The 62,766-nt window shown below is 49.1% G+C and overlaps 1 protein-coding gene across 1 annotated transcript; it reads left to right on the top strand.

Annotated features, from left to right (window-relative positions):
* Positions 1-2,026: 2,026 nt before the first annotated feature.
* LOC119931362 (ubiquitin-conjugating enzyme E2 variant 1) lies at positions 2,027-40,258 on the top strand. Its single transcript, XM_038750001.1, has 4 exons — positions 2,027-2,152; positions 25,644-25,792; positions 36,442-36,567; positions 38,306-40,258. The coding sequence occupies exons 1-4, from the start codon at positions 2,131-2,133 to the stop codon at positions 38,450-38,452; spliced, it is 444 nt and encodes a 147-aa protein (XP_038605929.1). The 5' UTR covers positions 2,027-2,130; the 3' UTR covers positions 38,453-40,258.
* Positions 40,259-62,766: the final 22,508 nt, after the last annotated feature.

Below are 62,766 nucleotides of genomic sequence, written 5' to 3'. Positions count from 1 at the left end.
CGATAATTTCTCTTTTAATGATATTTATCAAGCGCTTACTATGTGCCCGGCACTGTTCTAAGCCTAAGGGTAGATAAGAGGTAATCAGGTTGGACACAGTCCCTGGCCCACATGAGGCTTGCGGAAGAAAATAGGCTTTAATTCCCATTTTACAGATGAGGAAACTGAGGCTCAGAGGTTAATAATAATCAATCAATCAATCAATCGTATTTATTGAGCGCTTACTGTGTGCAGAGCACTGTACTAAGCGCTTGGGAAGTCCAAGTTGGCAACATACAGGGACGGTCCCTGCCCAACAGAGGGTTCACAGTCTAGAAGGGGGAGACAGACAACAAAACAAAACATATTAACAAAATAAAATAAACAGAATGAATATGTACCAGTAAACTAAATGAATAACTTAACTTCTCTGTGCCTCAGTTACCTCATCTGTAAAATGGGGATTAAGACTGAGCCCTCTGGGACAACCTGATCACCTTGTAACCTCCCCAGTGCTTCGAACAGTGCTTTGCACATAATAAGCACTTAATAAATGCTATTATTATTATTATTATTATTACAATGGAGACTGAGGCTGGGAGCCCCATGTGGGACATGGGCTGAATCCAACCTGATTAGCTTGTATCTATCCCAGTGCTTAGTACAGTGTCTGGGACATAGGAAGCGCTTAGCAAATGCTTTAGAAACTGGTTCTTAAGGATGTGTCTGGATGCCATACCAGACTATTCTCCTCCCCACAGCACCTATATATATGTATATATGTTTGTACGAATTTATTACTCTATTTTATTTGTGCATATTTGTTCTCTGTGTCCCGCTTCTAGACTGTGAGCGCACTGTTGGGTAGGGACAGTCTCTATGTGTTGCCAACTTGTACTTCCCAAGCGCTTAGTACAGTGCTCTGCACACAGTAAGCGCTCAATAAATACGATTGAATGAATGAATGGAGTAACAAATATGCACAAACCTATATACATATACCTTGTAGCCTCCGCAGCGCTTAGAACAGGGCTTGGCATGGAGTAAGTGCTTAATAAGTAGTGACTCGGTGGAAAGAGCCCGGGCTTTGGAGTCAGAGGTCATGGGTTCAAATTTCGGCTCCGCCAATTTCAGCTGGGTGACTTTGGGCAAGTCACTTCACTTCTCTGGGCCTCAGTTCCCTCATCTGGAAAATGGGGATTAAGACTGTGAGCCCCATGTGGGACAACCCAATCACCTTGTAGTCTCCCCAGCGCTTAGAACAGTGCTTTGCACATAGTAAGCGCTTAATAAATGCCATTATCATCATCATTATTAATAAGTGCCATCATCATCATATACAAGTGCGGTGGGGAGGGCCCAGTGGGGTAGGGACCGTCTCTCTGTGTTGCCAACTTGTCCTTCCCAAGCGCTTAGTCCAGTGCTGTGCGCACAGTAAGCGCTCAATAAATGCGATTGAATGAATGAATGAATGAATGAATGAATGAATGAATGAATGAACGAATGAATGAATGAATGGAGCGGGGCATCTCCCTCCGGCTCCCCCCTCCTCGGACACGCCCCCTTTCGGCCTGGCCGCGCCCCCACCGACCGGACCACGCCCCTCGACGTGGCCACGCCCCCTGCCGTTCTGGCCACGCCCCCTTTCGGCCTGGCCGCGCTCCCTATAGGTCTGGCCACGCCCCCCTTGGGGCACGGCCACACTCCAGACCTGGCCACGCCCCTATCGACATGACCACGCCCCTACCGGCCGGATCACTCCCCCTACCGGCCGGACCACGCCCCTCGACCTGGCCCTGCCCCTATCAATCAGCTCGGCCACGCCCCCGTCGGTCCGTCCACGCCCCCTATGGGCCTGGCCCCGCCCTCCGGGTTCGGCCCCGCCCCTCTCGGCCTGGTCCCGCCCCTCCCCTTCCGGTTTCCTCCTCCCCCTCCTCCCCCCTCCGCGCGGGGGGCGGCCCGGCGTCGTGCGTGCCTGCGTGCGTGCGTGCGTGCGTGGGTGAGGGCGGGGGGAGGAGAGGAGGAGGAGAGGGAGGAGGAGGAGGAAGGAGGGCGTCCCGGGGGAGGGGGCCGGGCCGGGCCGGAGAAGGGGCCGTCAGTCCGTCCGCCCGTCCGTCCATCAGTCCGCCCGTGCAGCCACAGCGACGCAAGATGGCGGCCACCACGGGCTCGGGTGAGCGGGGCCGCCGGACGGACAGAGACACGGAGGGAGGGAGGGAGGGCGGGGGGGGGGCCCCGCCGGGCCCGTCCGTCCGTCCGCCCGCCCGTCCGTCCGCCCGTCTGTCCGCCCCTCCGCCCCTCGCAGGCCCCGGGCGGGCAATGGCCGGGCCCGGAAGCCGCTCCTCCGTCCGTCCGTCCGCCCGCCCGTCCGTCCGTCGGGGGGCCCGGGGGACGGGCGGTCAGGGGGGCTGAGGGGGGGCTGAGGGAGAGGCGGGGGCCAGGAGGGGCGGGCAGTCAGGGGGGGGCTGAGGGAGGGAGGGAGGGAAGGGCAGTCAGGGGGGGTCCGAGGGAGGGAGGGCCGGTCGGGGGGGGTCTGAGGGAGAGTCTGGGCGCTGAGAGAGGGAGGGAGGGAGGGAGGGAGGGAGGGGCAGTCAGGGGGGGCCGAGAGAGGGAGGGAGGGTCGGTCGGGGGGTCTGAGGGAGAGGCTGGGGGCCGGAGGGAGGGAGGGAGGGAGGGACGGTCAGTCAGGGGCTCGGAGGGACTCAGGGGGTCTGAGAGAGGGAGGGGCAGTCAGGGGGTCCGAGGGAGGGAGGGAGGGAGGGAGGGGCAGTCAGGGGGGGCTGAGGGAGAGGCAGTCGGGGGGTCTGAGAGAGGGAGGGGCAGTCAGGGGGTCCGAGGGAGGGAGGGAAGGGCAGTCAGGGGGGTCTGAGGGAGAGGCAGGAGGTCGGAGGGACGGTCAGTCAGGGGCTCGGAGGGAGGGTCAGTCGGGGGGGTCTGAGGGAAGGTCGGTCAGTCAGGGGATCTGAGGGAGGCTCGCTCAGTCAGTGAGGGGGGCTGCGGGAGGGTCGGTCAGTCAGGGGGGCTGGGGGAGGGTCGGTCAGTCAGGGGATCTGAGGGAGGGTCGGTCAGTCAGGGGGGCTGGGGGAGGGTCCGTCAGTCAGGGGGGCTGCGGGAGGGTCGGTCAGTCAGGGGGGCTGGGGGAGGGTCGGTCAGTGAGGGGGGCTGGGGGAGGGTCGGTCAGTCAGGGGGGCTGCGGGAGGGTCGGTCAGTCAGGGGGGCTGCGGGAGGGTCGGTCAGTCAGGGGGGCTGGGGGCAGGGTCGGTCAGTCAGGGGGGCTGGGGGAGGGTCGGTCAGTCAGGGGGGCTGCGGGAGGGTCGGTCAGTCAGGGGATCTGAGGGAGGGTCCGTCAGTGAGGGGGGCTGCGGGAGGGTCGGTCAGTCAGGGGGGCTGGGGGAGGGTCGGTCAGTCAGGGGGGCTGCGGGAGGGTCCCGGGCGGCCCAGGCCTTCCCCCCACACACACACACTCCCAGGAGGCCCCGGCCAGGGACCCTCAGACCCCTCGGACCCCCGGATCCTCCGATCGATCCCGTGGGCCGGGCCTCGCCTCGCCTCGCCTCGCCTCCCCCAAACGCTCAGCACAGGGCCCGGCCCCGAGGAACCGCCCAACACCCTAACCCTCCCCGCATAAGAGGGACTCTCAGCCATTCCCTCGGCCTTATCATCCCTTCCTTCCTTCATTAATAATAATGATAATGATGGCATTTGTTAAGCGCTTACTATGTGCAAAGCACTGTTCTAAGCGCTGGGGGGATACAATGTGATCAAGTTGTCCCACGTAGGGCTCACAGTCTTAATCCCCATTGAGCGCTCACTGTGTGCACAGCACTGGACTAAGCTCCTAGGAAGGACAAGTTATCGACCGCATACTGCCCAAATGGCGCTGCCCCCACCGCTTGGGAAACTGCCGCCCAGCTATAAATAATAATAATAATAATGAGGAGGAGGAGGAGGGCATTTGTTAAGCGACTACTATGTGCTAAATACTGTTCTAAGCGCTGGGGAGGTTGCAAGGTGATCGGCTGGGCCCACGTGGGGCTCACAGTCTTCATCCCCGTTTGACAGATGAGGGAACTGAGGCACAGAGAATAATAATAATAATTAATAATGCATTTGTTAAGCGCTTGCTTACTATGTGCGAAGCACTGTTCTAAGCGCTGGGGAGGGTACAAGGTGATCAGGTTGTCCCATGAGGGGCTCACAGTCTTAATCCCCATTTTGCAGATGAGGGAACTGAGGCACAGAGAAGGGAAGTGGCTTGCCCAAAGTCACACAGCTGACAAGCGGCGGAGCCGGGATTAGAACCCACGACCTCTGACTCCCAAGCCCAGGCTATTGCCACTGAGCCAAGCTGCTTCTCCCTGCCCACACTCTAGTGGGGGAGACAGACAGCGCCTAGAACAGTGCTGGGCACATAATAATCACTTAAATAGTATCATTATTATCATTATTGTTACTGCAACAAAACAAGTAAACAGGCAAAACAAATAAACAACAAGCAATGATTGATGCAGGGAGTGCCTGGTGGACGGGAAACGTGCCTAATTATAATGGTCTTTAAGTGCTTGCTATGTTCATTCAATCCTATTTATTAAGCGCTTGCTGTGTGCGAAGCACTGTGCCAAGCACCTGGGAAACTACAGTTCAGCAGTAAAGAGAGACAAGCCCTGCCCCCCAGAAGCTCACAGTCTTGAGGCACTGTGCTAAATAGTGCTCTACACAAAGTAAGCCCCTAATAAATGCTATGATAATAATAATTAGTAGTAGTAGTAGTAGTAGTAGTAGTAAACGCTGGGTTGAATGAGAAGCAGTGGAAAGAGCCCGGGCTTTGGAGTCGGAGGTCATGGGTTCAAATCCCGGTTCCGCCAACTGTCAGCCGTGTGACTTTGGGCAAGTCACTTAACTTCTCTGGGCCTCAGTTACCTCATCTGTAAAATGGGGATTAAAGCTGTGAGCCCCCCGAGGGACAACCTGATCACCTTGTAACCTCCCCAGTGCTTAGAACAGTGCTTTGCACATAGTAAGCGCTTAACAAATACCATCATCATTATTATTATTATTATTATTATTATTATTATACAAGCGAATCGAGTTGGGCACTGTCCCTGCCCCCTCATGGGGCTCATAGGCACAGAGGAGTGAAGTGATGTGCCCAAGATCACACGGCAGACGAGTTGCTGAGCTGTGGAAAGAATCCAGGCTTGGAAGTCAGAGGTCGTGGGTTCCAATCCCGGCTCCGCCGCTTGTCAGCTGGGTGACTTTGGGCAAGTCACTTCACTTCCCTGTGACTCAGTTACCTCATCTGGAAAATGGGGAGTAAGACCGTGAGCCCCACCTGGGACAACCTGATTACCTTGTATGTACCCCAGCGCTTAGAACAGTGCTCGGCTTATAGTAAGCGCTTAACAAATACTGTTATCATAATTATTAGAACCTAGGACCTTCTGACTCTCAGGCCCGGCCTCTATAATAATAATAAAAATAATGGCATTTATTAAGTGCTTACTATGTGCACAGCACCATTCTAAGTGCTCCAGTAGGCCCTGCTGCGTACCACCTCTGTTGTATTGGGCTCTCCCAAGTGCTCAATACAAGTGATCTGCACACAGCTAGCGCTCAATAAGTGCCATGGATTGATTTGTGGAAGGGAAGTCCCAAGAGCCAGGAGGTTTCCACTAGACTGGAAGCTCCTTGAGGGCAGGGATCACATCCACCTGCTCCGTCATGCTGTCCTCTTCCAAGCACTTAGGACAGTGCTCCGCACACAGTCAGCACTCACTCGCTAAATACCGTTGATTAATTCTACTAGGTTGTAAGCTACTTGAGGGCAGGGGTCTTGTCTACTTTCCGTCATTCATTCAGTCGTATTTACTGAGCACTTACTATGTGCAGAGCACTGTGCTAAGCCCTTGGAAAGTACAATTTGGCAACAGATAGAGACAGTCCCCACCCAACAACGGGCTCACAGTCTAGAGGCAGGGGGAGTCTACTTATATTCCCCCAAGCGGAGGCCTAATGGAAAGACCACAAACCTGGGAGTCGGGACCTGGGTTCTAATCCCGGCTTTGCTTCTGGCCTGCTGTGTGACCTTGGGCAAGCCACTTGACTTCTCTGTGCCCGAGTTTCCATATAAAAAAGTTATTATTATGGTATTTAAGTGCTTACTGTGGGTCAAGTGCAAAGTGCTGGGGTTGATACGTGTTAATCTGGTCAGACACAGTCCCCGTCCTACAAGGGGCTGACAGTCTGAGTAGGAGGGGGAACGGGCACTGAACCTCCATTTTGCACTTGAGGAAACTGAGGCTCAGTGAACTTGCTGTAGGTCAAATGGCAGGTAAGTGGCAGAACCGGGATAATACTAATAATAATGATTGCTATTTAAGCGCTTACTACGTGCCAAGCACTGTTCTGAGCTGTAGGGTAGATACAAGGTAATCAGGTTGTCCCCCGTGGGGCTCACAGTCTTAATCCCCATTTTACAGATGAGATAACTGAGGCCCAGTGCCCAAAGTCACACAGCCGACAAGAGGCGGAGCCAGGATTAGAACCCACAACCTCTGACTCCCAAGTCCGTGCTCTTTCCACTAAGAGGATTAGAACCCAGGTCTTCTCACTCCCAGGCCCGTGCTCTTTCCACTAGGCAATTGTGATTAAGTATCTGTTTTCCCTCCCCCTTAGACTGTCAGCCCCTTGTGGGACAGGGAGTGTGTCTGATCTATTATCTTGTGCTTAGTACAGTGTTTACAGCAAAGTAAGTGCTCAGCAAATAGCACCGTTGTTATTAGTAGCAGTAGTGCAGTGTTCTGCCCATAGTAAGCGCTTCATAAATATTAGTTATTCTGCCAGATTGTAAGATCCTTGAAGGCCGTGATAATGTCCACTCACTCTCTCCTGCACGTCAAGCAGTGCTCCGTGCTGAGTTAGCACTCAGTAGGTACCCTTGATCCATCCATCCATCAGTTGTATTTATTGAGCGCTTACTGTGTGCAGAGCACTGTACTAAGTGCTTGGGAAGTACAAGTTGGCAACATATAGAGACAGTCCCTACCCAACAGTGGGCTCACAGTCTAAAAGGGAGACGAACAAAACCAAACATACTAACAAAATAAAATAAATAGAATAGATATGTACAAGTAGATATCCTTGATTAATCCACTATATTGTAATGATAATAATAATAGCGGTATTTACTATGTGCCGGGTATAGTACTAAGCGCCGGGATGGATACAAGCAAATCGGGTTGGACACAGTGCCTGGCTCCCAATCTCAATCCCCATTTTACAGCTGAGGTAACCGAGGCCCAGAGAAGTGAAGTGACTTGCCCAAAGCAGCAGACATGTCTGCGAACTCCGTTGTACTCTCCCAGGCGCTTAGTACAGTGTCTGCAGCCGTTCAGCGCTCAGTACCTGCCGTCGATGGGTTGATTAAGGAGCTGGGGAGTGGGGGTGTTGAAATGGGAGGAGCGTTGCTGGGAAGATGGATGAGAAGCAAGGAACGGGAGTGGGAGGGAAAGCAGAGAGGATGGGGGACTTAAGCGCTTAGTACAGTGCTATGCACATAGTAAGCGCTCAATAAATACGATTGATGTTGATGGGGAACGGCCTGGCCCAGCCCGAGACCCCCGGGGGAGGCCTAGCCAGCGACGACTTTGGGGAGGGAGATTGGTGTGCCCAAGGCCAGAGTTTGAGGGGCGCCTGGGAGTCGGGATCCAGGGTCACTTCCTCTCCTTAATAATAATAATTACGATATTTAAATAATAAATAAATAAATAATGTTGGTATTTGTTAAGCGCTTACCATGTACAAAGCACTGTTCTAAGCGCTGGGGTCGATACAAGGTAATCAGGTTGTCCCACGTGGGACTCACAGTCTTCATCTCCATTTTACAGATGAGGGAACTGAGGCCCAGGGAAGTTAAGTGACTTTCCCAAAGTCACACAGCTGACAAGTGGCGGAGCCGGGAGTTGAACCCACAACCTCTGACTCCAAAGCCCGGGCTCGTTCCACTGAGCCACACTGCTTCCCCTTAAACCTTAGTACTACCTTAGTAGTCTCCGACCTGCCACTTTTCATTCATTCAGTCACATTTATTGAGCGCTTACTGTGTGCAGAACACTGTACTAAGCGCTTGGGAAGGACAAGTTGGCAACATACGTACAAGGGCCAACAAGTTGACGCTTCAGATGTTACCATTTAAGATTTAAGCGCTTACTCTGTGCCAATCACCGTTCTAGACTCACCGTCTCAATCCCCGTTTTACAGGTGAGGTAACTGAGGCGCAGAGAAGTCAAGTGACTTACTCGCCCAAGGTCATACAGCAGACAAGTCATCATCATCATCAATCGTATTTATTGAGCGCTTACTGTGTGCAGAGCACTGTACTAAGCGCTTGGGAAGTACAAATTGGCAACAAGTGGCGGAGGAGGGATTAGAACCCACGACCTCCAACTCCCAAGCCCGTGCTCTTTCCACTAGGCCATGCTGCTTCTCCTTGGCATCTTTTTCCACCGTCCGTTTTCCCCTTCCCAGTACCCGCTGATCCACGGGGGTGGGGGAAGGAAGGGCAGATTGATAAGGTGGAATTCGATTTTGCCCAACCGCCCGTTGCCCCGAGGAAGGGATTGCATCTGGAACAGCCTCCGGCCGAGGGCTGGGATGGAAAAGTTCCTCTATTCTGTCCCCGTTGAGGCCGACTGCGGCTGAAACAGCGCGGAGCTAATGTGCAAAGCCACTGCGACAGACGCTCCTGGAGAGAAAGGCTGAGTCAGGCGCAGTCGCTCGGGGAAACTCCAAACTAGAACAACTCTACCCGGTGGTTACCGGGGAGCGGACTGTCACGGTGCCCCTAATAGCCAGTCGAGTTTCCCTTTATTTTCCTGGATCCTCGTTTTAACAACCGCGCAATTGAGACCTTGTCGGTCAAACATGCGGGAACAAAAACTGATGCCAGGAGTAGGTCAGACATGGCTAATTCCCTAGAAATTCATTTTGGGTGTATTCAGTCGTTCTTTCAGTTGTTTTGAGCGTTTGCCGTGGGCAGAGCCCTGTACTAAGTGCTTGGGAGAGTACGATACAACAGTAAACAGGCACATTCCCTGCCCACAACGAGCTTACAGTCTAAGTGCTTTTAGACTGTAAGTGCTTTTAGACTGTGAGCCCACTGTTGGGTAGGGACTGTCTCTATATGTTGCCAATTTGTACTTCCCAAGCGCTTAGTACAGTGCTCTGCACATAGTAAGCGCTCAATAAATACGATTGATGATGATGATGACTGTCTCTATATGTTGCCAACTTGTACTTCCCAAGCGCTTAGTACAGTGCTCTGCACACAGTAAGCGCTCAATAAATACGATTGATTGATTGATTGGAGGGGGATGATGTAGGTAAAAATAGTTTCTTTAATGAAGGACCACCGTTTCCAGACGCCTCCCTTCCTTTCTTTTACGTGGAAACGACCTGAAAGTTGACAGAGTTAGTCGGATCGTTTTGGGGTTCAGACTCTCTTTGCCTGGAACTGAAAGGGCGTCCATTCTGCTCAAGCGCTAGTTTGAGCGCTGTCTAGGCTAACGTCATGAGCCAAACAGAGTGAACAGTTAATGGGAGGTCACATTTCCTTCAAAACCCAAGTGGCCGTCGTCTTCTGGTAGGACATGGCTCTCGTGGGGGCCACTGCCTCTGACTTTGTAGCCAGTCCCCGGTTACTCCACGTGAGATATCTGGGAAAGCCGGGGGCGGGGGGCACCGAGGAGCCATAGAGGACCCCAGAGGATCCCGATAGTCAGGATTTACTTGAGGTCCGGACTGTAGTATGACCAGGCTCCCTGCAGTGGACCTGTTTACAAAAATCACCTGCTCAGCACACTGTCAACCTACTAACGGCCGACCTGACAATCTGGAACGACTTCTTGGCTCTAAGGGTTTGGGTCCCCTTGAAAGGAGCATTCGGCAAGCAGGTGGAAAGAGACCAGGGGTCAACAGTCCGGTCGCGATAGAAGTCTTTCGGTCCTATAAAAAAATTAGCATCTGATGTTGCCCTGCATCTCCTTTAACCGTTTGGACCGGGAGGGAAAGTAAATTCCTGGGGACGGTAGGGACGTCCTGCAGACAGACTCGTGTCTGGAACCTTCAGTTCTCTATAGACCGTAAGCTCCTCGTGGGCAGGCAACGTGTCCACCGACTCAGCTGTGTTGGCCTCTCCCAAGCGCTTGGTACTGTGCTCTGCACATAATAAGGTCTCAATAAACGCCATTTTTTTTTAATGGTCTTTGCTAAGCGCTTACTTTGTGCCAGGCTCTGTACTAATCGCTAGGATAGGTACACAATAATCACACAGTCCCTATCCTACGTGGGGCTCACCATTTGAATCCCCATTTTTCAGGTGAGGTAACTGAGGCACAGAAAATAATAATAATTGTGGTATTTGTTAAGCGCTTACTTTGTGCCAGGCTCTGTACTAATCGCTAGGATAGGTACATGATAATCACACAGTCCCTATCCTGCATGGGGCTCACCATTTGAATCCCCATTTTTCAGGTGAGGTAACTGAGGCACAGAGAAGAATAATAATCGTGGTATTTGTTAAGCGCTTACTATGCGCCAGGCACTGTACTAAGCACTGGGGCAGTGACAAGGTAATCGGCTTGGACACGGTCCTCGTGCCACGTAGGGCTCACAGTCTTAATTCCCATTTTGCAGATGAGGGAACTGAGGCAGAGAGAAGGGAAGTGACTTGCCCAAGGGTCACTCAGCAGACAAGCGGCAGTGCTGGGATTAAAATCCAGTTCCTTTTGACTCTCAGGCCCAAGCTCTGTCCGTTTCACTTAGGCAGGCCGAGTGAAGTGACTAGCCCAAGGTCACACGGCAGACACGATTCGGCCGTAATGTCCAGTTCTCGCGTGGGCAGGGCTGCCCATCCCGCAGGGCAGCCAGACCGGAGCGCTGCCTGGTACCCAAGGCCTATCTGGCTTCGGAGTTAGCCTTCGTGCAAACTGCAGGCCTGAGACGACGAGCCCATTCTTGGAGAAGTGGAGGCGTCCTTCGGTCAGTCGGTCATATTTATTAAGTGCTTAATGCGTGCAGAGCACTGTGTTAAGCACTTGGGAGAGGACAATACAGCGATGGCTCGCCAGTCCCACAGAGTCCAGGTAGCCAAAGGCCACGTGAACCGCCGTCCCCGTGATCTAGACTGTGAGCCCACTGTTGGGTAGGGACCGTCTCTATATGTTGCCAACTTGTACTTTCCACGTGCTTAGTACAGTGCTCCGCACACAGTAAGCGCTGAATAAATACGATTGATTGATTGCTCTCCTTGTGGAAGTTTTAAACTTGGTGGGGAAAAAAGAGGGCAAGGCCGGTTTTTGAAAAAGCCCCACCAGAAGACTGTGCGCTCGTTGTGGGCAGGGAATGTGTCTGTCTGTTTTATTGTACTCTCCCAAGCACTTAGTACAGTGCTTTGCACATAATAAGCGCTCAATAAATACAGTTGAATGAATGAATGAATGATAGGTCATATAGGGCAAAACTGAACTTCCCCTTCCCCACCTGAGCTGACATCCTCTTGCTCAAGCTGTGAATAATAATAATAATGATTGTGGTATTTGTTGAGTACTTACTGTTGCTTACTTTCCAGGCACTGTTCTAAGCTCTGGGGTGGATGCAAGATCATCGGGGTCCCTGTCCCACACAGCGCTCACAGTCTTAATCCCCATTTTTTTACAGTGAGGGAATTGAGGCACAGAGAAGTGACGTGACTTGCCCAAGGTCACACACAGCAGACAAGTGGCAGAGTCCAGATTAGAACCCGGGTCCCTTTGACTCTCAGGCCCAAGCGCTATCCATTAGGCCACGCTGCTTCCGGGTCACTCTGTCTTGCTCTCCGACCTCAGCAACCCAGGGGCTGTGCCAAATATCATTCTTCTGGCAGTTGGCTCTTCGCAACCATTCATTGTTGTCTAATTTATCTGACCCCCTGCTCTATTTTAGGGGATGCGCCCTGGAATTCGGTTCTGCAAATGAGAATGGCAACTCTTTGCGAGCAGTCGGCCGGGTCGCTTGTCTTTTCGAACCCGCATCCTGCCCCTCACCTGCGCTCACCCCCGTAAGGTCGTTGGCCTTTAAGGTCATCGTGGGCAGGGAATGTATCTGGTTCATTGCTGTATTGTACTCCCCCAAGCACCTAGTACAGTGCTCTGCACACAGTAAGCACTCAAGAAATAAGATTGACTGCACTCATTCATTCATTCAATCGTATTTATTGAGCGCTTTATATACCAAGCGCTTGGGAAGTACAAGTTGGCAACATATATAGTGAAGTGGCTCAGTGGATAGGGCACAGACCTGGGGGTCTGAAGGAACTGGTTTTAATCCCAGCTCGCCCACTCATCTGCTGAGTGACCCTGGGCACATCACTTCTCCGTGCCTCAGTTCCCTCATCTGTCCATTAAATAGTAAGCCGGTCCCAAGCCTTGCCTTGCGGGACTCCCGGGTCACCGGCATCGCCCCGATCCGCGTCTTTCCTGGCGTGCCGCACCTCGCTTTTGTGGTGAGGGGACTGCCTGACCGAATCACTTCACAGTCTACGCTGGTTTCCCCCAGACGGGGAAACAAAACCAAAACCGATTTTCAACGGCTGCTTTCTCTTTAGGAGGAGAGGGTGAGAATGGGCCGTTTTTCAGTAGAGAGTGACTCCAGCAGGCCCAGGGTTTTTTTAGATTTGTCATCGACACCGCCGATGTTCCAGGTCGGGCCCCGGACGCCTTACAGGCCAGCTGCGTTTCATTTCCGACCAGCCGGGTGAAATGCTGTAAAACCGGGCAACCCTTACACCTCGTCCTGGTGACCGTCGCATCCCTCCCTGATCCTGGGCGACTGCCGACTTCTGCGTCTCGATCAGTCGATCGGTCGGGAGTATCGAGCCGGTACTAAGCTCTCGGAAAAGCACACTTAGGCAGGGTCGGTAGACCCGATCCCTGCCCGCAAGGAGCTTGCGATCTTACAGGGTGAGCTGGCCAGGGCGATGTGGTGGGTGGCTCCTCTGAAATGGACCCCTGTAAAAGATCCAAGATAGTGACCGGCCATATGAATCCAGTGCGGTGGCTCTGCCGTCATCGTCTTGGCCCAAAATCCTTCACCTGGACCGAGAGGCTGCCAGGGCCCAAGCTCCAAACCCCACCGCCACGCATCCGGGGAGGGTGCAGAGGGACCGTCAGGGCCTGGCCTGAGCCATCTTGGTCCCCTCAGGCACTTCTAGGCCCAATCGCTCCAACAAGACTACAAGAATCCGTTTCTGGGTCATCGTGGGGGTGGACGAGGTTCCCCACTCAGAGACAGAATTTTGTAGGGTTCAGAAGAAGCAGCATGGCTCAGTGGAAAGAGCAGGGCTTTGGAGTCAGAAGTCATGGGTTTCAATTCCGACTCCGCCACATGTCTTCTGTGTGACCTTGGACAAGTCACTTAACAGGTCACTTAACCTAGACTGAGCCCCTTCCTTCCTCTCCCCCTCATCCCCCTCTCCATCCCTTACCTCCTTACCTCTTACCTCCTTCCCTTCCCCACAGCACCTGTATATATGTATAAATATATATATTATATATATATATATATAATTATATATATTTATAAACATATATAAATATGTTTGTACATATTTATTACTCTATTTATTTTACTTGTACATATCTATCCTATTTTATTTTGTTAGTATATTTGGTTTTGTTCTCTGTCTCCCCCTTTTAAACTGTGAGCCCACTGTTGGGTAGGGACTGTCTCTATATGTTGCCAATTTGTACTTCCCAAGCGCTTAGTACAGTGCTCTGCACATAGTAAGCGCTCAATAAATACGATTGATTGATTGATTAACTTATCTGAGCCTCAGTTACCTCATCTGTAAAATGGGGATTAAGACTGTGAGCCCCACGTGGGACATCTTGATCACCTTGTATCTCCCCAGCGCTTAGGACAGTGCTGTGCACATAATAAGCACTTAACAAATGCCATCATCATTATTATTATTATTATTCAGCAGAATGGTCAGAAATAGTTCTCCCGGGCAGTGGGTTTTCACGACTCGCTGAAAGAGAAAGCCTTTGTGGACTTTAGGCAACGTATTTCTGACAACAGGTGTCTGGAGAGAAGGTTAAGCAGTCTGAGTAGTCATAGTATTTTTTGAGTACCAGGTGGGTTCTGTACTAAACGCTTGGGAAAGTGCAACACAAGTGTCATGTTCCCTCCCTCAAGGAGCTTAATGGGGGAGACACACATCAAACCATTTACAACTTGACAACCCATCAAGGAACTGCCTTTTATGGGGGGGGGACACAATGTGACCAGGACCACGGGTCCCACGTTGGCCTTTTCAACCACACAGGTGACCCGAGGCGAATTTCACCGTCAGGGCAACTAGTGCGGCCAAAATAAATAGTTGAATAGACCCGGAAAGAGCTGAGGAAATGGCAAACAGATCTACACGTGTGAGAAATAGCCGAGGGTGTTGGAAATCAATCAGCGATCGGATCTTTCTGGAGGGCTTTGAATATGGACAGGGCTGTGGTCAAGCGGCTTTGGGGTGGGAAGGAGTTTCTGGCTAGGGAAATGGTGAGCCAAGGGGAGGAGACAGAGGAGTTGTGAGCAAGATTTGGTTGGGAAGCGCAGAGCGTGAACTGGAGAATAGCAGGTGAAGAACGTGGCTTTGTAAGATGAAAGAGAGTCGGTGGCCAGCCTTGAAGCTTGTCTTGGGTTTCTGCTGGATGCGGAAGGAAGTGGGAAGGTCTGAGGGGTGGAGAGGACGCTTCAAGCAGTTAATTCATCCGGCAGCAGCGGGGAGCAGAGTTTGGAGCGGGGAGATCAGCGAGGAGGCTGATCCAAATGTTTTGCCTCCATAAGACCACTGGACTGTAGGCCACTGGGGACGGAGAACAAGGAGTGGACGCGGGAGATGTGGGGAAGAACTGACAGAATTTGGCAGTAGATTGAATATGCTCTAAGGAGTCGAGGCTTGCCAGACTCTGGGATGGGGAAGGAGGCGGTCGTGTCGACAAAAGTGGAAACCTTCGGAGGAGCGGGTTGAGTGGGGAAGAGGAGGAGTTTGTTTGTAGACATGTTGCGTTGAGGTGCCCGGGGACATCAAACAACGGTTTTTATTGAGCACATCTTGCATGCAGAGCACTGCAGTCAGCGATAGAAGCGCTTCAGTAGGGTTGGTAGATACGATCCCTTCCCACAAGGAGCTGACAGTCTAGTGGGGGAGGTGAACAATTAAAGTAAATTACAGATAGCAGTAGCAGTTGGAGATGTCTGGAGGCAAGAGGAGGTATATGTTAGACGAGAGCTCAGGGCTAGAGAGGCCAACTGAGGAGTCGTCCAGAACAAGCTTGTGGAACTCGCAGGATAAGTGAGAGGATGAGAGGTAGCCAAGAGCTAGCAAATGGAACCCAGAAGGAGCATGCAGAAAGGTTGGAGGAGAACCAGGGAAGTAACAATAATAATAATGGTACTTGTTAAGCGCTTACTGTGTGCCCAGCACTGTTGTAAGCGCTGGAGTAGATACAAGTTGAGAAGCAGCGTGGCTCAGTGGAAAGAGCCCGGGCTTTGGAGTCAGAGGTCATGGGTTCAAATCCTGACTCCACCAATTGTCAGCTGTGTGACTTTGGGCAAGTCACTTCACTTCTCTGGGCCTCAGTTCCCTCATCTGTAAACTGGGGGTTAAGACCGTGAGCCCCCCGTGGGACAACCTGATCACCTTGTAACCTCCCCAGCGCTTAGAACAGTGCTTTGTACATAGTAAGCGCTTAATAAATTGCCATCATTATTATTATTGAGTTAATCAGGTTGGACACAGTCCCTGTCCCATGTGGGGCTCACACTCTTAATCTCCATTTTACAGATGAGGGAACTGATGCCCAGAGAAGTTCATTCATTCAATCCTATTGAGCGCTTCCTGTGTGCAGAACACTGTAGTAAGCGTTTGGGAAAGTACAGTATGACAATAAACAGACACATTCCCTGCCCACAGTAAGCTTACAGTCTGGAGAAATGACTTGCCCCAGGTTGCATGGCAGACATGTGGCAGAGCCAGGATTAGAACTCAGGTACTTCGGACTCCCGGGCCCGTGCTCTAGCCACGAGGCCAGGCTGCTCCTACTGGATCAGCAAATCGAGACCTGAAAAAAGCCTTTCAAGGGAAGCTGCCCAGAGGATTAGGACAGAGTAGAACCCTTCAGACTTGGCTATAAGGAGGTTGTCGGAAACCTTAGAAAGTGCAGAGTTGCTGAAGCGAAGGGATTGAAAACCTGATTATAGTGAGACAGGAAGAGAGTCTGACGCGATGACGGAAAAAAGGGTTGTGTGCATGCTCGTATCATCGGTTAGAGCTTCCGTACTACGGTGCGCGTTTTCCCGGCCTTGGGTTCTTCAAAAACATGGCATGTCGTTGTGAGAGAGCTGACCGTTGTTGGAGGGAAAATTGGGAGCGAGCATGGCCTAGGGTGGCTCATCTCAGCCTTGCTGCAGGGCTTGTCTGGTTGCCCTTATCATCATCATCAATCGTATTTATTGAGCGCTTACTGTGTGCAGAGCACTGTACTGAGCGCTTATGCCAGCAGCTTAGGGGCCGTAGCTGTGCCCAAATGGACCCAGGGTGGTCTTGGCCAGAAATCCTTGGCCTGGTCAAGGTCAGCTCCTGCCACCCTGGCTGGACCCACCCAGTGCCACAGGGCAAGCCCCGCTCAGATACCCCTGATCTCCCAGAACAGCCAGTCAGTCAAGCAATCAGTAGTATTCATTGAGCGCTTACTGTCTGCAGAGCACTGGACTGAGCGCCTGAGAGACTACGGTACAATAGAGTGGGTGGTCATGGTGCCTGCCCTCGAAGAGCTTACGGTCTAACAGAATAGCTTATGATATTTTCGGGTTTCCGCAGAAAGAAAAAGGACGTGAGCAGTCCGCGCGGGTGGTTCAACAATCCTTTCAAGGGCAGTAAAATCAAACGTGGTAGCCCGATTTGCCAGAACCTGTCCCTGGTTGGCAACCACAGGTTTGGTGCCTAGTAGGTAGAGTTTTCCTGATGAATTCCTCCACGGGTTTGGGTAGTTGTCCTTCACACTCAAAGCCTAGTTCCCTCTAAAATTCACCCATGGGTGCTGGTGATGGAAAAGGGAAACTAGGGGTGCGGGGGGCGACAGTTCTGCACACAAATGTTGGCCTTTGTTGTGCTGTCACGAGTGAGGTCTGCAGGGTCTGGTGTCATTTTCAGTTTCGCCTCGTTGTCTCTCGATCCCGACAAAGCGTCCGCTCCGCTCTGAGGACCCTGTCTGTGTGTCTGTCTGTCTTCCTCTGGGATGGGCCACGGCTGAGAATCTGTATGGCTGTTGCTTGAAACATTTGCTTAAAACATCCCCCCGTGAACCCATTCTCTCTCGTCTCCTGTGTCCAACTCCAACTTCTCAGTAATAGTCATGATGTTTGTTAAGCGTTTATTATGTGTCACATGCCATTCTAAGTGCTGGGGCAGATACAAGGTAATCGGGTCAGACACAGTCCCTGCCCCACATAGGACTCACAGTCTAAAAAGGAAGGAGGACAGATCCTGAAGCCTTATTCTGCAGTTGAGGGAACTGAAGCACAGAGAAGTGAAGTGACTTGCCCACGGTCACATAGCAGGCAAGTGGTGGGGCTGAGATTACTCATTCATTCGATCATATTTATTGAGCACTTACTGTATGCAAAGCACTATACTGAGCGCTTGGGAAAGTACAGTAAAACAAGCACATTCCTGCCCACAACAAGCTCACAAGAGCCCATGTTGTCTGAGTCCCAGCCTGTGCTTTTTCCACTAAGCCACGCTGCTTCCCTTATTTATTTAGCGAGCAATTCCTTTGTGCTAAGCCCCGTACCGAGTAACAGCGGTTTGGACACAGTCCTTGTCCCGGCCGGAGCTCACAGTCTAAGAGAGAGGGAGAACAGGTATTGGATCTCCACTTTACAGATGAAGAAATGGAGGCACAGAGAAGTGAAGTGATTGCCCAGTGTCAACCAGCAGGCATATGGAGAAATTGGGATTGGAATCTTGGCCCTCTAAGGCTCTTTCCACTAGCCCAGGATGTTCCCATTTTTCCTAGCATATGCTACCCTTGTGTCTTTGGGATAAATTCTGTGCCACAGAGCATTCCCCCTCCAGCCCTTGCACACAGCTAGAGGCCCAATCCCATTTCCAGCTAGCCAAAGCCCCCAAACTCCACTGAGTTTCCCCACTTCTGTCCAGCCCAACACCAACGTCAACATTTTCATTGTTCCGCGATGCCGGCGGGTTTGAATTTCAATCCACGGCCCTTCTTTGGCGGTTGAAAGCTGACGTTGAGAGTGGAAACCATATTGGGTTTTTTCCTGAGCCGTTTTGGTCTGAGGACAATAACAATAATAATTGTATTTGTTAAGCACTTACTATGTGCCAGGCACTATACTAAGCTCTGGCGGGTTTAGAAACAAATCGGGTTGGACACAGTCCCCGTCCCACCCAGAGCTCACAGTCTTAATCCTCATCTTACAGATGAGGGAACTGAGGTACAGAGAAGTGAGGTGATTCGTCCAGGGTCGTACAGCAGACAAGTGGCGGAGCCAGGATTAGAACCCAGGTCCTTCTAACTCCCAGGCCTGTGCTCCACCCTAAGCACAAATATGCCAGGAGACAGATGATCCATTTCTGCTCTACCTAGGAAAAAAGTATTGATGAGCATTCGGGGTTCTAGAATAACAAATCAGCCTTCCCTGTGAAACTTCCTGATTACCACAGCTATTGTTCGAAGCAAATTGCACTCTTAATATACAGTCAGGTGGTGACTTAGCAGAATGAAATTAATCGTGCGTTTTGGGGGCGATCCAAACTCGGTTCTTTCTGAAGTGCATCAAAGCGTACCAAAATATGAAAACCTGGTGCCGTACTTGTATTTCACCTGCCTGACACCGTCTGATTTAGAGAAGCTGAGTTACCTATCGCGTTCAGACGAAGCAAGGGGAATTGAAAGCTTTCTTAAGCCCTCAGATTCTCCAACTACACTTGGTTTCGGCCTGGTCATATCACCAGACCGTTTGTAGATAGATAGAGTGTGGTATTTATTCATTCAGTTGTATTTATTGAGCGCTTACTGTGTGCAGAGCACTGTACTAAGCGCTTGGGAAGTACAATTTGGCAACATATAGAGGCGGTCCCTACACAACAGCGGGCTCACAGTCTAGAAGGGGGAGACAGACAACGAAACAAAACATGGAGACAGGTGTCAAAATCGCCAGAACAAATAGAATTAAAGCTACATGCACATCATTAACAAAATAAATAGAATAGGAAATATGTACAAGTAAAATAGAGTAATAAATCTGTACAAATATATATACGAGTGCTGTGGGGAGGGGAAGGAGGTAGGGAAGAGGAGGGGGGTGGGGAGGAGAGGAAAATGGGGGCTCAGTCTGGGAAGGCCTCCTGGAGGAGGTGAGCTCTCTGTAGGGCTTTTGAAGGGAGGAAGAGAGCTAGCTTGGCGGTTGTGTGGAGGCAGGGCATTCCAGGCCAGGGGGAGGACGTGGGCCGGGGGTCGATGGCGGGACGGGTGAGAATGAGGTACAGTAGGGAGGTTAGCGGCATCAGAGGAGTGGAGGCTGCGGGCTGGGCTGGAGAAAGAGAGAAGGGAGGTGAGGTAGGAGGGGGCGAGGGGATGGACAGCCTTGAAGCTGAGAGTGAGGAGTTTTTGCTTGATTTGTAGATTGACAGGCAGCCATATTTATATAAATATAAAGTGTATTCATAAAGCACTTACTAGGTGCAGAGCACTGGGCTAAGCACTGGGAAAGGGCTGCCAGGTGGGAATTGCACAGGGTCCCTGCCCCTCGAGGGGCTTTTGGGTTTGAAGATGATGCTGGTGCCATCAGAACCATTTGTAGGTTGCGGGCCCCCCACCAAAAAAAACCAATTTTCCACGCGGTGCGCACAAAGACAGTAAGGACCTTCTTCCAACACTTGGCCCAAAGAGATTCACGGTGGCTTCGTAGAGAGAGCTGCCCAGACCCCACCAGAAGCAGTGTGGCCTAGCGGAAAGAGCCCAGGCCTGGGGGTGGAGGACCTGGTTTCTAATCATTCATTCAATCGTATTTATTGAGCGCTTACTGTGTGCAAGAGCACTGTACTAAGCGCTAATCCCACCTCCGCCACTCCCTCCCAACCCCGTGTGACCCTGGCCGGGTCACCTCACTTCTCCGGGCCTCCGTTTCTCAGTCTGTAAACTGGGGATTCACCCCCCATTACCTCTCCTTCAGACTGTGGGACGGGGACCGTATCCAACCTGATTCTCCCGTATCCACCTCTGCTCTTAAACCAGCGCTTGGCACAGAGTAAGCACTTCACAAATGCCACCATTATCATCATTATCAGAAGATGCCCTCACCTCCCAGCAACTGCAAAAAAAAAATGCAATTCGTGACATTTATTAAGCCCTTACTATGTGCAACACTCTGCACTAAGCCCTTGGGAGAGTAGGGAAGAGTAGGTAGTTACTTTCCCTCGTGGAGCTTACAGTCTAGCAGGGGGTAGTGAGGGGTGGGCAGACACTCAAATAAATTGCAGAAAGGAAACAGTAGAGTATAAGAAACAGTATGGCCTAATGCAAGAACATGGGCTTGGGAGTCATGGGACATGGTTTAATCTTGGCTCTGCCACTTGTCTTCTATGTAATAATAATAATGATGGTATTTGTTAAGCGCTTACTACGAGCAAAGCACTGTTCTAAGCCCTGGGGGGATACAAGGTGATCAGGTTGTCCCACATGGGGCTTACAGTCTTAATCCCCATTTTACAGACGAGGTAACTGAGGCACAGAGAAGTTAAGTGACTTGCCCGAAGTCACACAGCCGATAAGTGGCAGAGCCGGGATTAGAACCCCTGACCTCTGACTCCCAAGCCTGGGCTCTTTCCACTGAGCCACGCTGCTTCCCTGTGGAACTTTGGGCAAGGCACTTAACTTCTCTGTGCCTCAGTTGCCTCATCTGTAAAATAGGGATGAAGACTGTGAGCCCCATGTGGGACAGCCTGATCACCTGTGTCTCCCCCAGTGCTTAGAACAGTGCTTGGCACGTGATAAGCGCTTAACAAATACCATCATTATCATTATTATTATTTCTGATGCTGTTGATGCCTGTCTACTTGTTTTGTCGTCTGTCTCCCTCTTCTAGACTGTGAGCCCGTTGTTGGGAAGGGATTGTCTCTATCTCATTCATTCATTCAATCATATTTATTGAGCGCTTACTGTGTGCAGAGCACTGTACTAAGCGCTTGGGAAGTACAAGTTGGCAACATATAGAGACGGTCCCTACCCAACGGCGGGCTCATCGTCTAGAACAGTGCTCTGCACGCAGTAAGCACTCAATAAATGCGATTGATTGATTTAAAAGGGGGAGACAGGCAACAAAACAAAACATATTAACAAAATAAAATAAATAGAATAGTAAATATGTACAAATAGAGTAATAAATATGTACAAACATATGTACAGGTGCTGTGGGGCGAATTGTACTTTCCAAGCGCTTAGTCCAGTGCTCAGCATTTCATTCATTGTCGTATTTTTTGAGCGCTTACTGTGTGCAGAGGTCTGTACTAAGCGCTTGGGAAGTACAAGTTGGCAACATATAGCGACGGTCCCTCTCAGCGGGCTCATAGTCTGCACACAATAAGCACTCTATCAATACGATTGAATGAATCGTTTTCCACCCGTGGCCACAAAGGGTGGTTGGACCGTGAGAGGCCTTCCCTGACCAAGCCCTCTTTTCCTCTTCTCCCACTTTCTGCTGCATCTCCCTTGCCCCTGGATTTGCTCCCCTTTTTCCCCACCCCTCCCTCAGCCCCGCAGTACTTCTGTCCGTATCCGTAATTTATTTACATTAATGTCCGTCTCCCCCCTCTAGACTGTAAGCTCCTTGTGGGCAAGAGACCATGTCTACCAACTCGGTTATATTGTACTCTTCCAAAGTGCTTAACGCAGTGCTCTGGCGCATAGTAAGAGCTCAGTAAATACGACTGAAAGATCGACAGAGAGTTTGTGATACAGTAGAAATTTACCCATCAGATGATGGATATTGTTCATTCATTCAATTGTATTTATTGAGCGCTTACTGAGTGCAGAGCACTGTACTAAGCGCATGGGAAGTACAAGTTGGCAACATATAGAGATGGTACCTACCCAACAACGGGCTCACAGTCTAGAAGGGGAAGACAGACAACAAAACAAAATATGTGGACAGGTGTCAAGTCATCTATGAGTCTTCAACTGCTCACTCTCCAATGCCTCCTTCCCCACTGCTTTCAAATATGCCCGTGTCTCCTTTATCCTGAAAAAACTCTCTCTTGACCTCACGGCTCCCTCCAGTTTTCACCCCATCTCCCTTCTACCACTAACGACTTAATAATAATGATAATGATGGCATTTATTAAGCGCTTAGTGAAAAGAGCTCGGGCTTGGGAGTCAGAGGAAGTGAGTTCTAATCCCGGCCCCGCCACTTAATAATAATAATGATGGCATTTGTTAAGCGCTTACTATGTGCAGAGCACTGTTCTAAGCACTTGTGTGCTGTGTGACCCTGGGCAAGCCGCTTAATTTCTCTTTGTTGCCCTAAAGTTGATAGATTTCTCCATTCCTACGCCGAGTATTTCCAGAATGAGTTTGTCAGGCAAGTGAGCCGAGGCTGTGGTTTTTCGAAACGGTTTTCATTGTCCATCGTTTTAGAGCTTGAACCAAATCTGCAGTGCCCTAATAATAATAATAATAATAATGATAATAATAACATTTGTTAGGCACTTACTGTGTGCCAGGCACTGTACTAAGTCCTGGGGTAGATACAGGCAATTCAGGCTGGACACAGTCCCTTGTCCCAGACTGAGCCCCTTCCTTCCTCCCCCCCTCGTCCCCCTCTCCATCCCCCCCATCTTACCTCCTTCCCTTCCCCACAGCACCTGTATATATGGATATATGCTTGTACATATTTATTACTCTATTTATTTATTTATTTATTTTACTTGTACATATCTATTTATTTTATTTTGTTAGTATGTTTGGTTCTGTCTCCCCCTTTTAGACTGTGAGCCCACTGGTGGGTAGGGACTGTCTCTATATGTTGCCAATTTGCACTTCCCAAGCGCTTAGTACAGTGCTCTGCACACAGTAAGCGCTCAATAAATACGATTGATTGATTGATTGTCCCACGAAGGGCTCGCAGTCTCAATCCCCATTTTACAGATGAGGTAACTGAGGCACAGAGAAGTAACTTGCCCAAGGTCACGTAGCAGACAGGTGGCGGAGCCAGGATTAGAACCCATGAATCACTGAGTATTCTTGTTTTAACTAGGATGAACTTTCTTTTTTCTTTTTTTTTTAAACGATATTTGCTAAGCACTAACTATGTCAAGCGCGGTTCTAAGAGCTGGGATGGGTACAAGTTAAACAGGCCACATAAATCCCGTCCCACATGGAGGCTCGCAGTCTAAGTAGGAGGGAGCTTAGTACAGTGCTCTGAGTAAGCACTCAATAAATACGACTGAATGAATGAGAGGACAGGCGGAACAGAACTGTTATCACAAATGAACGGCACTTGATGTAAAAACCGAATAACCTGATAACGTAGTTTTCCGGTTCCTCTGCTCCAGTTAACCAAAACTATCTGATCTGAGCCGTTCATGTTTATCTGATTCTTTTAAACGGCATTTATGTTAATGAGGTTGATTGGTTTCTTCATTTTTCATATGAAAAGAAGTGGAACCAAAGTGTTGAAGATTCCTTAACGCATGCAGGCTTTTGATGATCAATTCATGAGTAGAGGTATCTAGGCAGGGTTAGAAAAACGTGCAGCGAGATGTAATTATTAATGTCATTTTCTTAAAAATCAGATTTCTGACAAAGCAGTTCATAGCTGCTGGCGTGCAGTTATGAAAGTGGATTTTTTATCAAGACTCAAGATTTGGAATTTAGGACTCGTCACTAAGCACAAAGACAAATTTCTGGACCCTTCAGTTTATAACTGGAGTTTTAAAAAAAAAATCTGAAAGTAATAACCCAGTCTTACTGGTACAAACCCAGAACATTTATTGTCCTGTCAGAAAGAGAAACTTGATCAAAGTTTACTCTGTAATCTCGGGGTGCTTTAGCGACTAAGATAGCATAAGCAGCCTAGCTCTGTGGAAGGAGCCCGGGCTTTGGAATCAGAGGTCATGGGTTCAAATCCTGGCTCCGCCAACTGTCAGCTGTGTGACTTTGGGCAAGTCACTTCACTTCTCTGAGCCTCAGTTACCTCATCTGTAAAATGGGGATTAAGACTGTGAGCCCCCCGTGGGACAACCTGATCACCTTGTAACCTCCCCAGCGCTTAGAACAGTGCTTTGCACAGAGTAAGCTCATCTGTAAAATGGGGACTAAGACGGTGAGCCCCCCGTGGGACAACCTGATCACCTTGTAAACTCCCCAGCGCTTAGAATAGTGCTTTGCACACAGTAAGCGCTTAACAAATGCCGTTATTATTATTATTATTATTGTCCTCTCCCAAGCACTTAGTACGGTGCTCTGCACACATTAAGAACTCAGTAAATACCACTGACTGATTGATTTGATTGTGTGGAGCTCATTTTGTTGGTAAATATTTTAAATGTTACTGTTTCGTTATAAATTGTAGCCACTTGTGCTCAATCGGTGGTATTTGTTGAGCGTTCACTTTATGCAGAGCATGGTATTAACAGTCCAGGAGAGTACGAGACAGCAGAGTTGGTAGACACATTCTCTTCCCACCAGGAGATTACAGTCTAGAGGGGAAACTTTGTCCTCATTCTACAGAAATCCCATTTTTTTCCTTTGGAATGTTCTCCTAAATTAGGGGCAGCCTTCCGCACATGGCCGGTGCTCAGTAAATACAGTCAGTAATGATACTGTCAATCACTGATGTTTATTGAGCACTTACTGTGTACAGAGCACTGTACTAAGCAGTTGGGAGAGCCCACTACCATAGAGTTGGTAGACACGTTCCCTGCCCACAACAAACTTACGGTCTATAATATCCTACATTAGCCAGACCTGTTCGGTGTATAGATTTGAAAAACAGAAGCATCTTCAAATCACTCCGACGTGACTCTGAGAAGCAGCACGGGCTCGGGAGTCAGAGGACGTGGGTTCTAATCCCGGCTCTGCCACTTGTCTGCCGTGTGACCTTGGGCAAGTCACTTCACTTCTCTGTGCCTCAGTTACCTCATCTGTAAAATGGGGATTAAGACTGGGAGCCCCATGCGGCACAACCTGATTACCGTGTATTTACTCCAGTGCTTAGCACATAGTAAGCGCTTAACCAATACCGTAATTTCTATTATTGTTATTATCTATCTCACTCATCTATAGTGGCGCAGTCTTTGACTGAATTTGCAGTTATCGACAGTTTGACCGTAGAAAGTTTCTGACGCCGTCGATTTTTCACTTTCAACAAAGGGAACGTCAGGCATGCGTGTATACATACACACACACACACACACAACACACACACAAAATCGTCTCTCGTTGGTAACACAGTTCCAATGTAAACCAGCAATGTTGTCTGTACAAAGAAAACCGACGCTAAAAAACACTGCTGGGATTGTTTACCCCATTTCCTTCCGTTTATTTTAGGAGTAAAAGTCCCCCGCAATTTCCGACTATTGGAAGAACTTGAAGAAGGTCAGAAGGGCGTAGGCGATGGGACAGTTAGCTGGGGTCTTGAAGACGATGAAGACATGACACTTACAAGATGGACAGGAATGATTATTGGACCTCCAAGAGTAAGCGACCGGCTGCAGCTATAAATGTCAATGTCTTCTAATATTCACTTTACCTCCTTTGAAAAATAGGAATCTGGATAGGAAAAAAAAAAATCACAGTAGGCTCTCTGAAATGTGGCCCTTGTTTTCTCACCAGTTCGGTCTATAGTGGTGAAAGTCCCCCGATGCAGTTTAATCATTACTTGGGCACAAACCTAGGGTGCATTGGGAGAAAACCCAGAGCTACGATGAGATGGGAGGAAATGTAGGCAAAAATGTCACCGAAGGCCAAAAGCGTCCCGTGGTGATCCGCTGTACCTGGAGGCAATTCCTTTGAAGGGAAAGATGTTTCCTTAAAAGCTTTCCCCTTCAATTTAGACAGAGAGTGTCAGGTCTGGGCCGTGTGGGAAGGTGGGTTGGAATTGTGCGTGTTCTGTTCAGAAACTACATTTCCCACTGGAGGATTCGCGTCTGTGGGGGTGTGTGTGTTTGTGTGTGCGTGTGTCTCTTCCGATGGAAGATTCCTTTTCCGAACTGGTGGAAAGTCACCATTAAGCACCAGTCTAAAGCGAGCAAGGATTGGTGCGTGCCGACTGAAGCAGCCTGTGACTTCTGGAGCCGAGTGCCGGTTATCCCACCTCAGAATTTGTCCAGAAGCTCCTGGCGTCCGCTGGTCCATCTCCTGGACAACCAGCCCTCGAAACTTCTGCGCCCATCAGGCCCGGCAGGCCGTCCAGAATAGGGGGCCCCTCTCTTATGTGTTGACCCTGTTTCCCCAGGGCAGCACCCGGGCACTGGGTGAAGGCTGCTATTTCTGCAGGCCCCCGTGGCGGGATGATGGTGGGGGCCCGGGGTAGGGGGTGCCGGGGCACCCTCAACAGCAGCTCACTGGGCAGGACCCCCCCGCCATCAGGAGATGGGTCCAAGGAGGCATGCCCGGCAGGGTTGCCGGGGGAGGCGGCCGCCTCTCGGCCCTTTCCTGCTCACCTGGGGCAGATTTCCCTGGTCCTTGTTTTTTTTTTATTTATAATGGCATTTATTAAGCGCTTACTATATACAAAGCACTGTTCTAAGCACTGGGGAGATTACAAGGTGATCAGGTTGTCCCAGAGGGAGCTCACAGTCTTCACCCCCATTTTAGAGATGAGGTAACTGAGGCCCAGTGAAGTGACTTAATAATAACAATGGCATTTATTAAGTGCTTACTATGTGCAAAGCACTTTCTAAGCACTGGGGTGGTTACACGGTGATCAGGTTTTCCCACGGGGGGCTCACAGTCTTCATCCCCATTTTAGAGATGAGGTAACTGAGGCCCAGAGAAGCGAAGTGACTTAATAATAATAATGGCATTTATTAAGTGCTTACTATGTGCAAAGCACTGTTCTAAGCACTGGGGAGGTTACACGGTGATCAGGTCGTCCCACGGGGGGCTCACAGTCTTCACCCCCATTTTAGAGATGAGGTAACTGAGGCCCAGAGAAGTGAAGTGACTTAATAATAGTAATGGCATTTATTAAGCGCTTACTATGTGCAAAGCACTGTTCTAAGCACTGGGGGGGTTACACGGTGATCAGGTTGTCCCACGGGCTCACAGTCTTCATCCCCGTTTTAGAGATGAGGTCACTGAGGCCCAGAGAAGTGAAGTGACTTGCCCAAAGTCACACAGCTGACAATTGGCGGAGCCGGGATTTGAACCCATGACCTCCATAGCCCGTGCTCTTTTCCACTGAGCCACGCTGCTTCTCGTTGCCAGGCAAGGAGGGTGTTTTTAGGGTGGTTAACACGTGGCCTCTGGAAACTTTGATTTTTTTCAAATTCTTTCTTCAGTTCAGTAGCTGGAGTTTTGTAGCGGGCTGGGAAGAACCGGTTGAAGTTCGCCATCGGCCCCCACGTTTGCGGTTGAGAAAACTAGGGATGGGAAAGTGGATGAGAAGCAGCATGACCTGATGGATAGAGAACAAGTCTGAAGGACCTGGGTTCTGATTCTGGCTCTGCTACTTGTCTGCTGTGTGACCTTGGGCAAGTCACTTAGCCTCTCCCAGCCTCAGTTTCCTCATCTGTAAAATGGGGATTTAATCCCACTCCCTCCTACCTAGACTGTGAGCCCCTTACGGGACAGGGACTATGTCCAAACTGATAACGGAGAAGCAGCATGGCTCAGTGGAAAGAGCCTGGGCTTTGGAGTCAAATCCTGGCTCCGCCAACTGTCAGCCGGGTGACTTTGGGCAAGTCACTTCACTTCTCTGTGCCTCAGTGACCTCATCTGTCAAATGGGGATTAAAACTGTGAGCCCCCCGTGGGACAACCTGATCACCGCGTAACCTCCCCAGCGCTGAGAACAGTGTTTTGCACGTAGTAGGTGCTTAATAAATGCTATCATCATCATTATTATTATTATTATAACCTTGTCTCCACCCCAGTGTTTAGAACAGTGCTTGACCCATAGTAAGCGCTTAACAAATATAATGATAGTAATAATAATATGTGTGGAACCTAGGAAGGAAGGGGGTTTCTTTTTCCAAAATTGACCCAATCATCTGGGACCCAAGTTGACCTCCAAAGCCAGTTGGCTGTAGCCACCATGACCTGTGGTCACCCCTCACCTGGCAGCCACACCTCTCTGCTCAGAGTCGAGTTTTAAGAGAACCCAGCACTCTGCCTCTGCCGAGAAGCCGTGGCATTTTTATTGCCTTGCATTCTGTTGGCCAGGAGAAATTACGGTGAATTCTTTGCCAAAATGGATCCCCAGTTGTGATTAAGTTGACCAGAGTTCACAGTCAAAATAGAGAAGAGTTTGGTTTTCTCCCAGTTCCTTTATTTGGATGTTTGCCAGGGAGTGGAAGCTATCATTCATTCATTCAGTCGTGTTTATTGAGCGCTTACTGTGTGCAGAGCACTGTACTAAGCGCTTGGGAAGTCCAAGTTGGCCACATAGAGAGACAGTCCCTACCCAACAGCGGGCTCACAGCAGTGACCGACCGCCTCAGTAAACGAGGCCCGTAATCAAGAGAACAGACTCTGGCTAATTATTTGGGTGCACAGGAAAATTTCAAACTGCAGGGATATATATATATATATATTTGGTCTTTAGGAAGACCCAAAATGAACAATTTAGCTTAGGAATTTAGTCTTGCTCGGCCTCTTCTAGCTCCTAGAACAGTGTTTGGCACCTAGTAAGCACTTACAAATGTCAGCATCATCACAATGAACAAGTCTTTCCAGAGTTGCCAAGGAGAAGCAGTGTGGGTTCTAATGCTGACTCTGCCACTTGTGTGTTGTGTGACCTTGGGCAAGTCATTTTGCTTCTTTGTACCTGATATGTTAAAATGGGGTTTGAGAGCATGAGCCTTATGTGGGACAGGGATTGTTTCCAACCTGATCAGCTCGTATCTACCCTCTAGGCTATAAGCTCATTGTGGGCAGAGAATGAGATTGTTTATTATTGTATTGTATTCTCCCGAGTGCTTAGTGCAGTGTTCTGCACACAGGAAGCGCCCAATAAATATGATTGAATGAATGAATGAAGCCATGGCTCTGGTTTCTCCGAGATAATGTCGGAGCTTATACCTCAGCCACTTGGTTTCCTGCTAATCAAATGTGTCAAACCCAAAGTTATGTCAACAAAATAAAAGATTGGCTGTATGTGGCATCAGAATATTTTGCTTGCGCAGAGAGTGTGCCTTCCCACAGTTTTTTTATCATACTTTCCCAAGCGCTTAATACAGTGCTCAGTAAAGCCCAATGATGTTGACGATGAATTGCTTTGGTCACAAGAAGTGCTTTACCTTAAGATACTGAAACAGTTCTCCTAAAGGCGACATTTGATGGTTGTCTCAAATCAGTCAATCAGTGATATTATATGGTATTTGTTAAGCTCTTTCCCTGTACCAAACGCTACACTGAGCAGAGATGCAGGCTAATCTGGTTGGACACAGTCCGTGTCCCAAATGGGGCTCCCAGTGTTAGTCCTCATTTTACAGAAGAGGTATCCGGCATAGAGAAGGTAAGTGACTTTTCCAAGGTCACACAGCAGACAGGTGGTAGGACCAGGATTTAAACCCAGGTCCTGTGATTCCCAGGCCTGTGCTTTAACGACTAGGCTGTGCTGCTTCTCCACTGAGCACTTGCTGTGAGCAGAGCACCCTAGTAAGTGCTTGGAGAGTGCAATATAACAGAATAGGTAATAATAATAATAATAATCATGGTATTTGTTAAGCACTTACTATGTGCAAAGCACTGTTCTAAGCACTGGGAGGGATATAGGGTGAACAGGTTGTCCCACGTGGGGCACACAGTCTTCATCCCCATTTTACAGATGAGGGAACTGGAGAAGTGAAGTCATCATCATCATCAATCGTATTTATTGAGCGCTTACTGTGTGCAGAGCACTGTACTAAGCGCTTGGGAAGTACAAGTTGGCAACATATAGAGACAGTCCCTACCCAACAGTGGGCTGACAGTCTAAAAGGGGGAGACAGAGAACAAAACCAAACATGCTAACAAAATAAAATAAATAGAATAGATATGTACAAGTAAAATAAATAAATAAATAGAGTAACAGATATGTACAAACATATATACATATATACAGGTATATATATACAGGTGTATATATATATATACAGGTATATTTGAAGTGATTTGCCCGAAGTCCCACAGCTGACAAGAGGCGGAGCTGGGATTAGAACCCGTGACCTCTGACTCCCAAGCCCGGGCTCTTTCCACGGAGCCACGGGAAATGGTCTCTGCATTAGGAATTTACGGTCTACAGCGGGAGACAGACCGTAATATAAATAAGTCAATTACAGATAGGTACAGATCAAAGTGCGGAGGTGTTTTAAAAGGGAGAGTAGGGGAAACAGGATTAATCGGGGAAATCCGTCTCCGTGCTTCCTTGCTTTTAAGAAACCTAACAGATGTCTGTGAAGGGCAGCTGGCTCGTTTCGGATTTTCAGTATCTTTTTATGGTGATTGACTTCCCTCTTTCAGTTTCTTCCCAAAGAAATTCCCATTGGATTGTTTGGCAGTGTAGGTAGGTAGTTAGGGTTGTGTGCGACGGAAGAGTAAACCTCCTTCCTGGGTCACCGCAAAGAACCTCCATCGGTCATAGGTCATCTCGGGTGCTGGGCATTCATTCATTCAATCATATTCATTCAGTCGTATTTATTGAGCGCTTACTGTGTGCAGAGCACTGTACTAAGCGCCTGATGAGTGTGTACTGTGTGCAGAGCACTGTACTGAGTGCTTGGGAGAAGACAGTATAACAATAAGCAGACATATTCCCTGCCCACAACGAGCTTACAGTCTAGAGCTTACAGTCCAGAGTCTTCTAGACTGTGAGCCCACTGTTGGGTAGGGACCGTCTCTATATGTTGCCATCTTGTACTTCCCAAGCGCTTAGTAAAGTGCTCTGCACACAGTAAGCCCTCAATAAATACGATTGATTGATTGATTGATTGATAGAGGGGGCTGGGGCACAGTGAAGAGATGGAAAGGAACATGGCCTTGTGGAGAGAGCACTGGGCCCCAGAGGACCTGTGTTTTAATCCTGGTTCCACCGCTTGTCTTCTGTGCCACCCTGGGCAAGTCATTTAACTTCTTTGCGCCTCCATTTCCCCAGCTGCAAAATGGAGATTCGGTACCTGTTCTGCCACCTGCTTAGACTGCGAGCCCCATGTGGGACGGGGACTGTATCCGGCTTGATTCCTTATATCTACCCAGTGCTTAGAACAGTCCTTGACACATAGTAAGTGCATTCATTCATTCAGTTGTATTTATTGAGCTTTCTGTGTGCAGAGCACTGTACTAAGCACTTGGGAAGTACAAATCGGCAACACATAGTGACATTCCCTACCCTACAATGGGCTCGCAGTCTAGAAGACGGGCTCTAACAAATACCATACCAAAAAAAATACAGGAAGCGTGCCTTCCCCGCGGCCTTGGCCCTCCTTCCTCCCGCCACAGCTCCAGAGCACAGAGAAGCAGGGCCGCGGATATAACCGCTCAGGGAGAGCCCTGCTTTGGCCCCTCTGCCCTGTCCTCCCTGCAGGAGAGATCCAGTGGACACGCAGAGGCAACACGGACAGTACAGCCTAACTGTTTTGATTGCCATCTTTTGGCCCCATATGGGGTGGGGACTTGGCTGACCCTTTTTTCTTTTTTAATTTCTTTTTTTTTTTTAACGGTGTGTGTTAATCAATCAATCAATCAATCAATCAATCGTATTTATTGAGCGCTTACTATGTGCAGAGCACTGTACTAAGCGCTTGGGAAGTACAAATTGGCATCACATAGAGACAGTCCCTACCCAACAGTGGGCTCACAGTCTAAAAGGGGGAGACAGAGAACAGAACCAAACATACCAACAAAATAAAATAAGTAGGATAGAAATGTACAAGTAAAATAAATAAATAAATAAATAAATAGAGTAATAAATATGTACAACCATATATACATATATACAGGTGCTGTGGGGAAGGGAAGGAGGTAAGACGGGGGGATGGAGAGGGGGACGAGGGGGAGAGGAAAGAAGGGGCTCAGTCTGGGAAGGCCTCCTGGAGGAGGTGAGCTCTCAGCAGGGCCTTGAAGGGAGGAAGAGAGCTCCCCTTACTGTGTGCCAGACACTGTTCTAAGCGCTGGAATAGATACAAGTTAATCAGGTTGGACACAGCCCACATCCCGCATGGGGCTCGTGGTCTTAATCCCCATTTTACAGGTTTTACATTTTACAGGTGAGGGAACTGAGGGCACCGATAAGTGAAGTGACTTCCCCAAGGTCACACAGCGGACAAGGGGCGGAGTGGGATTAGAACCCAGGTCCTCCTGAGTACCAGGCCCATGCTGAAGCGGCGCGTAAGCTTTGATAAGCACGGTTCTGGCTCAGGGAAGCCGCACAGTCGAGAAGTCGGGAAGACAGACAGGAAAAAACTCAAAATGGCACAAGGGCGTCGGGAAGAGTGACAGTGCGTTATTGCTGAGGGAAGTGTTCTTCGGCTTCCAGGCGGGACTCACCGTGGCTCTGGTCAGTAGTCTTAACTGCTCGTTGTGGTTTTTAATGGCATCTAAGTCCTTAAGATGTATTGAGCACCTGCTATGTGCCGAGCACTGTACTAAGTGCTTGGGAGAGGACAGTATAACAGAATTGATAGGCGCATTTCTTGCCCACAGTGAGTTTACAGCCTAGAGGGGGAAACAGAATAATAAAAATAAATGTTACAGATGTGTACCTAAGTGCCGTGGAGCTGAGAGAGTGACTAAAGGAAACAGGTCAGGGATATGCGGAAGGGAGCAGGAGAAGAGGAAAGGATGGCTCAGTCAGGGAAGGCCTCAATAAGGGCCTTCAATAAGGTTTTGAAAGCAGGGAGAGTAATTGTCAGATTTGAGGAAGGAGGGCGTTCCAGGCCAGAGGCGGGACGTGGGCCAGAGGTTGGTGACGAGATCGAGGTCCGGTGAGTCGGTTGGCATCGGAGGAATGGCGTGTGCAGGCTGGGTCTTAGGAGAACAGTGAGGTGAGATAGGAGGGGGCAAGGCGTTTCGGCTGGATGTGGAGGTGATGCGTCAAACACTGTTCTAGGCGCCGAGGCTGGTACAAGCTAATCAGGTCAGACACAGTCCCCTTTGGGCCCCCGGCTGCTCTCAGCATCCACTCGGGGTCGTCCAGAAAGGCCAGCGGCTTCTGCGTGGCACGTGAACTGACCAGATTCCCAATTGATTAATCGACTGACACGGTGGCCCCGAGGGAAACCCGGAACGGCAGGGCCTGAAGAGACAGCTGGCTCACGGGGGCTGGATCCACTTCATCCACGTTCAGCCACCTCTCAGCCGGGGCTAGCAGGCAGTCCGGAGACCTTCAAGCCTCCCCGGTCTGTCCCGAGGCAGCCGGGACCGACCGACACTGCCCCACATGCCCGCTCATCGTTAGCGTGTACGGTGCCGACGCTGACGAACGCTGCTGGCGTGGAAAAAGACTCAAAAGATCCAGACACACTCAGCACGGGGATTCCAAAACCCGTCGAGCCGCCCGCCGCGAGGGAAAGGAAATGCAAGGGCAGATAGAAACGCCGAAACGTGGAAACTCATCGTCGGACCGCGTCCAACAGGAACGCTGACTGGCAGTGACGTTCTCCGGCTCGGTGACGGCGTCCAACATCTGCTCAATCTCCAGCCCCAAATCAGACAGAAGCAAAGACAGGGAATCCCCCGATAACTAAACGGTGGCACCTCGAGACTGTCAACTTGTTACGGGGCAGGGAACGGATCTGCTAATTCTGTTGTATTCTACTCTCCCAAGTGCTTAGTAGCGGCCTCCGCACGTAGTAGACGCTCCATAAATACCTTTGATTGACTAATCGATCATCTCATCAAGGAGCAGGCCCTGAAAGAGGTCACGAGAAGCAGCATGGCCTGTAGTGGAAAAAGCACGGGTTGGGAGTCGAGAGGGCCTGGGTTCTAATCCCGGCTTTGCCGCTGGTCTCTCTGTGGTCTTCGGCAAACCGCATCATTTCTCTCTGCCTCAGTTACCTCGTCTGTAAAATAGGGATTAAGACTGTGAGCCCCACGTGGGACGTGGTGTCCAACTTGATTATCTTGAATCTACCCCAGCGCTTAGTACAGTGCCTGGCACAGAGTAAGCACTTAACAAATACCATAAAATCAAATACAATCTAGAGAGGGAGAAACAGGGACAGCTATGCACTGCTCTACCCAGCCCGGCTCCACGGAGGGGCTTCCAGCCAGGCAGGGGAGCTGACTGTACCCCTTGATTTTCCACTTAGCACCCAGAGTGGGAAAGCTGTCTCCCTCGCTCCCAAGCCGATTTTTCAGGAAGTGATTTTAGGAATCAGTAGCTTTGATGAGACCTGAAACTCTTAAATCCTTTGAGTAGTCTATTTATTATTATTATTATCATCATCATCATCATGATTTTTCTGCCTTTTCTAACCAGAAGTAAGCAAAACCACCCCAAAGCCAAGGGAAGGTTCAACAAACTTCTATTTTTCTAGAATTCAGGTTCAGAGATGTAGATTTGGTGTTGGGTCGATGTCCAGAAAAAGGGCCTTTGAGACAGCCAGAAACTGATGTGTCTCTTCTCAGCTCTGAACGCTGGGGGAACTGGAATGTTCTCACATTGGAAATCTAACTGAACCAGTGGTGGGGAAAACTGTATTTGGCTTCATTGCACTCAGAACGTCTGCGTGTCATTCTTTGGGCGCTCAATAAATACCTTTCCTACTGCTATTCCAGCTAATTTCTAGTGCTTTATCTTTTCAGGCTATAAAATCCAATTATTTTTTATGGTATTTAAGAGCTTGCTATGTGCCAGGCCCTGTACTAAGCGCTCGGGTAGGGGGAGATCAAGCAGAACCTGTGAAGAACTTGTTCCTAGAAAAGGCAGAGTCCGCTAGACGGTAAGCCCCGGGAGGGCAGGGATCAGGTCTACCAACTATGTTGTCCCCTCCCAAGGGCACAAAGTGCTCAGTAAATACCATTAATAATTGATTGACAAAGCTTGGAGGTTGGGGAGTTTCCTTCCTGGTGAGGCCATCTGGGAAACTTGTAGAAGACGGCAGCTTTTCCAATGCTCTTCGGGCATTCTTCCTGCAGGAGAAATCTCCCTGTTCACTTTCAGCGACACATCTGTTGCCCTGTGCTCTCCCAAGCGCTTGATACAGTGCCTTCTACAAAGTAAGCGTCCCGTAGACACCAGTGATTGATCGGTCGACTGCAAAGATGGTGCACCGTCTTTGGATTTGCGTTGTGAAAAGAACCGTCAATTGGCAATGAGGGGTTTGTAAAAAAAACGAAGAGCCGTGCGGGTCACAGGCGCCAGACTTGGAAAAAAAGAGGCACGCTCTCTATCCCCGATCCGGCCGTGTTTGCGGGTGGCACATTCCCAAATTACCTGGTTTACGTGGGCTTGGATTCTTGCTCCAGAGCCCGAGCAGCAACAGGTGTGGCTGAATGGCCCTTAAACATCAGAGGGCTTTTCTAGTGTTTAGAGGGATGGGGAGTGAATTGCTGATGCTAGTCGGGATTGGCCACTAGATATCACTGGATGGTTCCTAATAATAATAATAATGATGATGGTATTAAGCGCTTACTATGTGCAAAGCACTGTTCTAAGCGCTGGGGAGGTTGCAGGGTAATCAGGTTGTCCCACGGGAGGCTCACAGTTTTAATCCCCATTTTACAGATGAGGGAACTGAGGCGCAGAGAAGTGAAGTGACTTGCCCAAAGTCACACAGCTGACAGTTGGCGGAGCCGGGATTTGAACCCCTGACCTCTGACTCCAAAGCCCGGGCTCTTTCCACCGAGCCACGCTGCTTCTAACCATCCCACCAAACGATTGGGAAGGGGATTTATTCATTCGTATTTATTGAGCACTTACCATGTGCGCAAAGCACTGTACTGAGCGCTTGGGAGAGCACAATATAACAATAAACAGCCACATTCCCTGCCCGCAACGAGCTCGCCGTCTAGAGGGGCTGGATCCGTTTGTCGTGATGTTGAAAAACTGCATCTTACCTAATGAAAAGCGATTGCACTGATACCGCAATGGAGAATTAGACCTTGCAAGGGCGCTATGTTATGGAATTTTCTCTTCTTCGCTCCAGTAAAAACACGTGGATATTTTCTGATATTCTCTCTCCCCCCCCCCACGTTTTTTCCAGACCATTTATGAAAACCGAATATACAGCCTTAAAATAGAATGTGGACCTAAATATCCAGAAGCACCCCCGTTTGTAAGATTTGTAACAAAAATTAATATGAATGGAGTAAATAGTTCTAACGGAGTGGTAAGTGATTTTTTTCCCATTGCCCTCTCGCCCTTCCAAGTCTTAAAGCGTAACCTGGATGTCAGTGGGCTTTGAGTAGCTGATTCTTCGAAAGGCCTCTGATTAGCTTAATTCATTCAATCGTATTTATTGAGCACTTACTGTGTGCAGAGCACTGTACTAAGCGCTTGGGAAGTCCAAGTTGGCAACATATAGAGGCGGTCCCTGCCCAACAGCGGGCTCACAGTCTAGAAGTAATAGAGTTAAGGTGGTAAATAGTAAATAGTTCTAACGGAGTGGTAAGTGATTTATTTTCCCATCGCCCTCTTGCCCTTCCAAATCTTAGAGCGTAACCTGGATGTCAGTGGGCTTTGAGTAGCTGATTTTTCGAAAGGCCTCTGATTAGCTTAAGTAATTCATTCATTCAGTTGTATTTATTGAGCGCTTACTGTGTGAAGAGCACTGTACTAAGCGCTTGGGAAGTCCAAGTTGGCAACATATAGAGACAGTCCCTGCCCAACAGCGGGCTCACAGTCTAGAAGTAATAGAGTTAGGGTGGTGGAAGTAGTAAAGTGGGGTCCAGGCTTCTCATTGTTGTCAACTCTTCCCTTCCTCTAAGGCTCCCACCCTCCATTGGTCCTCCTCCCCTCCCTTACCCCCCAACTCCCTCTCACCTGCCTCATTCTATAAGGAGGCAGAGTGGGCTGTAAGGAGAACCAGCGTGGAAAGAGCACAGACCTGGGGATCAGAGGACCTGGGTTCTAATCCCGGCTCCATCACTTGTCTGCTGTGGGACCTTGGACAAGTCACTTGACTTCTTTTCCGAATCTGTAAAATGGGGATTGAGAGTGTGAGCCCCAGGGGGGACAGGGACTGTGTCCAACCCGATTATCTTGTATCTGCCCCACTACTTAGTTCAGTGCCTGGCACATAGTCAGTGCTTAACAAATGCCGTAATTATGATCATTATTATTCAGGGAGCTGCACAGTTGGTTCAACTGAAAAAACGATGGATAATGAAAACTATTTAGAAAAGCCATAGCCTTTTTTGGGTGCCAGCAGTTTGCACAGGGTTTTCAGTGAAAACTTTATGTGGAGTTTATATACCCACACCTCAAGGCAAGCCCTGTTTCTTTCCTGGTGACCCAAGTGCCTCCCACAGTCCCCTCTGATGTACCGTTCTCCAAGGCCTGATGTTGTGACCAAAGTGCCATAATTTGTTTTGTGATTTCAAACCAAAACCAAAAAAAAACCCAACAAAAACTCTTCAGTAGTGGGACTCTTTTTTCCGTCATCCAAAGTGATCATGGGCAAATCCTCAGCCTGTATTAATTGTTAAAAAACAAAATGGCTCAGGAACGAAACTGAGGAGAAAAAGACCGATTTTAACTAGGGACTTACATCTAAACACGAGAGAGTGAAAGTTCCATTTTCTTTTGTTTGTACAGTTCACACAGCAAATACCTTAGGCTTGTCTTGGACTGCACCCGATCCGATTGATCCGTATCTACCTGTATCGAAACTGATTAACTTGTACTTACCCCAGCGCTTAAAACAGTGTTTGACACATAGTAAGTGCTTAACAGATTCCATTAAAATAAAAAAATGCACCTCAGTGCTTGGCAAAGAGTAAATTCTCAATAAATACCCTTATTATTGTCATTATTTATTATTATTATTATTATTATTATTATTATTATTATTATTATTATCCGGGAGCTACAATGGCTAACGTATTTTTTGTTTCACTTTTTTTTAGGTGGATCCAAGAGCCATATCAGTGCTAGCAAAATGGCAGAATTCATATAGCATCAAAGTTGTTTTGCAAGAGTTGCGGCGCTTAATGATATCTAAAGAAAATATGAAACTTCCTCAGCCACCTGAAGGACAATGTTACAGCAATTAATCACACACAAAAAAATCACCTCCCCCCCCCTTTATTCAATTTAAGCTGTCTTCGTTTTCCACAGTAGTCCATTTTCTAGTTGCATCATGTAGACCTCAAAGTACTGGAAAGGAAGTTCCCATTCAAAGGCGATTTATCTTAAGATACTGTAAATGATACTAATTTTTCATTTGAAACTCAAGTTGTGCTATAGCAAATCATGTGTCATGTGTAACCACTGTCCACTTAGTTGACCTTCGGGTCTCAAGATAGTCTATTTAAATTTTGGACTGTCATAACCGATGTGGCACATCTAACTCAACTGTGAAAGCGTGCATCACACAATCACCTTGCTGCTTTATTTGGCCTGGGATTTCCTCGTTTTCTTTCTTTGGTCAGCCCCCCCACCCAACCTCCTCCCCCCCGCCCACCTTTTGGCAATCGCATTCCAGCTCAGGGCAGTTTGTTAGAGGAAACAAAGGTTTTAGCTTCCAGTGCGACGCTGGGCTTGGGACTACTAAGAGGGTTGCCTGCCAACCTCAGCCATCCCTCCCTTTGTCCCGCCTCTAGCAAAGACTGACGAAGCTGGTTTCCTTCCCCTCCCCACCCCCCTTTTTAAACGCTACCCCAGTAAGCCATCATTCTCCCCTCCGCGGCCTTTGGCCAAGACTTCGATTGTATTTTGTTTTTCCACCCCCTCGTAACAAGGGCCTTTGGTGAGGGATTCAGGGTTTTCTTTCCAACGTCTTCTCTTCCCCCACCTTCGCTGTGGGGTGCTGCTCTTTCTCCGCCCGCCCCTTCCTTGAATCGGTCGGTCATCCCTGTCCTGCAGGTTCTCCTCACCTTAGGCCAATAGCCAGCCTGCCCTCCCTAGCTCATCGTTTTGAATGAAATTGCATTTAATTTTCACCAGCCTGGGGGACCGGCGTATCTAATGTTTGCAAATCCAGACCCAGCTCCTCCTGGCCTCCCTCCCCCGACTTTCTTCTCCCGTCCACCTCTTCCCGCTTTCCCCTCCCTTCCCCACACCCAGCTGCCCCCAGCGACCCCTTCCCTTTTGCCAACTCCCCTGCGACGGCTGATGGTCTTTAGCTTGGCTTTTGGTCCAGTGAGAAGAGCAGAAGTTGCATCAGGATCGAGTGGATCCGTCAACAACAGTCATGATCTTCAGCAGATAATTTCTACGAAAAGGCTGCGATCTCAGTTCTAAGCGCGGCCCGCTTCGAAGGGATCAGTCAGGTATCTGAGGGCTTTCAGCTTTGGAAATTGAAGGAGTATTCGTTAATCGCTCGTGCATCTATTCGGTTGCTCTCGTGGTAGCATTACAGTAGTTTTGGAACTCGGCAACCGGAACAGATGGTTCCTTTCGAACTGGGGGCAAACTTTGGTTTCCGAGCTCTCCCTCGGTGTCTGGGAAGTCCAGCTCTCCTGCGGTTATTCAAGAAAACTCGGTGTGCATAGCAGCCATACCGTTTCCCTGGCATCATTTCCTGGCAACTCACAGCCTCTTCTGACTCACTGTCTTCTACTGAACACGGGGATGCAAGCTTCGAGATTTGTATCCTGGGTTTGATTTTGTGTTTTTGTTTTGGGGTATTTTTTTTGTAATTCAGCATCTGTGTAAAAAACCGCACTTGGAAGCAGTAGATATCCAGCCAGAAACAATCGGTGTTTCCATTAACTTTTCGGAGGGAGATGTTCAAATTGAGTTGTAAGGATTTAACAGCCTCTGTAATTAAAGTTTAACAACAGTATTCCATAAGCAGCCTTTTTATTGTCAGACCATTGCCTGATTTTAATATAATAAAAAGTGTGCATTAATATGAAGAGGCTGTGGTCTTATTCCTTTTAGACTGTGAGCCCACTGTTGGGTAGAGACTGTCTCTATATGTTGCCATCTTGTACTTCCCAAATGCTTAGTATAGTGCTCTGCACACAGTAAGAGCTCAATAAATACGATTGACTGATTGATTGATTCCTGTTAGGGTATTACCCTAGCACTAGCAGGGCTCAGAGACTTGGCCTTCATTGTTCCAATCAGTGGTATTTATTGAGTGCTTGCTGTGTGCAGAGCACTGTACTAAGTGCCTGGGAGGATACAACAGAATGAACGGTCACGTTCCCTGCCCGTAACAAGCTTACAATCTTGAGGACGAGCTTCCGGAAACTCCTCCCGGTAGGGACCGTCTCTATATGTTGCCAACTTGTACTTCCCAAGCACTTAGTACAGTGCCCTGCACACAGTAAGTGCTCAATAAATACAATTGATTGATTGATTGATTGACTTAGAGCGAAGCGTAAATAACCTGCTGAGGTCGTGGGGAGGATCTCCGTCTGGGGATGAGGAGTGGGGATCGCGCTCTGGGCCACCGCCTCTTACCGATTAGAGCAAGGAGCATTCCCAAATTCTCATCGGCGTCCCGTGAGTGCCAATCCTGGAACATTAATAGCACCGGACTCTCACTGCTGGGGTCGAAACTATCATTTTGACCACTGGAAAGTCACTTGGAGACCAAGATTTCCAGGAGATGGAGGAGGCAGGGGAAACAGGGACGTGGCTAAGAACATGCAGCTGGGCTTGGTACTGTTGATGAATGCCTCCTGCCGCGGCTGCGGTCATCGTGAGCGGCGGGGGACAGAAGCCTCTTGGACCCGTGGCTTTCCAAGAGCCGGCCCTTCCCCTTGGACTTCTGCCGTTCTTTTTCCAGGTAGAGAAGAATGACCGCAGCTGGGGGAGGGAACGGTTCAGGGGCTGAAACAAACACTCTCTCTCTGACGGGCAGCTTTTGGAGGGCCAGAGCTGTTGAAGCCACCCGTGAAACCTGCCCGATTCACACTCCCAAGTGGCCCAGGTGGTGGTTCTAACCACTGTAGACTAAACTGGCGGGCGGGGAGCGCGTCTACCCGTTCTGTTATACTTCCCCGAGCATTTAGTACAGGGTCCTACAGACCGTAAGTGCTCAGTAAATGCCACTGATTGACGAATGGATGGGTAAGGGGTTTCCTTTTGGGATGCACTGCTTAGCCTCGAAGACACCGATTCCTGGAATTGCATGTCTAAAGATGCAGGGTCTTCTTTCGTACCCAGATCCGGTCATCGGACACAAGAGAGAGGAGAAGTGCGCGGGAGAGTACAGTCTAACGGAGTTGGTAGACACGTTCCCTGCCCGCAAGGAGCTGACAGTCTAAAGGGTCCCAACACAAGCCTTTTCCTGACATTCAGTTGGGCTTTTATAGCCTTGAAAAAGGTGGTGCCTTGCTCAGTTTTGTGATGTCTTGCTGATTTTTCAGGAAGTTTTGAGGTTGGATGTGACTAGCTCCGTAGCCATTCGGGGGAACTTGGTGGTCAGACAGAATCCTTTTTCAAAAGGGAAGGGGTCGGAGTGCCACCCTAATCAGTGGAGTTTCAGAGAAATCTCTTCTCGGACCAAATCTTGGTAGGACATCGATTGTTCTATTAGCTTCTGTTGCTGTTAAGTTCTCCTGACTAATTCCTTTTGGATTCCCTCTCTCCAGTTAAAGGATCACGCTGTAAGCTTTTATTCTATGTATCTCTTAATAATAATAATAATGGCATTTGTTAAGCGCTTACTATGTGCCGAGCACTGTTCTGAGCACTGGGGTAGATACGAGTAAGTCAGGTTGGCCCGTGTGAGGCTCACAGTCTTAATCCCCATTTTACAGATGAGGGAACTGAGGCACAGAGAAGTCAAGTGACTTACCCAAAGTCACACAGCTGGTCAGTGGCAGGGCTGGGATTAGAACCCACGACCTCTGACTCCTGAGCCCGTGCCTTTTCCACTATGCCACGCTGCTTCTCTCATCTCTTCAACAAGGGATCTCGAAAACGTCGCTGGCATGAAAGGGGGAAATCTGAACCAAGGTGGAAGGTGGCATCACAGCCAGAAAATAAGTTGAATGGTCACTTTGCACTTGTGAAATCCGGAAATAGGACCTGTGAGCCCTGATTCATTTGCCCTGTACACTTTGCTTGCTTCACCCTCAAGCTCCAAACGATCATTCGTGAGGCCAGGGGCCAAACGGTACCTTCAGACCGCAGCTGCGCAGGAGAAGCAGTGTGGCCTAATGGATAGAGCCGGGAGGACCTGGGTTCTAGTTCCGACTCCGCCACTTACCTGTTGTGTGACCTGGGGCAAGTCACGTCACGTCTCTGGGCCTCAGTTCCCTCATCTGTAAAATGGAGATTACGACTGTGAGCCCCATGTGGAACGAGGACTGCGGCCAACCTGACTAGCTTGCATTGATCCCAGAGTGTAGAATCAATCAATCAATCAATCAATCGTATTTATTGAGCGCTTACTATGTGCAGAGAATGGTGCCTGGCGGGTAGAAGTCGCGTATTAAATACCATTTTTTAAAAACCCAAAAAGCTACGCAGACTAGGGAACCTGAGGAGCCTTGGTTGTGTTACGCGCCACCTCAAACTGGTTAAAATGTTACGGTGTGAAAATAAATAGAATTGTGCTGCTTCTTCATTGCTCCATTGATTGTCCTGTGATTGTTTTCTGCTGTGCTGAAAAATCCCAACAAGCAGTGAGGCCTAGTGGGAGCAGCACGGGCCTGGGAATCAGAAGATCTGGGTTCTAATTCCGGCTCCACTACTTCCCTGCTATGTGACCTTGGGCCTCGGTGTCCTCGTCATCAGTTGAATCCCTCCCACTTATACTGTGAGCCCCATTTTGGACAGGGACTGCATCCAAACTGATTGATCTGTACCTACCCCCGTGCGTAGAACAGCGCTTGACATAGAGTAAGCGCTCAACAGGTACCTTAAAAATAATAATAATTTAAGAGATAATGAGGGGCATTGGGAAATGTCAGTGGCCCCTTCCATACTCAAGAGAAACAGCAACAGAATTGTTTGGGGTCACACCTGGTTAAGCCGTGGGGTGACAGTTGCTTGTAAGGAGGGAGGTGTTCAGCGCTTAGAACAGTGCTTTGCACATAGTAAGCGCTTAATAAATGCTATTATTATTATTATTATCGTTATTATTATTATTATTATTATCTCCAGGTGATGGCTGGCTTGAGGGCCAGAAGATTTAGGGTCTGTCGGTGCTCAGAACCACCTCCGCCCTTGGGTGAGACCTCTGCCTGCCTTTTTCCTTCTGTAAAATGTGTGTGCTCCCTTCCGCTTGGTGTTATGAGATTGGCCTAGCCTTCGTCAAGTTTTCAGATGCAAAAGACTAAAATCCCTTGAAACAGCGAGGCCTAATGGAAAGAATAAGGGCCTGGGAATCGAGTGACCTGGGTTCTAATCCTGACTGCTCGTCCACTGCGTGACTTGGGGCAAATCACTTAACTTCTGTGGCAAAATCTTATTCTCCCTCCTACTTAGACTGTGAGCGCTCATGTGGGACCTGATTGACTCTCAGTGGAAAGAGCCCGGGCTCTGGAGTCAGAGGTCATTCATTCGTTCAATCGTATTTATTGAGCGCTTACTGTGTGCAGAGCACCAGACTAAGCGCTTGGGAAGTCCAAGTCGGCAACATCTAGAGACGGTCCCTACCCGACAACGGGCTCACAGTCTAGAAAGGGGAGACAGACAATGAAACAAAACATGTGGACAGGTGTCAAGTCATCAGAATAAATAGAAGTAAAGCTAGGTGTGCATCATTAACAAAATAAATAGAATAGTAAATGTGTGCAAGTAAAATAGAGTAATCTGTACAAACATATATACAGGTACTGTGGGGAGGGAAAGGAGGTAGGGCGGAGGGGATGGGGAGGGGGAGAGGAAAGAGGGGGCTCAGTGTGGGAAGGCCTCCTGGAGGAGGTGAGCTCTCAGTAGGGCTTGGAAGGGAGGAAGAGAGCTAGCTTGGCGGATGGGCAGAGGGAGGGCATTCCGGGCCAGGGGAAGGACGTGGGCCGGGGGTCGACAGCGGGACGGGCGAGAACGAGGCCCGGTGAGGAGGTTAGCGGCATCAGAGAAGTGGAGGGTGCGGGCTGGGCTGGAGAAGGAGAGAAGGGAGGTGAGGTAGGAGGGGGGCGAGGTGATGGATGGACAACCTTAAAGCCGAGAGTGAGGAGTGAGGAGGTCATGGGGTCCTATCCCAGCTCCGCCAATTGTCAGCTGTGTGACTTTGGGCAAGTCACTTCACTTCTCTGGGCCTCAGTCACCTCATCTGTAAAATGGGGATTAAGACTGAGCCCCCCGTGGGACAACCTGATCACCTTGTAACCTCCCCAGTGCTTAGGACAGCGCTTAATAAATGCCATTACTATTATTATTATTATTATTGTATCTGTCTACCCCAGCACTTAGTCGTATTTATTGAGCGCTTACTGTGTGCCGAGCACCATACTAAGCGCTTGGGAGACTACAGTGTAACAATATAGCAGACGCGCTCCCTGCCCACAATGAGTTTACAGTCTTGGCACATATAATTAATTCATACATTCATTCATTCAATAGTTTTTATTGAGCGCTTACTGTGTGCAGAGCATCGTACTAAGTGCTTGGAAAGTAAGATTCAGCAGCAGAGACGATCCCTGCCCATATAAGTAAGCGCTTAACAAATACTGTGATTAAAGCTGGGAAAGGGACACACCATATCATTGTATCTCATGCCTCATGGAATCAAACGATGGTATTTATTGAGCACTGGCTATGTGCAGAGCACTTTATTAAGCACTTGGAATAATGCAACAGGGTTAGCAGCCACATTCCCTGTCCCCAGCGGAATCCACAGATAAAATTATCAACAAGTTCACTGTTTATGGTTGTACTCTCGCCAATGCTTCGTACGGTGCCCGGCACACAAGCGCTCAATAAATACGGTGAATGGATGAACAAATTAGTCGAGCATTGGCCGGACCCTTTGGTTTAAAGAGAGACTTAACCGCGTCGGGAGTGCCCGACGTGGGTTCCCCTCCTTCTCTCAAAGCTTTTCTTTTCAGTCTGGCCTCTTGCAGCTCCATAATCCCAAACTCTTAACACCAAAACCAAACTGCAGCAAAGGGCAGAAGCTTTTCTCACGGTCCCGTCAGCCTTTCGTGTGAAGCCAAGACAGCTGGGCCCCAAAAATGTCTCCGGGGAGGTGGCGGGGACGGGGAGAGAAGGGGAGAAATCACCCTGTAGAAGGAATCCCGTTTTCACACAGCCGGTGATATATACAAGAAGTTTGTTACCCCCAGGAAGTTGTACCACATAAATAGCGGTAGATTCAAGCTAGAATTGATAGATTCGTAAACTTGAAGGCCATAAAGGATTATTAGAGGAAGGATTTAATAATAATAATAATAATAATGGTATTTATTAAGTGCCTACTATGTGCAAAGCACTGTTCTAATTGCTGGGGGGGTTACAAGGTGATCAGGTTGTCCCACAAGGGGCTCACAGTCTTCACCCCCATTTTCCAGATGAGGGAACTGAGGCCCCGAGAAGTGAAGTGACTTGCCCAAAGTCCCACAGCTGACAATTGGTGGAGCCAGGATTTGAACCCATGACCTCTGACTCCAAAGCCCGGGCTCTTTCCACTGAGCCACGCTGCTTCTCAATTTGGGATTTGGGATGTAATAATGATGTTGGTACTTGTTAAGCGCTTACTATGTGCCAAGCACTGTTCTAAGTGCTGGGGGGGGATACGAGGTGATCAGGTTGTCCCACGTGGGGCTCACAATCTTAATCCCCATTTTACAGATGAGGGAACTGTGGCACAGAGAATAATAATAATAATGATGGTATTTATTAAGCACTTACTGTGTGCAAAGCACTGTTCTAAGTGCTGGGAGGATGCAGGGTAATCCAGGTTGTCCCACGTGGGGCTCACAATCTTCATCCCCATTTTACAGATGAGGGAATTGAGGCACAGAGAAGTTAAGTGACTTGCCCAAAGTCACACAGCTGAGAAGAGGCAGAGCCAGGATTAGAACCCACGACCTCAGACTCCCAAGCCCGGGCTCTTTCCACTGAGCCACGCTGCTTCCCCATGGGGTGAGGGCCGGGGGACCAGCTCCTTGTGACCAGGGAATGTCTGTTCTGTTCATTCTGTTCATTCAGGAGAAGCAGCGTGGCTCAGTGGAAAGAGCCCGGCCTTTGGAGTCAGAGGTCATGGGTTCAAATCCCGGCTCCACCAACTGTCAGCTGTGTGACTTTGGACAAGTCACTTCATGTCTCTGGGCCTCAGTGGCCTCATCTGTAAAATGGGGATGAAGACTGAGCCCCCCGTGGGGCAACCTGATCACCTTGTAACCTCCCCAGCACTTAGAACAGTGCTGTGCACATAGTAAGCACTTAATAAATGCTATTATTATTATAGAAGCAGTGTGGCTCAGTGGAAAGAGCCTGGCTTTGGAGTCAGAGGTCATGGGTTCAAATCGCGGCTCCGCCAACTGTCAGCTGTGCGACTTGGGGCAAGTCACTTCACTTCTCTGGCCCTCAGTTCCCTCATCTGTAAAATGGGAATGAAGACTGTGAGCCCCCCGTGGGACAACCTGATCACCTTGTATTCCCCCAGCGCTTAGAACAGTGCTTTGCACATAGTAAGCGCTTAACAAGTGCCATTATCATTATTATTATTATTCAACCGACCCCGTAGCTGCACGGGAATCACAGGATTACTGTAGTCTCCCAAGCACTTAGTAGAGTGCTCCGAGCCCAGTAAGCGCTCAATAAATACCACTGATTGATTGGATCAAAAACTTCTGCACTTTGAGGAAGGGCTGTGTGTGTGTGCGTATCAGAGAACAGCGTAGTCTTCTGCTTGGAGAGAGGGTGGACCAGCTAGCTAGCCCGTGGCTCAGTGGAAAGATCCCAGGCTTTGGAGTCAGAGGTCATGGGTTCTAATCCCGGCTCCGCCAACTGTCAGCTGTGTGACCTTGGGCAAGTCACTTCACTTCTCTGAGCCTTAGTTCCCTCATCTGTGCAATGGGGATGAAGACTGTGAGCCCCACGTGGGACAACCTGATCACCTTGTATTCCCCTCCAGCGCTTAGAACAGTGTTTTGCACATAGTAAGTGCTTACCAAATGCCATCATTAGGCAACTAGCCAACCAGCCAGGCAACTAGCCAACCAGCCAGCCAGCCATTGAGGGCGAGCACCAGCAGAGGGAGTGGGTGAACCGTCCAAGCCCCGTGGCTACCCACTAGACCCAAATGATGCACTGGAGCCTTTCTCTCCAGAATGAAATCTTGCTGGTGGTTCATTTTTCACATCCCCCAGGCCAGAAACTCACATTTCGATCTCCTTTTCGCCCTTCTTTTCTCCGCGGGCGGTTTTCATTCCGTGGATTTACCTGGGATCGCTCATGGGGGTGGAGAAAGAAGAAGAGGAAAAGGAAGAAGAAGAGGAGAAGGAAGAAGAGGAAAAAGAAGAAGAGGAGGAGGAAGAGGAAGAGGAGGAAGAGGAAAAGGAAGAAGAAGAGGAGGAGAAGGAAGAAGAGGAAAAGGAAGAAGAAGAGGAGAAGGAAGAAGAGGGGAAAGAAGAAGAGGAGAAGGAAGAGGAAAAGTAAGAAGAAGAGAAGGAGAAGGAAGAGGAGGAGAAGGAAGAAGAGGAAAAGGAAGAAGAAGAAGAGGAGGAGAAGGGAGAAGAGGAAAAGGAAGAAGAAGAGGAGAAGGAAGAAGAGGGAGAAGAAGAAGAAGAGGAGGAGGAGAAGGAAGGGAAAAGGAAGAAGAAGAGGAGGAGAAGGAAGAAGAGGAAAAGGAAGAAGAAGAAGAGGAGGAGAAGGAAGAAGATGAAAAGGAAGAAGAAGAGAAAGGAGAAGAAGGAAAAGGAAGAAGATGAGGAAGAGAAGGAAGAAGAGGAGGAATAATAATAATCATGTTGGTATTTGTTAAGCGCTTACTATGTGCCAAGCACTGTTCTAAGCGCTGGGGTAGATACAAGGTAATCAGGTTGTCCCACGTGGGGCTCACAGTCTTCATCCCCATTTTACAGATGAGGTAACTGAGGCCCAGAGAATAATAATAATTACCGACTACTGACCAACTAGTGTTGGTAGGTTCCCTGCCCACACGTTCAGATTCCCTGCTTCTGTTTCCCCAGGTCCCCACCCGAGAAGCAGCATGTTCACTGGCCCCACGGAGCAGCGGCAGATGGCAGCAGGGGTGTTCCATTTTCGGCGGCAGCAGCCGGGCCCAAAACGAGCTGACAGGGAAGTGGAACAGAACTCCCCGTCCTGGGCCTGCTGGGCTGCTTCCCGCCTTGGGAGCTTCCCATCCCTGGGCCTGGAGGAGTTTGGAGTCGGATGCTTCTTGGTAATAATAATGATGGCATCTGTTAAGCGCTTACTATGTGCCAAGCACTGTTCTAAGCGCTGGGGGCGGATGCAAGGTGATCAGGTTGTCCCACGTGGGGCTCACAGTCTTCATCCCCATTTGACAGATGAGGGAACTGAGCCGACCGCTCCAGGCCGGGAGTTTGGAGTCGGATGCTTCTCGGTAATAATAATGATGGCATCTGTTAAGCGCTTACTATGTGCAAAGCACTGTTCTAAGCGCTGGGGGCGGATACAAGGTCCCACGTGGGGCTCAGTCTTCATCCCCATTTGGCAGATGAGGGAACTGAGGCTCTGAGAAGTGAAGTGACTTGCCCAAGGTCACACAGCAGACATGTGGAGGAGCTGGGATTCGAACCCATGACGTCTGACTCCAAAGCCCAGGCTCTTGCCACTGAGCCACGCTGCTTCTCGCCAGCAGTAGCCCTCACCCATCTCCTCACCCGTACGGGAAACAGTGCGGGGAAGGGGACTCTCCCCCAGAGCTAGACCCTCAAAACTTTCCACTGTCCGGCCTGCGGGGCTTCGGCTGACGATGGGGCCGGGGACGGAGGCCTCGGGCATCCTGCCCACGCCGCGGCCACCGGCCACACGCTCGTGGGCCCAAGCCCTCCCGCCTCCCCCTCTGTCTCGGAGCCGTGTGGTCCCGGCTTCTGATTATTTGTGTTCGCAGATCACTGAGGCCAGAAGTCTCCGCGGCTCCTCGCCGTCGTCGTCGTCGTCGTCACGCTTTCCAGCCAGAGCACAATCCCAGCTCCTGTGTCCCTCCCCACACCCTCTGAGTCCAAAACCCCCTTTGAACTCCGCTCCTTACGGGACCCCTGGAGTCACGGCCTGGCCTCGTTTATAAAGCCCAACCTGTCACCCTTTGGGGTTGAGCGGAGAAACGGGATGGGATGGATGTCGCGACCCCGACCCGCTGGCCGGGGAGAAGAGGAACTGGTGAGTAACAAGCTGAAGACCTACAAGGGCGCTTTTACTGCCAGGCTTGCAGATAACAATAATAATAATAATAATGGCATTTATTAAGCGCTTACTATGTGCAAAGCACTGTTCTAAGCTCTGGAGAGGTTACAAGGTGATCAGGTTGTCCCACTGGGGGCTCACAGTCTTCATCCCCATTTTGCAGATGAGGTAACTGAGGCCCAGAGAAGTGAAGTGACTTGCCCAAAGTCACACAGCTGACAGTTGGAGGAGCTGGGATTTGAACCCGTAACCTCCGATTCCAAAGCCCGGGCTCTTTCCACCCAGCCACGCTGCTTCCCATAGGAAGCTAGGGTTGCTCAGGAAGATAGGGTTGCTCAATCTTTTGGGCAAGTCACTTCACTTCGCTGGGCCTCAGTTCCCTCATCTGCAAAATGGGGATGAAGACTGTGAGCCCCCCGTGGGCCAACCTGATCACCTTATAACCTCCCCAGCGCTTAGAACAGTGCTTTGCACATAGTAAGCGCTTAACAAATGCCATCGTTATTATTATTATTACCAGCCCACACCATATTGTCCAGCCCCTCCCGCACCCAACACCGTCACAGACACCTGGGGAAATCCAGTGCTGTAACAAGAGTTACCAAATCAATGAATTAATCGGGTGTATTTATTGAGTGCTTACTGCAGTGCAGAGCACTGTACTAAGCACTTGGGAATGTACAATGTAACAGAGTTGGTAGACACATTTCCTGCCCACAACGAGCTTACAAATATATTTGCATTCTTTTGAAATTCAGATGCACTTCAGGACCTGAGAGAAGATGCAAATCATGACATGGAATTTGGATTTTAAAGGATTTAAAGGGTGCTTGTGTGGGGCGGCTGGCCTAGTGGAAAGAGCCCGGGCTGGGGTCTGGAGTCCCCCTTCTAGACTGTGAGCCCACTGTTGGGTAGGGACCGTCTCTATATGTTGCCAACTTGGACTTCCCAAGCGCTTAGTACAGTGCTCTGCACACAGTAAGTGCTCAGTAAATACGATTGAATGAATGAATGAATAATTCCGGCCCTGCCATTGGCCTGCTAGTGTGTTCTTGGGCAAATCACTTCTCTGTGAGACCGGGACTGTGCTGATCTGACTGTAGTTTATCTGTTTCTGCGCTTAATACGATGCCCGGCGTGTAGCGGATATAATGCAATTATTATTCTCTATGCCTCAGTTTCCTTATCTTTAAAATGGGGATCCAAAACCTGTCCTTTGTCTTACGGTATTTGTTAAGTGCTTACTCCATGTCAAGCGCAGGATACTGTTTTTATTCTCCCTCCTCAGGCTGGGCGACCATACGAGACAGGGGCTGTGCCGGTCCTGATTATCCGGTGTCTACTGCAGCTCTTAGCACGGTGCTTGGCACAAAATAAATGCTTAACAATTACCGCAATTATCATTATTATCATTAGAAGGGTCTGGAGAGCAGTGGTCCCCTCAACAAGAAGGGGGAAGAATTTCCCGGCAGGAGTGGGGGATGTGAGCAAGAGCTCAGTGGTGAGCCCACTGTTGGGTAGGGACTGTCTCTATATGTTGCCAACTTGTACTTCCCAAGCGCTTAGTACAGTGCTCTGCACACAGTAAGCTCTCAATAAATACGATTGATTGATTGATTGATTGATTGAGAGAAAGAACAAGGCCCAATGAGCCTTGGGAGAAGGAAAGTGGGCAACCCGGTGGGTAGCGAGAGAGGAGAGAGGGTTAAGTAATAATAATAATAATGATGGCATTTATTAAGCGCTTACTATGTGCAAAGCACTGTTCTAAGCACTGGGGAGGTTACAAGGTGATCAGGTTGCCCCACGGGAGGCTCACAGTCTTAATCCCCCTTTTACAGATGAGGCCCAGAGAAGTTAAGTGACTTGCCTAAAGTCACACAGCTGGCAATTGGCAGAGCGGGATTTGAACCCATGACCTCTGACTCCAGAGCCCGGGCTCTTTTCACTGAGCCACGCTGCTTCTCTAAGTAGGTGGGGGAGAGCTGACTGAATGCCTTCAAACCCAGCTAAGGCTTCTAGCCTGAGAGACTTTTAGCGCCCAGCGACTCCGGGAGCGGCTACGTGGTGTGGTGACGAAGTGACCTGGAGTTACTGAGTGGATGCCGACACTCGGCTGAAGTGTTGTCACTTCCTGCAGATTTCTTTCTTCCAGGCTATATCTCTCCGAGGCTCCAGCCTAGGCGCTTACGTGATGCCGGCGGGGAGAGGAGAAGATGTTTGCAGACTGAAATAATAATAATAATAATAATAATAATGCCATTTGTTAAGCGCTTACTATGTGCAAAGCACTGTTCTAAGCGCTGGATATATTTCTTTTCTCCAAACAGTCTGGCCGGGCCAGTGGCCTCCGCCTTCCTGGGGTGATGCTCTTATTGGCAGGGAACGTGTCTGTTATATTGTTATATTGTACTCTCCTAAGTGTTTAGTACAGTGCTCTGCACACAGGAAGTGCTCAATAAGTACGATTGACTGACTGACTGACCCACTAACTTGGTGCTGTACAACCTGTGTACATGGGGACAACCTTTTCTGTGAAACCAAAAAAGGGGGTGCTCAAGCAACAGCCCCCCTGTTTAACTATTTGGCTTTTACTTATCATTATTATTATTATGATGATGATTGTACCTTTTAAGCACTTATTATGTGCCGAGCACTGTTCTAATAATAATAATAATAATAATAATAATAACAACTATGGTATTCGTTAGGTGCTTCGCTGCTGGAGAAGCAGCGTGGCTCAGTGGAAAGAGCCCGGGCTTTGGAGTCAGAGGTCATGGGTTCAAATCCCAGCTCCGCCAACTGTCAGCTGTGCGACTTTGGGCAAGTCGCTTAGCTTCTCTGTGCCTCAGTTACCTCTTCTGTAAAATGGGGGTGAAGACTGTGAGCCCCCCCATGGAACAACCTGATCACCTAGTAACCTCCCCAGCACTTAGAACAGTGCTTTGTACATAGTAAGTGCTTAACAAATACCATCATTATTATTATTATGTGCCAGGCACTGTTCTAAGCACTAGGGTAGATACAAGATAATTTTGGACATAGTCCCTATCCTATAAGGAGCTCACAGTCTTTATCCCCATTTTCCAGATGAGGGAACTGAGGCACAGAGAAGTGAAGTGACTTGCCCAACGTCGCACAGCAGACAAGTGGCAGAGCTGGGATTCGAACCCATTCATTCATTCATTCAATCGTATTTATTGAGCACTTACTCTGTGCAGGGCACTGTACTAAGCGCTTGGGAAGTCCAAGCTGGCAACATATAGAGACGGTCCCTACCCAGCAGTGGGCTCACAGTCTAGAAGGGGGAGACAGAGAACAAAACCAAACATACTAACAAAATAAAATAAATAGAATAAATATGTACAAATAAAATAAATAGAGTAATCAATACGTACAAACATATATGCATATATACAGGTGGTGTGGGGCGGGGAAGGAGGTAAGGCCGAGGGGATGAGGAGGGGGAGAGGAAGGAGGGGGCTGAGTGTGGGAAGGCCTCCTGGAGGAGGTGAGCTCTCAGTAGGGCTTTGAAGAGAGGAAGAGAGCTAGCTTGGCGGATGACCCATGACCCATGACCTACTGTTGTCCAGACCCGTGACCTACGTAGCACTGGTGTAGATACAGTCAATCTGTTTGGGCACAGTCCCTGTTCCACGTGGGGCTCACCGTCTAAGTAGGAGGGAAAAGGATTTAATCCCCATTTTACAGATGGGTTAACCAAGGCACAGGGAAGCTAAGTGACTTGCCCAAGGTCCCGCAGCCGATGTGTGGCAGAGCCAGAATCAGAGCCTGTGCTTTTCCCACCAGACCACGCTGCGTCTCGCTTTATTTTCCCATCATCATCATCATCAATCGTATTTATTGAGCGCTTACTGTGTGCAGAGCACTGTACTAAGTGCTTGGGAAGTACAAGTTGGCAACATATAGAGACAGTCCCTACCCAACAGTGGGCTCACAGTCTAAAAGGGGGAGGCAGAGAACAAAACCCAACATACTAACAAAATAAAATAAATATTTTCCCACACCGCGGGGGCTGCAAGGGGCAGGGGCTCAGATTAGTTGTCAGCTGTGTGACTCTGGGCAAGTCACTTCACTTCTCTGGGCCTCAGTTACCTCATCTGGAGAAGGGGGATTAAGGCTGTGAGCCCCCTGTGGGACAACCTGATCACTCCGTAACCTCCCCAGCGCTTAGAACAGTGCTTTGCACATAGTAAGCGCTTAATAAATGCCATTATTATTATTATTATTATTATTAGTTGCCCGGGATGGCAGACGAGAGGGTGAAAACGGCCAGCCTGCTGGAAGCGGGACGGGAACCCGAAGGTTGGCACCTGTGCTGCCGGGCCCCGTCCCGTCCCGTCCCATCCCATCCTACCCCTCCAGGGAGGGGTGGTGGTTGACCCCTGCCCCATGAGTTTCACCTCGGATGCCATGATGATTTTTTAAGCTCAAGCTTTGTTTGTTGTTCCTGCGTCGAGTTCACCCCCTGGCCCTCGGCAAATGTCTGTTGTGTTTCCTTGCGAGGCTGATGGAGGGTATTTGTGTCTCCGTGTGTGGCTCTGAGCGGGACCTGGAAACCCCCCCTGAACCCTCACGGGGGTGGGGAGTTTGTCTCTCCGCCTCACCTGCAAATATATTTGTACATATTTATTACTCTATTTACTTATTTATTTTACTTGTACATACTTATTCTATTTATTTTATTTTGTTAATATGTTTTGTTTTGTTGTCTGTCTCCCCATTCTAGATTGTGAGCCCGCTGTTAGGTAGGGACCGTCTCTAGATGTTGCCAACTTGGACTTCCCAAGCGCTTCGTACAGTGCTCTGCACACAGTAAGCGCTCAATAAATACGATTGAATGAATGAATGGTTAAGCTATAGTAATAATAATGATGGCATTTACTAAGCGCTTACTATGTGCCAAGCACTGCTCTAAGCACTGGGGGTGATACAAGGTGATCAGGTTGTCCCACGTGGGACTCACGGTTTTAATCTCCATTTTACAGATGAGGTAACTGAGGCTCAGAGAAGTTAAGTGACTTGCCCAAAGTCACACAGCTGACAAGTGGCAGAGCCGGGATTTGAACCCATGACCTCTGACTCCAAAGCCCGGGCTCTTTCCACTGAGCCATGCTGCTTCTCTGCCTCATCTCTCTTCTCTCTCAACTTGCAGATTGCTCAGCACATTTCTCCCAGAAGGAAGAGTGGTGTTGGGTTTTGGGTTTTTTTTTATGGCATTTATTAAGCGCTTACTATGTGCAAAGCACTGTTCTAAGCGCTGGAGAGGTTACAAGGTGATCTGGTTGTCCCATGGGAGGCTCACAGTCTTAATCCCTATTTTACAGATGAGGTAACTGAGGCACAGAGAAGTGAAGTGACTTGCCCAAAGTCACACAGCTGACAAGTGGCAGAGCTGGGATTTGAACCCATGACCTCTGACTCCAAAGCCCAGGCTCTTTCCACTGAGCCTCGCTGCTTCTCTGCCTCATCTCTCTTCTCTCTCAACTTGCAGATCGCTCAGCACATTTCTCCCAGAAGGAAGAGTTGTGTCGGGGGTTATTTTGGGTTTTTTTATGGCATTTATTAAGCACTTACTTTGTGCAGAGCACTGTTCTAAGCACTGGAGAGCTTACAAGGTGATCAGGTTGTCCCACGGGGGGCTCACAGTCTTAATCCCCATTTTACAGATGAGGTAACTGAGGACCAGAGAAGTGGGCCTCAGAGCCCACTTAGACTTAGACTTGGACTGTGAGCCCACTTTTAGACTGTAGAGCCCACTGTTGGGTAGGGACTGCCTCTATATGTTGCCAACTTGTACTTCCCAAACGCTTAGTACAGTGCTCTGCACACAGTAAGTGCTCAATAAATACGATTGATTGATTGATTGAAGTGACTTGCCCAAAGTCACACAGCTGACAAGTGGTGGAGCCGGATTTTGAACCCATGACCTCTGGCTCCCAAGCCCGGGCTCTTTCCACTGAGCCTCGCTGCTTCTCTGCCTCATCTCTCTTCTCTCTCAACTTGCAGATTGCTCAGCACATTTCTCCCAGAAGGAAGAGTGGTGGTGTTTTTAGGGAGTGGGGTGCGGTGGGGTTTATGGCATTTATTAAGCGCTTGCTATGTGCAAAGCACTGTTCTAAGCACAGATGAGGTAACTGAGGCACAGAGAAGTAAAGTGACTCACCTAACAGACAGGTAGCAGAGTCAGGATTAGAACCCAGGTCCTCTGGCTCCCAAACCCGTGCTCTATCCATTACACCGTGCGGCTTCAGTCAGTCAGTCAGTCGGTCGTACTTATCGGTGCTTACTGTGTGCAGAGCACCGTACTAAGTGTTTGGGAGAGTACAGTCCCTGCTTGGAGAAGCAGCATGGCTCAGTGGAAGGAGCCCGGGCTCGGGAGTCAGAGGTCATGGGTTCGAATCCCGGCTTCACCATTTGTCAGCTGGGTGACTTTGGGCAAATCACTTCACTTCTCTGGGCCTCAGTTCCCTCATCTGTAAAATGGGGATTAAGACTGTGAGCCCCTCGTGGGACAACCTGATCACCTTGTAACCTCCCCAGTGTTTAGAACAGTGCTTTGCACATAGTAGGCACTCAATAAATGCCATTATTATTATTATCATTACAATCTAACAGTCACATTCCCTGCCCACAAGGAGCTTACAGTCCAGAGGGGGAGACAGACATTAATAGAAATAACTAAAGGACAGATATGGCCCTGCCCCTGTCCTCGGAGGCTGCTCACCACCTGGTGATTAGTATCCAGGCCCTGGGCAGGTCGCATAAGCGCTTAGTCCAGTGCTCTGCACACAGTAAGCACTCAATAAATACGATTGAATATATGAATGAGTGAATTCCTGCAGCAGCCTCCTGCTCTCTCCAGCCTCTTGTCCAAAAGCGCTGCTGGCTGGGATCGGGGATAAAAGGGATTTGGCCCACCGTAAGCTCAGAGACCCCAACCCCGGGCCCAGTGGGAATCCCTTCCGGACACGGGCTGGACCTCCCTGGAATCAGCCGCTCCGCAGCCGGTTAATCCGCTCAGGATTTGGGTCCTGGAGCTTGGAGGGGAGGGAGGGTTCAAAAGAACACAGTCACTTGGCTCCTGGAGATTGTTTCTGGCTCTTGCCAGCTGTGGGGAAGGCAGGTCTACGGCGAGGCAGGCCCAGAACTCTTGTTCGCTTTCTTCGTCCCCCCTCCCAGCCCGCACCACTTATCAATCAATCGTATTTATTGAGCGCTTACTATGTGCAGAGCACTGTACTAAGCGCTTGGGAAGTACAAATTGGCAACACATAGAGACAGTCCCTATCCAACAGTGGGCTCACAGTCTAAAAGGGGGAGACAGAGAACAGAACCAAACATACCAACAAAATAAAATAAATAGGATAGAAATGTACAAGTAAAATAAATAAATAAATAAATAAATAGAGTAATAAATATGTATTATAATGGACACATGTCCATCGAGGCAGGCCCAGAACTCTTGTTCGCTTCCTTCACCCCCCCTCCCAGCCCCTCACCACTTATGTCCATCAGCGTGGCTCAGTGGAAAGAGCCCGGGCTTTGGATTCAGAGATCGTGGGCTCAAATCCCGGCTTGTCAGCTGTGTAACTTTGGGCAAGTCACTTCACTTCTCTGAGCCTCAGTTCCCTCATCTGTACAATGGGGATTGACTGTGAGCCCCACGTGGGACAGCCTGATCACCTTGTATCCCCTCCAGCGCTTAGAACAGTGTTTTGCACATAGTAAGCGCTTAACAAATACCATCATTATTATTATATCTGTCCTTTAGTTATTTATGTTAATGTCTGTCTTCCCCTCTGGACTGTAAGCTCCTTATGGGCAGGGAATGTGACTGTTATATTGTACTCGTACGGTGCTCTGCACACAGCAAGCACTCAATAATAATAATAATGGCATTTGTTAAGCGCTTACTATGTGCAAAGCACTGTTCTAAGCGCTGGGGGGGATACAAGGTGATCAGGTTGTCCCACGTGGGGCTCACAGTCTTCACCCCCATTTTACAGATGAGGTAACTGAGGCTCGGAGAAGTTAAGTGACTTGCCCAAGGTCACACAGCAGACATGTGGCGGAGCCGGGATTCGAACCCATGACCTCTGACTCCGAAGCGCGGGCTCTTTCCACTGAGCCTCGCTGCTTCACTCAATATGTACGACCGACCGACTGACTGACTGAAGCAGCATGGTGTAATGGCTACAGCATGAATCTGGGAGGCAGAGGACCTGGGTTTTATAATAGCATTTATAATAATAATAATAATAAATTATTATAAATAATAGTATAATAATATATAATATAATAATGATTGTATATTATAAATAATATATAGAACCAGGTTCTAATCCTCCTCTGCTACTTGTCTGTTGGGCAAGTCACTTTGCTTCTCTGTGCCTCAGTTACCTCATCTGTAAAATGGGGATTGAGACTGAGAGCCCCTCGTGGGACAGGGACGGCGTCCAACTTAAGAACCCTGTATCCATCTCAGCCCATAGAACAGTGCTTGGCATATAGTAAGCTCTTAAATACCATCATCATTATTATTATTGTTACCCCAGACACCATCCCCCCAGTTTAGCTCACTTCAAAGTGGTTTCCCATCGACTCTGAGCACCAGAATAATAATAATAATGGCATTTATTAAGCGCTTACTATGTGCATAGCACTGTTCTAAGCACTGAGGGGTTTCAAGGTGATCAGGTTGTCCCACTTGATACTCACAGTCTTAATCCCCATTTTACAGATGAGGCACAGAGACGTTCAGTGACTTGCCTGTAGTCACACAGCTAACAAGTGGTGGAGCCGGGATCTGAACCCATGACCTCTGACTCCAAAGTCCGTGCTCTTTCCACTGAGCCACGAGAAGGTCACGAGGGTTCACCCAGTCCACCTGCCTGCCTCAGTCACCTGGGGCAGATAGGAGGGGAAACTCCTTCCACTCCCGCTCCCCCAGAGCCAGTACCAGTTGGAAAACTCCATTCTCTCGCTGTAATCAAACCCCGGTTCCTTGGCCCCTCGAGGGTGTCTCGTCTGAGGCGGGGGAATGGGAAGGCAGGAGAAACAACTCCTGGAAAGTGGGGGGCCATTGTTGGGGAGCCCCCTCCCAGAGAGCCAACAAGATCCGGATGGAGAACGTTCCAAGCTGTGTTTTATAAAGTTTGTTGTGTGTTTTGGCAGGATGAGGGTGGCGGGGAAGCCAAGCTGCCGGCGTCTGTCGGCTCCAGAGACCAAGTGGAAAGCCAAAACCTAAACCCTGCTGGCCCTCCGCGCCCTCCACCTACAAAGCAATCGATCAGTCAATCAAACAATCGTATTTATTACGCGTTTACTGTGTGTAGAGAAAGCATGGTACTCAGAGTTGGGAGAGTGCAGTATAACAATATAACAGCCCACCACGAGCTTTCATCCTGGAGGGTGTGAGCATTTATTATTTTATTTTGTTAATACGTCTTGTTTTGTTCTCTGCCTCCCCCTTTTAGACTGTGAGCCCACTGTTGGGTAGGGACTGTCTCTATATGTTGCCAACTTGGACTTCCCAAGCGCTTAGTACAGTGCTCTGCACACAGTAAGCACTCAATAAATACGATTGATGATGATGACGATGATGATGAGACAAACATTAATATAAATAAATTACAGATATGTACATAAGTGCTGAGGGAGGGGTGAATAAAGGGTAAAAAGGGTACAAATTCAAGTGCCCACCACGAGCTTTCATCCTAGAGGGTGAGACAAACATTAATATAAATAAATTACAGATATGTACATAAGTGCCGAGGGAGGGGTGAATAAAGGGTACAAATTCAAGTGCAAGGGTGATGCTGAAGGTAGCGGGAGAAGGGGAAATGCAGCGTGGCCAGCGTGGCCAGAGAAGTAGCGTGGCTCAGTGGAAAGAGCATGGGCTTTGGAGTCAGAGGTCATGGGTTCAAATTCCGACTCCACCAATTGCCAGCTGTGTGACTTTGGGCGAGTCACTTAACTTCTCTGTGCCTCAGTTACCTCATCTGTAAGATGGGGATTAAGACTGTGAGCCCCCCAAGGGACATCTTGATCACCGTGTAAGCTCCCCAGCGCTTAGAACAGTGCTTTGCATGTAGTAAGCACTTAATAAATGCTATTATTATTATTATTATTATTATTATTATTAAATGAGGGTTCAGTTAGGGAAGACCTATTTGCCTCCAATAAGGCTTTGAAGGTGGTAAGAGTAATCGTCTGTCGGGTACGAAGAGGTAGGGCATTTCGGGCCAGAGGCAGGACTTGGGTGAGAGATCGGCGGCAAGGTAGATGAAATCGAAAGCTTAGTACAGTGCCTGGCACACTGTAAGCACTTAACAAATACCATTTTTTTAAAAAGCAATGTCCCACTCCCTCCCCCGCAAAAAATCCTGAACAAACCAACAGGGACCCCACCTAAAAAGCCAGGGAACAAGAACCCACAATAGTCATAAAATAGCCACCAGCTGCAATGAACTGAACTAGTAACTTAGACCAGGATCTTAATAACCCTCTTGATGCAGAAATTTTTCTTTGTGTCTAAAACACGTCTCAGATGTTTGCTGCTTTATCTTGGCCTAGTGAAACAAAAGACAGGTTTGAGAGTCAGGAGACTTCACCATTCACCTACTGTGTGACCTTGGATGAGTCACTTCACTTCTCTCTATCTCAGTTTCCTCATCTGGAAAATAGGAACAAGACGCCTGTTCTTTCCCAACACACCAATCCATCCTTTAGACTGTAATCCCCATGTAAAATGGGAATTGGGTCTGATAGCACTGTATCTACCCCTGAGCTTTTACAGAGTGCTTGGCACATAGTGAGCATTTGACAAATGCCACAATTATTACTATTTGCTTCTGCTGGGTCTTTTTGTGAGAAGGAAATCAGCTATTCCCATTCTCAGTATTAGAGATTACACATATGGCAGCCTTAAGCTGCCCCTCGGTCTTTTCTTCTTTGGCTAAAGAGCTCCAGTTCTTCAAGGGTTTCCTCATAAACCAAATTTTCCAGCCCTTTCGCCATCTCTCTAGCTGTTCCCTAAACCCCATCTTTGTTCCCCAGGTTCTGCTAGAATAGAAAACCCAGGCCTGGATTCAGCCCTGCAGAAAGGGTATCTCATTGTGGGGTGTGATGGACGGCTTTGGGGCCAAGGGGGGTCGAGGGGAGGGACACTACCAAGGAGGGTCCTTGGGCCCACATGAAGTTTCCCCTGCAGAGGGGAACCAGTCAAATATGTGTGTGTGAGTGTGTGTGCGCACTTCCACATAAGACGGGATGTGGTAATGGAGAAGAAGTCTGAAAGGAATTCCACTCCTTGACTCCCGCCTTCTCCCTCTCTGCTCCAAGGTCTGAGTTCTTGTTTGACTTGGGACCTGAAGATCTTTTCTCTCTTTTCCTCCCTCTCATTCCTCCTCCCTTCCTCTCTTCCTTCCTTCTTCTCCTCCAACCCCCTTCCCCTTCTCCATCCCTCCTTTCTTCCTCCCTTTCTCTCTTCCTCCCCTCCTCTCCTCTTCTCCCTCTCTCCCTCTCCACTTCCCTCCTTCTCCTTCTCTTCCCTCTTTCCCGGCTGGAGATGAAGACAGGCTCAAGTGAGTCAAGAGGGCCCTAAGAGGCAGCTGTTCAAGCCTGTTGGCAGGCCGGGCCAGGGCAGACAAGACCAGAAACCTCTCTGAAGGTTCCCAGGCTTTCTCCCCAACAGGCAGGCGATAGCGGAGGGAGGGAAGGTGAAACGGGGGGAAGGCCCTGGGGGAGATGGCAGGCTGAGGTCACTCCTTCCTGAGTGAGATCCCCCAGCCAACCTGGCAGAGATAAAGCCTCTGCTCTCACTACAGCAAAGCATCCTCTGGGCCGTGACCTTCTCTTCCCTCCCACCTTGGTTCCTCCTCGCTCCTTGGGACCCAGATCCTAGGCTTGGTCTGGGAGCCTTAACAATAGTAAAAATAATAATAGTTAAGTGCTTACTTTATGCCAAGTACAGGGCTCTTCCCCTCTCCCAACCCCAAAGCACTTATGTACATATTTGCAATTTTTTTTATTCCTTTACTCGTCCCCCCTCCCAGCCCCAAAGCACTTATGTACATATTGGTAATTTTATTTTTTTGTATTGCTGTCTGTCTCCCCTACTGTAGGCTGTGAGCTCGTGTGGGCAGGGAATGTCACTGTTTATTGTTGTACTGTACTTTCCCGAGCGCTTAGTTCAGTGCTCTGTACACAGTAAGCACTCAATAAGTATGATTTAATGAATGAATGAATGATAATCAGACTATTCACAGTCCCCACCCTGCAGTCTGAAGGCGGGAGAACAGGTATTGAATCTTTGCCCCTAGAAATCTTTCCACGCAAAATGGGGAACAGATACCTGAAAGTCAGCTGCGTGACTCTGGGCAAGTCACTTCACTTCTCTGGGCCTCAGTTACCTCATCTGTAAAATGGGATTAAAATTGTGATCCCCCCATGGGACAACTTGATCACCTTGTAACCTCCCCAGCACTTAGAACAGTGCTTTGCACATAGTAAGCACTTAATAAATGCCATCTTTTTTTTTTTAAGATTTCACCTGCCTCGAGGCAGAAGAATGAACTAGATGACCTTTTGAGGCCTCCTCCAAATCCAGGATACTCTAATTCCGTGACATCAGGATAGGGAAAGGAGAGGGCCACATCCTACCCAGCCTCTTCCACTCCAAAGAAGCAGTGTGACTTCATGGAAAAAGCACAGCCCTGTGAGTCAGAGTACTTGAGTTCTAATCCTGCTCTGTCACTTGTCTGCCTTTTGACCTTTGAGAAGTCATTTCAATTCTCTATGCCTCAGTTTCCTCAACTGTTAAATGGGGATTCTATACCTTTCTCCCTTCTACTTAGACCGCGAGCCCCATAAGGGACAGGGACTGTGTCCAACCTGATTAACTTGTATCTACCCCAGCATTTAGAACAGTGCTTAACACATACTACGTGCTTAACAAATATTATTATTTGTATTATTATTAATAATAATAATGATATAAATTTTTTAAAAGTATCGGGTGAAGGAACCTGTCCTGCCCCCACCCTCTTGTCCATGAGAAGGCCATCCTGTAAAAAAGAGTTAGGAAAAGCAAGACCAAGCGTAG

The sequence above is a fragment of the Tachyglossus aculeatus genome, chromosome 8 (genome assembly GCF_015852505.1).
Source record: "Tachyglossus aculeatus isolate mTacAcu1 chromosome 8, mTacAcu1.pri, whole genome shotgun sequence".
In the NCBI taxonomy this organism is placed as follows: Eukaryota; Metazoa; Chordata; class Mammalia; order Monotremata; family Tachyglossidae; genus Tachyglossus; species Tachyglossus aculeatus.
Note: the sequence above shows the minus strand (reverse complement) of the source record. Positions and strands in the feature narration are given on the sequence as shown.

Bases quoted from the DNA above. Each gene is read 5' to 3' on its own strand.
- LOC119931362 (XM_038750001.1), top strand. From the start codon at position 2,131: ATGGCGGCCACCACGGGCTCGG. The intron at 2,153-25,643 runs GTGAGCGGGGCC...CGTTTATTTTAG, and splicing joins GGCGGCCACCACGGGCTCGG to GAGTAAAAGTCCCCCGCAAT. The intron at 25,793-36,441 runs GTAAGCGACCGG...CGTTTTTTCCAG, and splicing joins TGATTATTGGACCTCCAAGA to ACCATTTATGAAAACCGAAT.